We start from the raw sequence: 55,611 nt of genomic DNA on the forward strand, positions 1-55,611 counted from the left end.
CGGATTATCGAGTCACGACTGTATCTATTATCTTGTTATAGGTAAGTTAATTATTCAGACGTTAACCAGGGAAGCTGGGCATGCTCGTGTGATATTGAGGTGTTTCAACTTCAGCAACATCTGCTACCTCACCTTCAAAATCTCCACTCAGAGTTTCTCTGCTCCCTAAACGCAGCACAGCAGCTTTCAGCGTTAACTGGCTGCGTACTGGACATTGCTGGAGACCACAAAGTGCTGCCGACAGACAGAGAGGCGGCTGCATCAAAGCCAAAGTTTCATATATTTTACCAGGAGTCAGCTGATTACAATAATCAGAAAAGATCGGGAAGATGAGTATCAGTTCCAATAATCGGCCTAGTCCATGCTTTTCTATAATCACATCAGGTAGTGGCACACTTCAACGAATGCAGCAACTAATTTAATCAATGATTTTTGTCCACAGTGCTGAGAATTCGTTGCAGTCCTTATACGTCCTTGGTGTTTATCCTTCACCCTGCTCACTCGTTCAATGTGACACTTCTAGGATACACAACCACATGAATGAGTCACAAAGTGAGACGGACAAATTAATACGATGAGAGACACGCTGCTCCAAGTTAACATTAAGTGAGTTTAAAAGACATGAGTCCAGCTTATTATGAGCTCTATTTCAGTTCTCGGTAAAGTGAAGGAAACTCTTTGCAGATTAAGCCTTTGCACACCAGTCGGTTAAGAAGGGTAAAGGAGGCACTCAGGATGCATGACATCACCTTCCACCTCCTGTCCAGCGCTGCCAAACAGGAAGCTGACTATTGTAAAAAAGGTCAAGAGCAGCTCTCTCGCCGCTTTCTACAAGCAGCCCAGCGTCATATTCGCATCTATCATGTTCAGTATGAGGACTCGTCCACATCATCTGCACTTGACTGCTCTTCTTTCTTTTTCCTGCCCTTTATTCTCCCACATGTTCTCAGCACGAGCTCCTCTGCAACTCCTGTAATCCCATTTAGAGTGGGCATCCATGGCACGGGGATGATCCACATACATGCGCACAAACACCGACGTGCTCGTACACAAAAAAACGCTCGTTTCCACACACCTACGGGCGCCAGAGGGGAAGGGGCGGATTGCTGATTAAAGGGGGATAAAGAAAGGAGAGGAAGGAGAGAGGAAAGTATGAGAGAAGAAATGAGGCAGGGGAGGAGGACAGCCTTGAGTACTGAGATGAACTCGGCTCCCGGAGGCGTGTGTGCTTCCACAGCGTATGTGTGTGTACACTCAGCTCGCCTTGCCTGATGCAACATAGAGATCTCTAATCCAATTATAGTTCAGACCAGCCTAGCGGCCTAGCCTCAGCCACCAAGGACAAACCTAGCTAGCTTACACCAACACCAGCAGCCCACCGGCTCTGCACGGATTTAGCAGCTCGCCAATCCGCTGAAACGTCGCCTGAGGGTGCGGGCCACATTTTGGTGAAAAATAAATAAGATCACCCAGAATTAAAGGCTTCTTCCCCCAAGACAAATTACATCTAACTGGTTGAAATGCTCCAATCTTGGTTTTAAGGTTATGGGAATCAAACCAATGAGAGAAGGCAGCGATGTGATGCAGTTTTATCTCTCAGGCCCTCTGTTGGATCTCTCTCCACTTCTGACCTGCACACAGCTCCAAACTGCATTTCTCTCTCTGTCACCGGCGACCTGGGCCCCTGCTGTTAAATCTCCCTCTCTGTCCTCTATTGCAGACCTCTGCTGTTTCTAATCTAGCTCCCTGACCCACGTCGCCGCTTCCCATTTATCTCAATATCTCACCTATCGCCTCTGCACCGCTATCGTTTCCCTCCTTCCCTCGCTCTTTATTTGCACTTTCTATATTCTCATGCTGCTCCCCTCCTTATCAGCTGCCCTCTCTTCCTCTGTCCCCCCCCTTTTCCTTTTTTTTCTCCTTTTCAATTTGCGCTGCTCTCGTACTCCAGCTCCCCCGTTTTTTTTTTTTTCATACATTTCACATCCTGAATCTTCGTCTTATTCGCCAAGTCTAAAAACTTATGTTACTGGTCCTTTTGGTTTCCTAACTAGTCAGGAATTCACTACGAATCAGATTTACAATCAGCACATTATTACAGAGCACCGAATCCCGGTTTTTCAAATAGAAAAAGTCGAGGCTTGGGGATATAATATGAAAAAATGGCTTGCAAACCAGACAATGCAATGTCTGGAGCTAATTAAGTTACTTGTATGATTGAGCTGATATTAATTAAACAGCCGAACACGGATCATTAGCTCAAAGCTACGAGGCTGATCAATAGGTTAGACGCCCCGCTGTGCCTCTGCAGGGTAATCAGCTTGTTTACCGACAGAAAATATGTGTGCCAATGAAACTGTGCCACTTTATCGTCCCCAGTTTTACATCAAAACATTCAGATGTAAGGCAGAAATTCAGACTTGTCTGATTACTTAGAAAAAGCATCTGTCTGCTAAAGATGTCAACGAGAAACCAAAGATGTAAACAGAAAGCGAAACGACGCTCGAGAGGAAAGGTATCATTAAATGTACTCTGTAGCCAGGAATGAATCAGGAAGACTTCGATCGCTCCTGAAAATAAAATGCAGCTAAACCGCTATGCAGGGCGTCCCGTGTGGGTGGATGGCAACAACAAGCCTAAATCCTGCTGCGGGGGGTTCAACTTATTTTAGCTGATCTTAAGACAGCTCTAGCCGGCAGCAGTCCGTGACTATGATACTCTCTGACAGAACAGTAGCTGCTCCGAGGCCCCGTGGCAGCCAGTCCCGCTGCTGGAAGAGCCAGCGAAGTCCGGGATGTGTGTGGTAACGCTGGCCCGGAATGAAATAACATGTTTTGGGAGAAAATGTTCTGTTTTGACCAACAACAAGAGATAGCAGGGGGAGGGAGCGGGAGAGCAGCTGATTAGTCACGACTGTTCCTGCCCTCTGTCAGTCTTCTCTGTTCCCTGGTCCCTCTCTCCATTCGGTGCCAGTTGTGTGCGCTGGGCAGGGCTGCCCAGAGCGTTACGAAAGAGTAAACACAGTCACAGCGTGGTGCCACTCTCCTGCCAAGTGAAATAGAGGCAACGCACACACAGACAGACACCCCAGGCCACGCCAGGAGCTGAACACAACAGCATCACCCGACCGAGCGGAACATCTTTAAAGTGAAAGCAGGAACAAAACGAATCTATACGATCTGTCTGGTATCGTATCAAAAGCAGCTCCAGCGTATGCCCGAGTGGCTCCCGCGCCATACGCATCAGAGGCTGACGGCTAAATGTCAGCAATCAGTGCAGTTGACGGTGTGAAACGCAGCCCGTTCAAGCTTTTGAACAGGTCAGGACCCATTTGAGTGGGTGGAGAATCTTCACAAGCGCAGCCAGGTATCGAGTTGGGTTTCATTTACAGCCTCCTGATCCATCATAGTATTCAGTTGCACTGTACTCACACACAGCACGTACTGTCCTGAGGCTTTTGAAACCTCATCTTCGCTCAAACATATTGGCAAAAAGGGCAAAAACGCCCCACCTAGCAAGAGTTTCCATCTCAAGTGCTCGCAAAAGTGCTTAATAGAGCCGCGCTTGCATTTGGATTCTTCACTTATCCACTTATGCATATTCAGTGAAAGGCAAACTGCCGAGTCATTCTGGTATCACGTTCATTTCTGGGCCTCTCCCTGTCCCTGCCTCACACACTGGGGAGGGAAGACGGGGAAGCGGAGTGGCGTATCAGAGACAAACCAGAGAATGCAGCAGTATTTCTTCAGGAGTGTGTCTCTATGTGAGTGTTCTTGTACTCGGGCTATTTGCCTCCTCAAAAGGCGTTCAATAGAGCCTTTATATCTCCCTCAATGATGCACACTGAGGTCCTAAAACCACTCTATGATACAGTATTGTGTCTTCCAGGCTGGGAAAAGCTCGCTTTAGACTCACTCAGGCCCTTTTCTTTCAACACCAGACTGCACTGCAACACGATGACACAATATTTTAACCAACTAACCTCAGATTGTTTTTTTCTTATGCTATCAATGAGCAGTCGGACAGACAATACGTCTCTTTGTGCTCACTTGTGCAGCGACTGCTAGTTGTGGTTGCTACTAGATGGACCGCTCTCTCCATAGGTGTCACCTTCCTGTGAAACCTGAAGACGCTGACACCTCTGAATTATGACAGCTGGGCTTTTATGGCGTGGCTCGCTTTTCGCTCTGTTGTGCTACCGACGAGGATCCGCCACCGTCGACCCAGAATGAGGACGCAGCCTTGATGAGTAGTGAACCAAAAGTCAGAGCAGGGGGCTAATGTCAGGGAGGGAAAATGAGGACTTGTTTGTTTAGGCTCTACTGTCCAGCTCTGCTTTGCTTTCCCTTCCTCTGACACATGAAGCAAACACACAACAACAACAACACAAAAAGCATGATAGAGCTTGTATAATATTACTCAGCATATAGGCTTTCCTCCTACGTGCTGGGATGTGAATGCGGCTAACACCCTGCTAGCTTTTGTTGTTAAACGTCGCTGGGAGCGAGCTGAGGCTGCCGTGGGCCTGTTCAGCGCTGCCTCGCTCTCTGCGGCTCAGCAGTCCAGCTCAGGCAGCAGCCAAGCACGCAAACGTCTCTACACATCAGTGTCCCGAGAGAGAGGCAGAGAGGGAGGGAGGGAGAATTAAAAGGAGAGACAAACCGAGCCAGGGAGTGAAAGACAGAGTGTGTCGAAGGGTTGGAAGTGACTGAAATGTCCTTTCTGGGGCGTAAACAAACCTCAGCCTGATGAGGCCGCGGCCCAGCTCCGATAAAACGGGCTAAAGTTGATCTGAACTGGACGCTGGGGCAGAGCAATTACAAAAATATGAATAATTGCACAATTTATTGCATTAGATGGAGATTCAGGAGCTGAACCCTCCCGTCTGATGCCCCAGTTTGAGATGATGTTGCACTTGTGTAAATTACTCTGTATTGAGGGATGCTCCAAACTGTTTTTTCTTCCTTTGCAGGTAAATGTAGGTGGAAATTATGATTACACTCTCATTTTAATAGAAAGTAATTCAACAGAATCTAAATGCAGATAACACCGATCTACCAATTTAAATACTTACTGAGACATTTTGTGAATAGAAGCCACATGCATCCACAGTGGGAAAATTATTATCTTTATTTACTCTTGTTAGGTCTGTAAAATGAGCAAATAATATATACTGAAATAAAAACTGTGGACAACAGCATTAACAGTATTCTAAAATTAAAGGTAAAATCACCAGATGGCTCATTTTTACTCCAACCAGCAAAAGATTTTCAATTTATCATCACATAAAACAAAGAAAAGCAACAAATCTTTAGCATTTTCTGCATTAAAATAGTCATTATCACAACTGCTATCACTTAGTCTTCTGCTGATTGTTTAATGGAATGGATGGAAAGCTCAGGTCTTCACAACAACCTCAATTCCAGGGCCGATAAGTCCTTTACTGGGTGAATGACTGGAAACGCTTCATGAATAAGTCATGCACCTAAACGCTGTCAGTCAACTCTGCAGAACGACTGATGTGAACCCTGCTATCATTCTGCTCAGTGTTCGATGCTGTGGAGAGCCAAAGTGTGTCAAGATACGGGGCTACAAAACAACACCGTTATTAAAGATTTGGCTACGCTGCTCGGTCTTAAAAGCCTTGGCCTGGGCCACGTAGTTGTAAAGCAACTTAAGAGCCAGACACAATCAATTGATTCTTAATAGAGCCGGAGGAGAAGAAGGCCAGCAGAAGCTCTCGTCGCTTGAAGAGCAACCAGACGGCGAGCGGCTCTTTCCCAGGCTGCGACCTTCTGGTAAGCCGACAGCCCTCGGGTCAGACCCAACAACCAAACAGAGCACCGGAGAAACACTGCGGGTGGGTGTGAAAGCTGGAAATAGAAGTCTGACGCCAGACGAGTCCAGACCGAGCAACGCAGCAGCGGCGTTGGTTAGTTTCTATTCTCGAGCAGGTGACTGCTTTAAGATGATGTCTGCTCATCTGTCACGGCCTATTATCAGCGCGGCATCTGCGGCGCGAGCAGCGGAAACAGCCACCTGGGCTGAGCCTGCCTGCAAGAGAGAGTGAGTGTGTGTGTGTGTGTGTGTGTGTGTGTGTGCACATGTTTTCATACGTGTGTGTGCCCACATGGGTGGTGGAGATGGAAATAAGGTAGTAGGGTTGCATGAGGACAGGGTTGCATCTACATATGCACACAAACCAAATAAAAAAAACCTACAAGGGACACTATTCATACAGTTCAAACACACAGACGGCCGCAGAGTTTCAGGTCAGGACTGGATGTGAAAATCAGTTAATATGCAAACAATGTAAAAGACACGTTTGCTTTTCTTTGTTTATTTTTAAATGTACACTTTCTTTAAAGTGCTTATCTTTGCATTTAGGAAACATCATTCTGCATCATCATGACTACAAATCGACCTCACATGAATCTAAAATTTTTATGTCGCTTAATTATAATTAATCACGGAGCAACTTCCATTAAGTTCATCTCTAACTTCACTCCACCATCAGAGCTCAGTCAGTAGCATCTCGTAGCTGACTTGTCTACAATAACTCTGTGTAAAGCTATAAGCTTTGTCCATGCTTTTGATGTTCCTATTCTTCCAACTGGTAAATGAGCAGATTTTTGAAACAGGAAAGTTTTGCGCCTGAATATACAACATGCTAGCAGTGGCTAATCAAAAACATGGAAACAATTAGCGGTCCCGTTATCACAGGAACCCGAGCTCCAGGATGTACACCCGCCCACCGCGCTACTTTATTAAAATGATCAAACAGTACAATAGAAGTCTATCTCAAACTACTTTCAGTGTTGGGTTTAAAACTGAGAAACGGTCGTATTAATCCGAGTCATCTTGACCTACATGACATCTGTCTACCTGCTGGGGTCATGAGAAGTGAAGGTGTACAGGTGATTAAATGGCTGAGAAAATGCACTCTTACAGACACCAGCAGCAAACAGCTACTGCGGGACACCAGAAGATGCTTATTTTTTGGATGCGAGCCACAGTGGTGAGACAAGTCATTACAAACAGACGTCGTCTCCCACAGCAGAGGAAGTTCAGCCTATAAATGGATCATGTGAATTCCCCCTCGCTATCTGCCATCACCTGACAGCGTCTTCGCTCTCATTTTTATTTATTTTAACTTTTCTAGCAGCCGTGTTTGTGGACCGGTGAGACAGGTGGCAACTAAACCGCAGCAAAGGACAGTTCAAGGACATATTCTGAAGTCGTTCTTGATGTAGTTTGACATTTTATAAGTTGATGCCTTCTTCTGTCCAAACACATCATCAATGTTTATTGCAATAAACTCTTAAATGCACACATGAAATGCATATGAAGCTGATGTTTTCAGAAAATTAAGAGGTGTTGTTCAACTTTATGATCATTTTAGTGGCTGTGGTCGGTGGTGCTGTTGCATTTTATTACATTATGCGGTTTTATTAGGGTCCGAGCCCACCAGTGTAAAGACCCTAATGCAACCCTTGGCTTTATTATTATTGTTTGATGCAATTTAGAAACTCAATTTAGAGGGTTTAAACACTCACGAAATTCACCAAAATCGCCACACACACCAGGATTGACGAAAAATTTGATATTTCAAGGGACTTGGACATGTCACTGTTAAAATGGCTCCACAGCGCCACCTTGGAAATATCAACGGAGTCCAATCGGAAGCATGTTTGGTCTAGAGCTGCGACATTTGGTAGCCATATAGAGCAGCTCAGGGGGGAAAGAATGGACTAGCGCCAAGCTCTAAAATGCAGCATGGCTCAACTGCGCCCCCTACAATATTTCCATCAATAGTCCCATCGGGGCTACGTTTGGCTTAGAGCTGCAAAAACCGGTACACATATGTAGCAGGTCAGGACGCACAAAAAAGTCCATCAGCACGTTTCTGTAAACTCAACAGGACATCCGCCATGTTGGAAAAACAGCGAGCACTACAGCCCATTTTCGCTCATTTTTGGCCATTTTCAAAATCTATCTCCTCCTACACACCTGAAATTTGGCAAACTACAGGACGTGGCGATTAAAAGTTATTAAAATGCTCCGCAAAAGTAAGACGGCGTGGAAATGGCGGCCCGTGCAAAGTTCAATCAATGGCCATGTTGCACATTTTCGCGGTGTTTCCGGCGGTCCTGTCGGAAGGCCGTTCCACCTACAGCTACACAACTCGCTGGGCATGTGCAGCAGGTCAGGACGCACAAAAAAGCCAATCACCGCCAAGCCCTAAACCCAACAAGAAGTCCGCCATTTTGACAAAGCATGGTGAGAATTTTGGTTTTTGATTTTTGCTCATTTTTGGCCATTTTGGGGGGAACGACTAGTCGGCTATTCGGGTCCAGTCCTATATATTGCAGAAGCAATGTCTTCAAACTAAAAATTGTCTCATCAGATATGAGAGAATGACATAAACTATAAAATCATGCGTCAAATTTGATATCCACAAAGTCAGAGGAAACAGAAAGCAGGCCCTGTATGACTTTCATGCTATTACTTGCAGAATGACGACATGCTGCCTGTATACCATTAAGACTCAGGTGATGCAGTGCGAGCTAAGTGTACATTAAATCTGACTCTCGGTCGGGTCAGGCAGCCTAAAGCGGAGCTCCGCTGAGCTGCTGTTGTTTCCATTCTCTCGCTCTTCGTTCAGCATTACCAAGCCATCACTCAAAAGCAAGGGGATTAAACATCTGTCAAAGCCGAGCCCATTTCACCCAGCAGGAAAAGACACATTTAGGCGTCGCGCATCTCCCCGGTGATTTAACGTCCTGTCTGACTCTGAATCCGGACGGATGAGGTCATGCAGCTCTGAAATAATGCTCTCTGTCCAAAATAACACAGCACGCCGACAGACTGGATCTTCTAGTTCACGAGCACGATGGGGCTCACGTTTTCAGCAAACACACAGGTGATGTGCAGGCAGGTATCTGCACACACCAAAGTGATATTTGCAGCCTCTTGCTGAAACAACAGGGAAAAAAATGATCTTTTCCCGTAAATGTGTCGCCGATCAGAAGACGCTGCAGGCTCTAGATCTGTGTCCACCGTTAGTAGGCTACCACGGGCTTGTCATCTGTTACAGAGCTCCGTTTGATTCCCTGTGGAGCTTCATGCTTCCTATAAACTGCACCACCCCTTCCCTCCACCTGCTAATTTCCTCCATTTTTCCCTCTAATCAACCATTCCATCACAAGCTTTCATATCCTCTTCCTACACCCTTCCCTTCCCGTCCTTCAACCCAAAACAAAACAGAAAGGAAAGCTTGCCGTCTCCCACTCCTCCATCCTTTCAGGTCACCGAGCCTCTCCCTCATTTGTCTCTTTGCCCTCATCATCTGCACATTTCCCTCCAAATCAGCCGCCACATCTCTCCTCCTTCCATCATCACGGAGCTCACTCTCTCCTCACTTCCTCTCTCCGCTGGTCTCGGCTGTGGCGTTGGACACCGTGGGTCGGTATTCAGAGTGATTACACGCTTGGTTAACTCATTCATGGACTCCAACTCTGTCGGTGACGCACGCCGGACGCATTCCTGCCGGCTTCCAATGCATTCAGCTCACATACACACCTCAGCCGCACGCATGCGACGTATACAAAGCGCCGCTTCGACACGCAGGTAAACACCAGCTCTCAACAGGCGAGAGAGACGGTTTAACAGAGAGAGCTGACAGCAGTGATCGGCTGCACACATCCTGTTTCACTTGTCATAAATAAGCATGGCTCATTTTCTCTGACAGCTTTTAGGAGATGACACACACTTATCTAAAGCGTGTCACTCCACAAAAAAAAGGACGTGACAGCTTTCTAAAGATGGAGAATTTAATAACATTTGCCCGACAAACAAGCAGGAGGAGGCCTCCTCTCTCGCTTGCAGAAAGTTCTTTCCTCCTCTCCTCCAGCACCAAGCCACAACTGGGTGTTGCTCTCGAATTCCTAACAGATCACTGAGCAAACCAGTTCAGGTCTGACAGCACCAACTGTTGGGACAAAAATTATTATTTTTCTGTCGGGTAAAATGGAAGAGGAGGTTAAAAGGCTATAAATCACGTTTACAGTGGAGAGAAGTGATGTAACTCCAGACAAGTCACTGCAAGAACCAGTTAGTGAAACCAGGAAAAAACAGAAAACAGTGTCAACAGGAGCAACAAGAAAAATCAGAGCGTGAACGTTTACAATCCTCTTAGTTTGTGCCACGCAGTTTGAAAGAACACATTTTAATTCTCCTCAGCTTCATCCAGTTGTGTTATTTACCGAGGCGGACAGAAAGGTGCTTTGTGAACCTGACGGAAAATACGCGTGGGTGCAAATACCCAAGATTGAGACAGATACGTGTTGAAGCAGACCTACAAAGCATCCAGTGTATCAGATATGAGTGGGAGCAGTTTAACTAAGTGACAATAAGGTGGTGCTCTCTGAATAAAACCTTCCTGGCCCGCGGCTTAACGATCTATCAAATTTCATTGAAGCCGGCAAATTAGCTTCTCAGATATCCTGCAAAACTAATTGACGGACGGCCAGGGCGGTTGGACAAAAAACACAAAAGCTCCTTGGCAGAGGCGACGGCCGGACAGCACCGGTTATTCATGTTTGGAATATCGGCGGACACACAGAATTGTTATCTCCCTGCCAGACTGTGGAGATGTGAAGGAACACCCTTGACAACAGGCCTCCACCCTTTTCTCAGCACTGATCTGCCTTTAAAGAGCTGCAGCGAGCCAACCTGATAACCAGTCAGCAAAAAAAAAGAGGAAAAGAATAAGCCCACAGCGATGCACTTTAGTGTCTGAGACCAGTCCAAACCATTTGTGACTTCTTTGATCCCACTCGGGTTTCATATTCGAGTAGATGGAAGTTCCTCTTTTGTTTATAGGCAAACATGACTGAGGAGTTTGACCCGGCAGCCTCCTGCCTTTTGCATGTCAAATAAATAAGTAAATGACACAACAGTGGCCTTGTCTGCTGTCCTGGATTCATCCTAGACGCAGTGATCGTGGCTGTGAACTTTGGCTGTGGAGCAGGTGTAACCCTGACACAGATGTACCCAGCACTGATCACGAGCTCCCAGTCAAACTCATGACTCGGACAGCTCCAGGCTAAAAATAAAGACACACAACTGCATCACCGAGTTCAGTCAGGTGGCACAAAACACACAAAGCTCCTTAAAAAACACCTTAAACTCACACCGTGCTGCTGCTCCTCGCTGCCAGCTATGTTTGTTTACCCTGCAGCAAGGTGCCTGTTCACCAGTGTGGGACTTGATGTATTTTTATTTTATTTACAGCCCCTACCAGTGACACCAGAACCTGTGTTGTACCCGAAAGGCTGAACGCTTGGTGAGTTAGCATGACCGCTAACTCCCGTCAAAGCGGCCAGCGCACCTTGCACGAGAAATAAACCAGAACCGGTCATAGCCGCGTTAGCCACACTGACAGACAGCTAACGTTAGCCCCATTACCGTGTTAATCATTACTATAAAATGACTCGCAAACACGCCGAGTTATTATCACCACCTCGTCTGAGCGCTGCCATCGCTGGCTGGTTATCTGCAGGCCGAAAAACAGCGCCCGGCCCTGGTTATCGTGAGGCTGGTTAACCGTTGCAGGATGAGACGCTTTGCCAGCTTCGCTAACCAAGCTAGCAGCCTCGAAGCTAAGCTAGGCAACATGCTACCCGCTCCCAGCCACATTTACGCGCTGGGGTGGAAATGTGACAGCATTCAACGCGACAGTGCACCTGTCTAATGCTGACTCCAGCGGTGTCAGCCACCGAGAAGTAAAATTTGCAGCCGGCATCGGAAAGACTGCGCAGTTGACCTGTCATGGGAGCTAGCTAGGCAAGTTAGCTGTCTGTACTCACCCCATGAACCAATCCATGGTGCTGTTTGTAGCTAGCTTAGCTAACGTTAGCTGGCAGGGGATAAATCCACCAGGAGCTGGAGGCAACCCCCGAGTTTATCCAGCCACCACCCTCGCTACCCTGGCTGCTGCTTGGCACCCGAGTCCTGTCGCTCTCCCCGGGGCCCGTCTCTCTCCCAGCTGCTGGATCCCGGCCGGTCAAACGCGGGCGCCGCTTAAACTTTGAGCGATTGTCCTTGTTTTGATCCCCAGCTAGCTCGGATCATGAAGTGGCAGTCAGATCAGTCTGGTTAGCTGGTAGCTGGAGTGCAGCATTGAGTGACTTTGAGCACGAAGGCGAGCGGAGGGGAGCGGGGCAGCGGTGTGCAGGGGGTCCGCCTGGAGTCGCGGTGTCCAGTGTGCAGGGGCGCCGAGCGGGGCTGGACTGCTGAGATGTGCGCTGGTCAACCCGGTAACCTCTGTCATGAAGCCTTGTATGGCTGCCGCGCTAGCTGCCAGCCTGAACCTCCACTGGAGCTGCTGCTGCTGCTTTCTGAGCGAAGTCTAAATCGGAGTCCGGAAGTAAACACAGACCCGACCCACTCTGTCTCTCCTGTGCGTAAAATGCGTGTGAGCACAGATGCAATGGGATATGTAGTCGGCGAGTTAGTGAAAAAAAGGGTAAAAATCAGCTCATTTTAAGTGGCTGTCCTATAAATAGACACCCACATTAATGAGCAGATCACTACATCTGCTGCTAACAGCTTATTAATGTCGACAGATTGGAGACACTTGTCATATTCTAGGTTATTGGTTCTCACCTTGGGGATCATTTAAGGGATAAAGAACAACAGTTTTCTCTCTTTTTTCACATTTTCTTGTGAAATTCTAGAAACTCTGATTGAAACAACTCTTCAAATGTAAATTTACAACCTGTGATGTGGAAAAAAAGGTTCCCACCTGATAATTTTGCTTCACCTTGTGTCTGAAAATTAAGATTGTAGTCCAGATTCATCCTTAAACTAGAGGGAAATTCAAAGGGATTTGGTTTATATTAGTGGGTTTTTACTTGTTTGGCTATTTGTACCACTAAATTGCAATATTAACGACAGGCCCTGCATCGTTAGCTCCAGTAATGTTGTGGCTCTTTCTAACAGACTAGAAGGCCTGTGCAATAAAATCTAGTTCCAAGAGCTTTATTATTTCAGTTTTTATTGTGTAAAGGTGCAAACATTCCTAAATTAAGTTGGAATCAGTGCACTTGTCCACAAATTAGCAGAAGCTTTATTGCCACTAGAGCACTGGTGAAGCGGTTCAGGTTCTGCAGTTATCCTCCCGCTTTCACCACTATAACATATAGAATAGAAAGAACTCTTAACAGGGAGGAATGTGACTCGAGGCCGTAAGTCTCAGCAGTACTCGTGCACGTCGACCCTTCGCCGTGAACCAGAGCAGCCAGTAATGAACAGTGCATCACTGGCTAAATTATTATATACTATCAGCTTTACTGCCTCCACTGGCTCCCAGTAACAGACTGTTCCTGCACAGAGGAAACTGAGTTTTATGTCCAGCGATACCTCTGCTGTGCATTTCAGCCACTTTAACGTCTTAAGTTACTCTGATCAGTCACAACATTAAAACCGCAGGCAGGTGAATAAAATCGATCATGTTGGTGGGAAACCTTTGAGCCCTGGCGTTAAAGGAGATGTTACTCCCCTTTGTCATCAATTTAAATGTACTTGCAGACCTACACGATGATTAGGAAGGTCGTTAAATGTTACAGCAGATCGTCTCCATGTCATTCAACACTTCAATGAAAATGCAAAATGAAACTTGTTGTGTCTCACTTCTTAACGCCTTCTTCATCAGCCACTATGTAAATAAAGAAAGAGTGTTCATCAACTCTTCATAGGACAATATATTCATCCATCCATCCATTATCTATACACTGCTTAATCCTCACGAGGGTCGCAGGGGGCTGGAGCCTCGGACTTAGGGTGAAGGCAGGTTCACCTGGACAGGTAACCAGTCTATCACAGGGCTACACTTAGAGACAGACAACCAAGCACACTCACATTCACACCTACAGACAATTTAGAATCACCAGTTAACCTCAACATGTTTTTGGACTGTGGGAGGAAGCCGGAGAACCCGGAGAGAACCCACGCTGCACGGGGAGAACATGGAGACTCCACGCAGAAAGATTCCACTGGGACGCAAACCGGTAACCTTGCTGCGAGGCAACAGTGCTAACCAACTGCACCACCCTGCAGCCCTACAATATATTCAATTAAATTTTATTTATATAGCACAGTTCACAACACAAATTTTGAACAGAGACCCAACCAGGCTCAGAGAAGGCGGCCATCTGCCTCAACTGGTTGGGGATGGAGGGATGTGTGCAACTGATAGTCATTTATGAAGCAAAATTGCAAACCAGTGCCGGTTAATGTTTGCTGTTGTGCTCAGTTTTATATCACGGAAAACTGATTTACTGTTTTTGAGCTGGGAAATTGTGACAAGCATTTTCTGCTATTTTTTGTCATTCTCTAACTTTACCATGTATGAATTTTTAATTTTATTTTTGAAGGCGTGAGCTGAAAGCATAATTTAATTAAAGCAGTTGTTGATTGGAGCATCGAGTTTTAACGAGACACCTGCATCGACCAACATGCAGCACTTAGTGGCTGTTAACCTCTACAGACCAGAGCTCTTGTTTGATATGGGTTTTTTTATTTCTCTCTAGAATAAAAAAAAGAAAGAAAATTAATATTTTTAAAATAATAATAAAAAATATGAAAAATGAAAATAAAAATAAATATTACTAATAAAATAATAATAAAAACGAAAACATTAGCTACTGTGGTAATATAACGCGTGTGGACATCAGGTCTTAAGAGGTTAAATTTAATGTAATCACAAATCTTATATTTAATCATAAAATTCGTCACACCTTGACCTGAACCACAACCCTTTAACTTGCACTTTATGCAGCTTTTAATGGATTTCCCTCTTTTCCATTCCCTCCTCTCCTTCACCTCCGTTTTCCTCTTTAGGAGACGCATCAATCAAACACATGCAGTCTGAAAAGATCACAGGATCAATATGTACTCTGGCCTGAGAAAATGACTGGTCTGCTCTCCTCTACTGCTGTCTGAGAGATCATTAGATCAAGACGTATGGCCTCATCATCATCATCATCATCATCATCAGCCTCCTCCTCTGTCTGTCTCCCCCTCCCTCCCTCTGCCATGCTGCTCTATGCATCCTCCCGCATCTATAAATAACAGCATCACACAGGCGACAGAGGGGGCATTCAGAACAGGAGCCCTGTTAACAGGAGGCAGAGCCACGTGATTGGCTCGTTGGCGCTCCAGCGCCCTGCTGGCCACCAATCAGATCAGCGAGGGGGCGGAGTCACCGCGATGATTGACAGGAAGCTGGCAGGCCTGTTTAAATGGCGGTGTAATGCCAGTAATGTCCACGCGGGGGCGGTGTGGGATATTTGTTGACACCTGACTTGTGTCTGCAGCTTTTTCTAATGCAGTTGTGTAATTATTGGAGGAATCAGCTGGTCCAGGATCTGTGGCAACAAAAAAAAAAACAACTCTCAAGGACAAAATGATTTGTTAACAAACGAAGCCTCTGTTAAAGAATTCTGTTGATGTGAAACAAGCATTTGTTTTTCATTTTTAATCCATCCGCTCTAGTGCTTAACAACACTCCTGTATGAGTAAAAGATAACATAAGACATGTTCATACAGCAGCATCCATCTGTACCTGCTGTGTCCTGCAGAGGGTGACGGGGCCTGGATCCAATTGCAGTCCATCACAAGGTCATTTAGAGAGACAGACAATCGATGCTCGCTGACACCTACAGCCAATTTAGAATCAGCAATTAACCAACCGAGCATTTCTTTGGGAGTGTGGGAGAAAACATTCACAAGGAGACCATTCAAACTAAACACAGAAAATCCCCAACAGATCACCCACAGCCTCCTGTCTGTGACATTCTTTATGATGACAACAGTGACGGGTTGATTGAGCTAAATTAGAAAACACTGGACTCCTAAATGTAAAAGGAACGCTTTAAATGGTCAAACTTAAAGCAGAAATCTTGGAAAAGGCTAATTAACAAATGTAGAATTAGAAAATACAGCCCTCCTCTTGCGCCTCCTCCCCTAGAAAACTCCCCCCAGACAAGCTCCATAATTGCAAAAACAGTCAAGCTAAAAGTCAACACATTGCATCACCACCTCCTCTGCCGCCCATTGGACTTTCTTGCTCACCTGATCCGGGTGAAAAGCTGGTGTTTCCCAATACAGGTTAGATTTTCTAAAGCCTGAAGAAGGTCCTGGTTTACCCTCAGACCGTTTGTATTACAATATGTTGAAAAAAAAGTCTGCTTGTCTCAGCTTTATTAAAATATATTTGCATTTTTTGTGTGTTTTTAGCTTCATAACTTTGATTTGCTTTGCTTAAGAAACACTTACACTGCGTGTTTAGCCACTATTGGTTGGTTGTTCCCAGATTTCTGCCTCCACCCCCAAAACAATGGAAGTAAACGGGGTTTTGTTTGTGATGCTCACAGGATTTGAAAGTTAATTAAAAGAAATACCAGCAGCTAAATCTCTAAACAGAAACAATACTCCCGTTACTCTAGATAATTCACATGATGGAAGCTGTTCACACATTTTCTGAGTAGTTTCCTTTCAAACCACTTTCTGGTCCTCCTGAACATCTTCTCCAAGTGCATTCTGGGGGATTGTCCAGCGTAGTGGGGGCATTGTTTCTGGAATGCAAGGTGCAAAATCCAATTCAGCTTCAGTTAATTGTGACGGAGGGACTGGGATTTGAAATGCTCTTGAACAAATTAAAAAAACAAAAAATCCACATGTAGCAACACTTTTATAAAGGCAAAGTGACTCGAAGTATTCATCATATCTGACTGACTTCCAATCTGTTTGATAAATTAAGTATTAATGCCCATACTGAGTCATGTGTATAACATATATACACAGTCATGACTTGATAATCCAATCCTTAACAATCCTAAACCTTGCTATCCGACAGGCTTTTAGAAAAAAACAAACGGAACCCATGAGAAACAGCTTTAACATAGCGACAGCCTTGGTTCCGACTCCAACATGACGTTTTATGTCACCAATCAGGATGACGGCGTATTATCTGACTGAACAATCCCACAGATTGGCTACGTTCACACTGCAGGACTTGATGCTCACTTCGGATTTTTTTGTGAAATCTGATTTTTTTGCGAGTTCGTTCACATTTCCAGTTCAATGCGACTTGTATGTGATCTGCTGAGTGAACTTCATACGACCCAAAAGTGTCCCGCATGCACAGAAGAGGACACGACGACGTCACACGCAGCGAGCGTGCTCAGTGTGTGTGGAAATAACGATGGAGTGTCGATGGTGGAAACAGAAGTGTGAGCGCTAACTAAACTGGCATCAGCAGCCAAGTACTGCCTGTGTGTTCCGGACACTTCCACCTCATCGGAGCGCTGCCCCGGGGTGGAAGTGTCCGGAACGTGCACAAGTGCACTGGTCAATTAGACGTGAAATCCAGCGATGCGTAGTGTTCTAACAATACATTAGTTATTATAACAACTATGAACAATAAATATTAACAACAAATGAGCCTTCCAGCATCAAGCCCTCCTTGTATCTGGACCTCCGTCTTGACAATCCGACATAAAAGAAGGTTTAACATTTAGTGTCGGATTATCGAGTCATGACTGTGTATATCATGTTGGTGCGCTGCTGCTCTCTGCCTTACTCATGAGCAGCTAAGACCTATAATCCACTCTCAAATCCTCTCCATGAATTCTTTTCGACACCCACAGCTGACACACTGCCATTACCAAATTCATGACAGCATTTCAGGACGACCGCAGCGACTAAAGATCAGTCTGCAGTGACCTCAGCTCAGCCCAGTGAGCGGTGTTTACCTCTCGCAAGCACTCAGCCCGCAGTGTGATTTCAGAGAGGCGGCTGGTGCCAGAGATGTGCTCTGTGGGAAAATGAGCCGGGCTCTGGTCAGGTGCTCGTCTGAGTTAGCCAAGGTCACTTCCTGAAATCCATCCGCTTGTCGATACCGAGCCATCCAGGGGGTCGATATGTTCCCATTCCACATCATCCCAGCCGGCGCAGTGCACGAAAGAGAGAGAGAGATGTGCGTCAGTTCCCCCGGCCTAAACTGGGAGATACGGTCACCGGGTGCAACGAAAACAACAACAACAACTCTACAGTGTAATGCAACCCAGCAGTTTAATACTATTATTGTCTAGTTTGTAGACTGATACAGACTGTTGATTAACTTTGTTTGTGGTTCATTCTAAACTTATGAAGAGGAAGCAGAGAAAAATATTACTCTTTTAAAAACAGTTGTGCTGTTATTCAAAGAGCCACAATGCTAGCGCCGCTGAAGTGGAATTAAAGCTGTTATTACTCATGCCTGTGTGTGACAAAGGACGTCTTCTGTTCCTTTGTGTAAAGTCAGACAGTGAGACAGTCTCAGAAAAAATTAGGCATCATAACCCTCACAAAGGGACATACTGTTGGTGTGAGCCGTCGGAAGTTCTAAACAATGCAGTTCCTCAAACGGCCACTTGAGGGTGACTACAAAAGCGAGCCAAGCCCCATAGAGCCCCATGTTAAACTGTCTAACTTCACAGCAGAAACACACCTGCTTACAACCTGGTACACAAACGTTTTTGGTCACTCTTGCTGTTTTCCTCCCTAATGACAGCTGCACTGGGGAGAAACCTTTAAATAGCTCTTCTGTTTTGGGTGCATTAAGCCATGAAGTTATGCATAATTAAGGGCTCAGAGACGTTTGCCTCCATCAGCTCCACTCACAATCCACCTCTTTGCTCATGTTTGTACTGACAAGGAGCTACGAGGAGTCGCGTACTGCCAAGGTGGAAATGACCAGAGCGACCACACCGGACGTCGCTCATCAGGAAGCCGACGGGCGACGTCCGGATCACAGCAAAAAAACTTTATTTCATTTGTTTTCTTGTCATGACAACACAGTCTTATGTTATATTAGCAGCTTCACTGTCGGACTTTTTGCGGCAGCAGCAGAACATAAATTACATATTTGTTTAAAAAAAAAAGAAAAAAGAAAAGAAAAAGAGAACCTCAGGCCTTTTCTTCCTCTAAACCCTTTAAAGCTTTTATTTATTTTTCGGATCAAACAAAGATAAGACGTACTGTACAAACCCAAAGACACACCACATACCTATAGATGAGTTCAGCGCCGCCGCCGGCTGAGCGAGGCCTCGGCTGCACCGTGACTGATATGATTTATTCATAGCTGGCAGCGGTAACTCAAAAAGCCATTAGGAGGCATTAAAGTGGAGACACCTCACATTACTCCTGCATAAATAATAAATGTTTAATAGAAGCAATGAGGAGCGTGCGCATATGTGTGTTTACATAAATTACACAGTAACTACACGAGACGCTTGTTTTGCAGCTTTAACGGAGCGATTTTATTTTGTCTACGTGCAACTAAAAGTGTGTTTTGTGGTTGATTCCAGAACTTTATTTATATTACTTTGAGGCATTTGATGAGTGAATGTAAAAGAAACACACATGCAAGATTAAAAGCACGAGATTAAAAGAAAAGAGAATAAAACTTTGAAGTAATTTGTCTTTGAACTACTAATAATCCAACCGTTGTCATATTTATGCTTAAAAATAAGATGAAGGTGCATAAACGGCCCTTCAGGCTCATATGTGTGTGTGTGTGTGTGTGTGTGTGTGTGTGTGTGTGTCAAATACATGTTTACTGTCAGCAGTCTGAGCTCATCGCTGATGGATTAATTTCCAGTTTCTCAACAATGATCATATAATATGAAGTGATGATAAAAAGGTTACTTTGCATGACTGGGTTTCAGATCATCGGCACCGCCAAGTCTGTCTGCCCGCGTGTCGATTCACTATATAATGTGTGTGTGTGTGTGTGTGTTTGCTCTTACGCTTGTGTCATTGCTGGCTCCACGCTGACGGCTGATGTCTTGCTGTATGAGTCAGTCTTAGCCACATTACTCATGTCTGCAGACCTACCTGGCTCCAGCGCTCCCATCTTACAGAGAAGAGCAGCGGTGGGGGGAGAAGGCAGAGGATTTGAATATCCAGGTGGAGAGTAAACTGTGATTTTTTTATAAAAGTGGGGAAGTGAAACCAGAAGGATCGGTTTACCAAAAAGACACCGAGAAACCACGAAGGGGTTTTTCAAGAAAAAAAAAGGGGGAAATCACTTCAGAGGTGCTGCACTTGCTGGTGCATCAAAGCCAAACTAACTCGTCTCCAGAATAAATGCCGTTTTGATGCGGTACATTTTCCATGAACACACTGATGCTTCCCCCCCCTCCTCCTCTCAGCGCTTTTCTGTTTCAAGCAAATCAGACATGAAGTCATTTTCAGCCAGAAGCAACTCAACAGAAATAGCTTGCATGTGGCTCTGAGGTCATGGGCACAGAGAGGAGGAATGATAACAGAGCAGCAGCCACAGACGCTGAGTGTCAGCAGTGAGCAGGCGGCTGTGAGAGAGATTCAGCCTTTTGTCTCGGCGACATACAAGTCATCATGTGTCTGTGATTGTAGAAACACAACAATGGGCCTAATTATGGAGAAGCGTTTACAGTAGAAACGGATTTCTGTTTATTCGCGCCGCATAACCGACAGAAAATAGTCTTTGAATGCAGAATGCGCGTAAACATGATCGTGCTGTCTGTATGAAAATAAAACCATTTTCACAAAACAACATAATTGTACCGCACCGTCTCAATAAAAGCACAATAGTCATGGCGTAAATATTGTTTACCAAACGCCTTTAAGGATTGTTTTGTGTGTGCTGTGTGGCCATCGGATCGGCGTCTAAACCACATGAGGTGCTTTTCCATTGGGGCAGATGTGAAGAGGTGCAAACTGGTACAGGAGGGACTTGGTTCTTTCAGGCTCATGTCATCAACTCTGAGTGCACTAAAACAATCCATCCATCCATCATCTATACACCGCTTAATCCTCACTAGGGTCACAGGGAGTCTATCCCAGCTGATTCAAGGCGAAGGCAGGTTCACCTGGACAGGTAACCAGTCTATCACAGGGCTACACTTAGAGACAGACAACCAAGCACACTCACATTCACACCTACGGACAATTTAGAATCACCAATTAACCTCAACATGTTTCTGGACTGTGGGAGGAAGCCGGAGAACCCGGAGAGAACCTGCAAACTCCACACAGAAAGATCGAAGACACGAACCAGCGACCTTCTAGCTGCGAGACAACGATGCTAACCACCGCTCCACCTTGCAGTCCCAGTAAGACAATGACAAATAGTATTTCCAAATAGTAATTTAGCATTTCTTTGGCCATAACTGGAGCTTGTAAGAAATAGAACAACGGAGGTTCACCTATACGACAGTTTGATCGTTGCAGATGTTGAGCTTCAGGCTGCGCTTGAACTTGTGGAGCAGGAACTTGCAGCCACATGAGGGTGAATCAAACCTTTGAGTGTGTTCCAACTGTAAGAAACACCGCCGTAGAGGGAGGATGAAAAAAAAATACCATCACTGATTGGTTAAACTCAGAGAAGACAAACGCTGTTTAATTAAAATCAAAGCAAATTTTTACCTCTTCTCCAGCAGCCATGTTGGCTAATACAACAAACCTCCCTCGTTTTATGTCCAACATGCTAACAGAACAGAGTTACATCCAGTAACTAGTGGTAACGTCGGGGTCAAAGCTGTCAAAGATTTTAACAGATACAGACGATTACAGGTTTGTTCCTCATGTCTGCCCCGAGTTGTTGCAGTGGAAAACCAGCCATTGTTATTTAGGCTCATCCTTCATTGTATAGCTTTTAGAGGAAAGTCGGTAGAAAAACATAATTTTGAATAAGAAAAGAAGCTCCTGTGACACCACAAAGCAGTTATTGGGCATTAACACAAATTATGAGTCATTTTTTTTTTAAATCCACGCCCACAGAAAATAACCCAGATCCCTTTAATCTTAGGTGCCGTAGCCTTAAAGTGGAAAACCTTTATCATGAATGATGGCAGGGTTTTATCTCTGAAGGTCTAAAACTACATTTAAAAAAATCACAAGACAAAATAAAGTCAAAAGGTTTTAAGTTCACGACTGATTGGATGACATTCAGTTTAAAGGAAGTAACACAACACCTGGATGTCAGTGGCGGCTAAAACTGGCTCGTCCTTTAAACAGTTGTTTTAAAATACTCCTCATCCCGTCTTCCAGAGAGACGAGGCAGTGTGTGAACTCAGCGCTACCACCTGAAACACCGTCCTCCTCAGCGGTGGTCCAGGATGTGGGCTGTGGAGCTGCAGATGCTGGGATATGGGATATGTGCTGCCGTGTGCTGCTGACTACAGTAGCAGAAACAGAGTCAGTGTGTGTGTGTGTGTGTGTGTGTGTGTGTGTGTGTGTGTGTGTGTGTGTGTGTTGACACGCTGATGGGGTTTGGACCTGGCCAGAGAGTGCTGATGGGGCTGATGCGGTGAAAGAGAGAGAGAGAGTTGCAGTTTGTTCCACCATTAGAAAAGACAGAGACAGATGTCAGCACCGGCAGCTGCTTTAGTCAGCACTTTGAACGTACATGCACGCAGTCATTCACAGTGACGAGGGGCTGCCTTGTTGCACATGCAGCGGCCGGTGGGGGAGATGAAGATACTCTCTCCTCTCTCTCTGTCTCATTGAGAGGCGCTCCTGAAAGCAGAAGCTAAGCGAAACCCGAGGACCGACGGGCTGATGTACATTCAATCTGCTGCTGGCTTCACCCGTGGAACAAAAGTATCGATCGTTTCTCACCTTCCTGTCAGGGGACAAAGCCGAGCTGCTGAGTTTGACCGGGAGCCAGCAGTAGGTGGCAGCAGTCAGTTACACAACACCTGCTTGAGTAATCAGAAAGAGCGTCCGTCTGCTTTCTGCTCTGTGCACAAATCGAAACCCCTGATCGCTCAAACACACTCCGGCTCCCATATAGATGGAAATTACATGGAGCCTGTCCTCGCTAGACTCAACCAGGTGGACGCCTGCTTGTTCATACGACCCGTTCCTCTGAGCACTTTGCTTGATGTTTATATAAAAGGCTCCAGACAGCTCAGCGTGTCCCTCACAGCCTTTCTTTGTTTTCCACTGATTTGCCAGTCTAGACACCCCCTCTTGTCTTGCTGTAAGGCTGCGGTGTGTAATACACAGGTGGCCATGACAACACTAACTGCATTAAGCTGGATTACCTGAGGCCTGCTGAGCCTCAGAGCCAATCAGGGATTCCTCCTCACCACAGGCCTCACAGACACACTCGTCTGTCGCTGCAGAAAACGCTCTAACCATCTCCCTGCGTTCATTTGTTTGGCTCATTTCACCGCGGCGAGTTGTAATTCGTGTAAGAAATGAAGACGGACTCATGAATGTGCTCATGAGTGCACGGGGGCAGCAGCAGGAAGAGAATATTGGACACATATGTTTGCACCAAAGGCCTGGCATGGAGAGAGGGGAACTACCACAGTCTGCCCAACGCACAGAACTTCACTTCTTTTTTCTTTTTGCCCGCTTGCGTGAGAGATGGATTGGGATGAGAGAAAGGTTAGAGAGAGGGAGTCAGACACAGAGCGAAATAGTAGGACGAGCAGGCTGCCAGACTCCAGGGTTATATAAGGACAAGAGTTTTCCATGGGAAAAAAAGGGCAAGAAATGCTGTTTGGAGTCAGTCATCCTTAGTGACGCGTGGAAAAGTGTGGAATGCTGCGCTGACGCAACTTTCGAGCAACAAACACATGTAATGAGTGCGCGTTTGCGATTAAAGTGTGCGAAAAAAAGAAGCTGCTGCGCGGAGAAGAAAGGGAGGAAGAGAAAGTGGGCATGTTCTGTGAAAATATGTGTGTGTGTGTGCGTGTGTGAGTCCACTCTTTGGATGTGTGCGAGTGGAAAAGTGGGGAAAGAGTGCCGTAGCTTGCTGACGTAACGGTTCCTAACTGTTTCCATATAGAAGGCCTGGGACGAGGCGCCAGGCAGCCCCTCGGCTTACGTCTGGTACCCATCAGCCACTGTGAGAGGGAGGAAACACACTGCAACACACACACACACACACACACACACACACACACATGCACGCTGACACGTAATATTATGCAACATACGTTCATGCACTTATAGAGATGCTGAGCTCAGCTTTCATTAGCTTGTTACAAAAAAACAGCACTGTCAACACAAAACACGACCATTTATTCATTCATATATCCGTTAGTGCTCATATACATGCACATCATTGGTTGTAGATAAACACTCATAACACACACATCCATGCAAACACACACACACGCTGTAGACATTCATACAAACTTGCAGAAACAAATAGAGAGGCCTCCGCAAACGGTTTGGTGAGTGCAAAAATAGCATGAACCTACATTATTGAATTCAAATCTGTCAGATCTCAGCCAAACTTAATTTGGAGTCAAACGGTGCATCTCTGCCAGATACGTCACAGGATCTGGAGGAGTGGTGTCCACCCCTCCAGCAGAGCTGCACAGATTTGGAGAGTCTATTTCGAAGAGAGGACGGCTGCACTCTAAAGAGGATTTGACACCATTCATGATTAATGATTGGGTTTCTTGAATATTCCGCTTCCTGTAATGTGCTGCACTCGTAAACTCCACATCCTGGTTTCAGAGCGCTGGAGATGCTAGCCAGAACACTTCAACAGAAATCACAATGCGGTGCAGAAGCCTTATCCACATTTCTGATCATTCTCCGCGAGCCTGATGTTCGTCACACAGAGAATAAACTCCATCGGATTCTGATGGGTTTTCAGTTTATCTGTGTTTCTACTGTCTGGTGCATCTGCATAATATCAGAGTTTTACTGAAAGCTGTGAAGTTACCGCAGCACAGGAGGGCACACAGAGTCTCAGGACGTCAGGGCTAACTGTATCCATCCATCCATCCATTATCTATACATCGCTTAATCCTCACTAGGGTCATGGGGGGCTGGAGTCTATCCCAGCTGACTCAGGGTGAAGGCAGGTTCACCTGGACAGGTAACCAGTCTATCACAGGGCTACACTTAGAGACAGACAACCAAGCACACTCACATTCACACCTACGGACAATTTAGAATCACCAATTAACCTCAGCATGTTTCTGGACTGTGGGAGGAAGCCGGAGAACCCGGAGAGAACCCACGCTGCACGGGGAGAACATGGAGACTCCACGCAGAAAGATCCCGGGTGTCCTCACCGGGACGCAAACCACCGAGCCACTTTGCAGCCCACTTATTCATTATGTGCAATCAAATCAGTGCTGCACCTAACACAGGTCTTTATAATACTTCAGTATTTATGCCAAAACACTTTACTGGTTGGTCATAGTCCGTCTACCACACCATTATGTCCATACAAATCCACATACACTCATCTCACTTGCATAAAAATCTGGTCACACAGATATGCATCCCACTTCTAGACACACTTTGCATCTACATGCACATATATGCATTCTTCCACTCGCCTTCACCCTCCCATATATGTGTTTTAACAAGCAAACAACATGTGAAGTAAAGAACTACTGAATGAAGTTAAGAAATAAATGAAAGCTACAAAAAAAAAAAAAGAATCTGTAAGCTATTTCAGGGCCCTGAACATTGGCAACAGGAAACCTGCACAGAAGTGCAGACTGCAGCACAACCAAGGAAAGACTGTAGACACGGCAGGTTACCCGAGATGCAGATCCATATAATACGAGCTGAGGGCACCTTGAAAAACACACACACACACTGAGGAAGCATATTGCAAAAGGATTATCTGTTATGATCCAGGTGATAAATACACGCAGCGACATGGCGGGCAGGATGCTCACGGTGGGGAGAATGAGTGTATTTCATAACCGCGGTGGTCTTGTCAGGGGGAATTCCCATGACGGCCATAAAATAAAGACAGACGCACCAGAAAAGCCGAGCGACTCAGCTGGAGACGCTGGTAATGCCATTACCTCCGCCTGTCTCCTATTGGTCTCGGTTGAAACGCTCATTAAGACAGCATTGTCCTCGGAGAAAAAGGGCTACGGGCCATCTGGTTTTGCATGTTGTTTGTGTTTTTTTTGTGTGTGTTGAAAGGATTTGCTTCATCTTCCTCGCTCTTCCTCACCTCACTCGTCAAGCCCCAGAACAACACGCCGGTTGTTCGGCCCAGATTTAACCTGAACGGCGGAGCTTCGGGGAGTGATGTGACGCTTTGTTTGCCGAGAGATGTTGTTTGATTGCGCGAGGTGAAATTCCACCATGACATCATGAAACCAAAACTGCCTTTGTAGTCAAGCCCCCATTGAGGGGATGCAATGAACTGGCCCCCCGCTGGATTTGGACGCTGTTTTTTTGCAACATCGGTGTACGCTGTATCCTCTGGGGGCAAATACCTTTCTTTGTCTTTCTCTTTCTCACACAAACACACCACTACCTCATCTCATTCTCTCATCCCCTGGAGGTAAGCACTGTTCAAACACATCACATCATTGGCAAACACCGCGCCCTCGCCAGTTGGCCCACAGACGCAGTCGGATAAGGAAGAGGTGGAGCGGGCGGGCAGGCAGGCGGGTGAAGACCTGAAAACTTGTCGTATGTGTGCTGGCAGTGAGAAGAGGAAGCAAAAGGATAATACCAGACAATGAGTCAATCTGGGAGAAAATAGGGAACGACGGGGTGACGTTATTCGGAGGCGTGGCGAAGAGGTTCCTTGTTTTTTAGACGTTCGTGTATCTGCACATGCTGTGCAACACCTGGGCAATCTAATGCAATTCAACACAACAACGCTGCCGTAAATACTGTTTCTATGAAGTATGTGCATACTAATGTAGGCAAAATTAGGAACATTTTTCAATATATTGCAGTCACCACATTTCTGACAACCAAAAATGGAAGAGACCTCGATACACGTGTGATTCATGGCACCAGCTGTTGTACTGGGGTGCATCACGATGTGCAGGTGTTTCTAATAAAAGCTCTATGAGTGTATGGTTTTCCATATTCCTCTGTCTTGTGCCTCAGGCCTCTTCAACCCTGTGGGAAAGTATCATCGATGGAGGCACATTCAAGTTTGTGCCGTTTCCACGTTTTCTTTAGTTGTGAATGAACACTGTCGGGATCCAGCTAAGTGGGGGGTTTAAGATGTTCCTTTTCCCAGGATGTCTGTGAAGATTCTCAGTCATCCAGGTCATGGATATTCTCGTAGATTAATCGTAACAACTGGACTTGCTTAAGTTTCTTGAAGACGTTTCACCTCTCATCCGAGAGGCTTCATCAGTTCTGACTGACTGGTATGTTTTTCCAGTTCCTCCTGGAGGATCCCAAGGTGTTCCAGGCCAGCTGAGATATGAAGTCTCTCCAGCAAATTCTGGGCCTACTTCAGGGTCTCCTCGCTGGTGGACATTCCTGGAAAACCTCCAAATAATAGCACCCAGGAACACGAAGGAGTAGGGAGTCCACTACCTCCGAATGTCCGAACTCCTTACCTGATCTTTAAGGCTGAGCCGGACCACCCTATGGCGTAAACTCACTTTTGCCGCTTGTATCCGTGAACAAATTATTTCAGATACTACTCAGATTCCATAACCATAGGGGAGGTTTGGATCATAGATTGACTAGCAGCAATTTTAAGAGCTTAACCTTCCGCCTCAGCTCCCTCTTCACCACGAAACTTTGGTACCGGATACCGGACGGTGTTTTCTCATCACTGGTGTAGAAAATCCAGAGATACTTAAACTCCACTGCTTTTCTACAGAGAGCCATGAGTCTGAGGTTCCCAAACCAGACACACCCCTAACACAGGCACCACCTTGAGATCCTATTCAGGAATTTCATGAAGAAGATCAGGATCAGAGACAAGGGGCAACCCTGGCAGAGATCAACACCTACTGGAAACGTGTTTGATTTCATGCCAAGAATACGAACACTTTGGTTGTACAAGGACCGGAAGGCTTGTTATAACGGTCCAGGTACCCTGATGCCCTGTGGCTTTTATTGAGTCCACGCACAAATGTGAACTGGATGGTCCAACTCCCATGACCCCCTCAACAACCCCACCTATGGACAGAGCTGGTCCACTGTCCCAATAATCCTTTATATTTATGATTTTTCAATATTTATTTTCATTTTCTGTATGTTGAAAATTTTCAGAGAAGCTGTAACTATAAGTCTAAATGCAATCAAGCAAGTAACTAAGTATAATGTTGAGGTACTTGAGTATTACTGTACTCCATCCTTCAGAGTGAACGGTCACTTTTGGTAAGTATTTGCTTTTTTGATGTGCAATAGTTAGCGTAGTTTAGCAACAAGGAGACAGCTAGCTTGGATCTTTTTTTTTTTGTCCTCCCAAAATATCAACTTTTCTTTTGTTGCACTTTGATATGTATGTGAGCAGATTAAACAAAATATTTGATAGTCTGTTAGTTTTAGCAGTGCTGTAGGTGGATTTTGTTACCTGGCTGTTTGTTTCCTTTTGCTAAGCTAAGCTAACCCACTCCTGGCTGTGGCTTTATACTTAAGTATATTTAGCTGATGATACTTTAGAAATCATGATTTTGATTGCTACCCGTACTTTCCTCCATCCTTCCATCACTTTCAATCCTGAACAAGAAGCAACAATCCAGTCTAAAGTTGATGTGGGATGGACGTGTTTTTCTCGAAAGCAATTCCGAATGCATCGTCTCTATTAAATAATTCACCAGCATATGGAACCGTGTGGCACTGGCAATGCCGGAGAGGAAAAGAAAATCAATGAAGCTGTGTTGTGTGGTCGGAGTGGAGTTTGTTAAACACAAAATCAATAGCGAGTCTCCAGGACTGTGGATGTCGTAATGTGTTGTTGGTCCGATGGCGGAATTCCCTTCCCAGCACTGTTTACAAACCCCCATGCGAACACACAAGAAGAAGAAGAAGAAGAGGAGGAGGAGGAGGAAGGAGGAGAAGAAGAAGAAGCAGAGAGGAGTTTGTATTTTGTCATGTCTGTATTTTTGTCTCATTTTCACAAAACATGTACAGGGGAAGGAAAAGCCTTTCAATAGAACCTGAGGTATTTTTGCATCAAGCAGCCTAAGGTATCAGGATTTTCTTTTTAAAAACTCATCTAAATTCATCAGTGTTCTTAGATGCGTTGCTATTTACACAACATAATAATAATAATAATAATAATAATAATAATAATAATAATTCAATAACAACAATTTTAGCAAATGGGACAGCCTGCATCATCCTTGTTACATGTCATAAATAATTCTAACAACATTTCTTAAAAATATAGGGAGGAGGGTGCGTAGGAGAGGAGGAGAGGTTGCTTGAGCCTCGGGGGGGAAACATAGGAATCTATGTCTGAACTTACTGTAGCTGCAGCAGCATAAGGTCAAAAGTCAGAGATCGCCAGAGAGTAAAGCTAATCAAGGGTCCAAGGAAAAAAAAAAAAAACACATTTTACATCATAAATAAATAACCGTCTCGCACCAGGAGAGCAAAGTTTTTCAATTCTTTCACCTCAGGATGTGAAGATCCTCACTTTTTTTTTTGTTTAATTTCCATTTTGTTATGCTGTTTTTATCAAAGCTTTGGAAAATAAGAAATAAGAGCAAAAAAAATAAAAATTAAAAATGACAGAGAGAGAAAGCAAGGGAGCTTTATGGACATGCATTGTGCTGATGTACCAGCAGCTGTGTACCCTGTGTTGGGCTTGGCTCACTGAAAGATCCCCTGAGAATGAACAAAAGGGTGTGTGTAGGGCCTTTGCTTTACATGTGTCGAGATAAGTGTAAGTGCATACAGTATGGGGTGTGTGTGTGTGTGTTGGTTTCGGCTTTGGTGGGACGCTCTGATGAATGATGAACTGGCGCTGGCTCGGAGAGGACACTTGGTTTGAGTCTTTAAATCTCCAACTAGTGAAAGAATGTGTGCCTGTTTGCATATAGTTGTTTTTATGCAAGCCCTCATGAAACTGGCAGAAAACGTTCCACTGTGTACGAGTGATGAGAAAGTGTCTTCCTCTATACGCAGTCAAACAAAACAGTCTTTTTAGTCGACGCTTGAGCCCTCAAATTTTGATAAATCCATGAACTCACACTGCAGCTGAGCCAAAACAGAGATTCTGCTCTTAAAAATCTCATTAGTGGGACGTCTGTGTCGCCCTCCGAATGGCTTTCGGAGTATCGTGTTTGCCAAGGTGTGAATGGCAATTGGACTGTTACCAGAAAGCAGAAAAGTGCATTTCAAAGCCATACATCACTCTCCCCAAAGAAGGAACTGCACATATTGCTTGCTTGAATTTGTTGAATGCGTGTATTTGTATGAGTGTGTGTTCATAAATACCATACAGCAAATAATAATAATAATAATAATTCAACAAAAGAAAAAAAAAAAAAAGAAAGAAATCCACAAAACATTATATTATTTCTCATTACCAGAATGAACCAATACAATAAATTAAAACCATAACTGAACAGAAGTCCATTAAAATTGCTATATATATTCATATTGTATATATAGTATTTGTCTGTCTGTAGTCAGCCTCTCAGGTGCATGCTCAGTGGTGACCATAGGTGGTGACTGGGAGCAGTGGGCGGGGGGCTTGGAGGGGTCTATGAAGGAGCTGAGGGGTCATTAAGTGAACCCCCGTCAGCATCCTTAAACCTCAGTCCCGTCACGCTGTTAACACTGGAAACAAGGGAGCCAAAGTCAGGAGAGACACTCTGTGCTTTAGGGGGGAAACGCTGCCCGTCGTCACAGTCTTTTCATCAACAGATTGCCGAGGATCCTTCATCGTTTGGATGCAGTACCGCCTTTGTGTCAAGTCCTTAGGATCGCTCTGCCTTGTGCTGTGGTAATGTGAGTAGACGGTGCTGTTAAGGAGTCCACCACTGTTGTTGATGTTGTTATGCAGAGTCTGTAGCAGGCAGAGCCAGCGGGAAGGGTGCAGACATAGCCGTGCGAGGTTCTGAGGCTCTCTGACACTGGGGTGAAGCTTTGGGAGGAAAAATGGGGCTTGGTTCAAATCACAAGCTATACACCCACTGAAGCACACTACATTTGACCACAGGCAAGCAGTTTGTGTCTGAGCTCTGTCAAAATAGGGGAATTCTATATATTAAGGATGCAACATGACATTTGCCCTGGGTTCTTTCTTTTTATCTGTGACAGAGCTCATAAACATAAAGAGTTTCAGTACCTACAGTCTCCCCCTTTGCCTCCCCCTCCCTCAGACTTTTCTGCACATTTTCACAAGAGTTCAGGATGGGTATGGTCTGCTAAGCACCACATCTGAGGCTCTGTCTGTCCAGGTGCGAAAGCTAGTTCGCTTGCTAACCTTTTCACATTTACTCTCAGCTTGTATGTGTCCTTCTCTTTGTTGGAGTCTTTAACACTGTCTGAGAGGGGAGCACAAAAAAAATCTCTTCTGCTCCACCTCATAAGTCCTCTTCTCCCTCTAAGCAGGTCCATTTTTGCCCCCAAGGGACAGCTCTGATCATGTCCATTATCTGTCAGGATACCTCGATGATCTCCATGCTCCCAGAGAAGCTTGACTGCTTTCCGATCTTGCCCAGTTCTTCTCGGGACCTCGTCTCGGAGATGCCCTCCTCAAACTCCATCTGACAGCTGCGCCGTTTGAACTGTTTCTCTGACGCGGGTCCGCTGTTGTTTGAGCTGCTTGACATGGTCACCGACGACGACGACGTCGAGTCCCGGTGGTCTCTCTGTGTCTGTGGTGCCGACGGCTTCTCCCTCTGCGATTTCTCTCGTAACCGCACGCCTTCGCTGCACCCAAACGCCACATATGCCGAGCTGCTACCGAACCTTACCGAGGACTCCTCTCCCCCTCCACTTCCTCCTCCCAGCTCCATCTCCCCCTCACCCCCTTCCTCTGCCCCAAAGTGCCAGGGAGCATCTGTGGTTGGGGTGACTGGAGTGACGGGAGTGGTGGCCTGGACAGTGTCTCTATGTTTGGTCCACATGGCCCCAGACCCCACTGTGGGCACAGAGGGGAGTGAGAGCAGCAGGGAGCCCTTCAGGTTTTCATCCAGGCTGGGGCTCTTGCGGTCCAACAATAAGTTGAGGGACTGTGGAGGTTGGTGCGGTTGGGAGTGGACCGGGGAACTGCCGCAGCTGTGCTTGGTTTTTCTTCTGGGTCTGGATGAGGATGAAACAGATCGATGGACTCCTTCACCTCCACCAAGCCCCAAACCTCCTATGCTGCCCCCGCTGCCTGGTGAGGGGAAAGGTGAATCAGAGGAGCTGGGGCTGTCTAGGACGGGAGAGCAGACACCGTTGGAGGTGCCTGTTCCTGGGCTGTCAAGCTTGCACAGCTTGGGGACGTCTTCAGAGTGTGTGGGCACCAGGCTGGGGCAGTGGGGGCTGCTCGGGGAGTAGACAGACTTAATGTCCAGGGAGAAGGAGCGCTTGAGCCGGTTAGTGTCCATGATCCTCTCCGCAGAGAGGTGCAGGCCGTTGAAGCCTTGCTGGAGGGATGTGGGTGACGGCAGCTTGGGTTCTGGTGGGATGTGTGGCTCAGCAACAGATGAGTCGTAGTTGCTGTGGTGGCCATTCATCTCGAAGCCTGTGGTGACTCCATTGACCTCTGAGCTCTGCTTGGTGTTGTTGTCAGACTTCTTGTCGTCAGAGGTTAAAGCTTGGAGTAATCGCAGGCCCTTCTCAAACTCCAGCAGCTGACCCAGGAAGTTGAAGTTAGGCGATATGGACGGTCTTCTGTCCTTCACAAACCTGTCAGAAGAAAAACAGAAAAAATAAGTCAGAGGAAAAGATTTTACAGTAAATAACTTTTGAAGGTCAGAATTACCCTAAATGACCTACGCAGAGGATGTGAAGAGTTTTACTGCTGCACAGCACAGAATAATATGCCAGCGTTGTCCTGACAGGGCAAAGCTAAACCTTTTATTTACAAACTCTGCTCCCTGGCAGCCAGCTAACAATTTCAATTCACACAATTGGGGGGAAGGGGTCATCTAGCATTTCTTTTGACCGTGAGTTGTCTTTTTACTGCGGCTGACACCTTAGCTCAGCTGGCGGTGGGTGGGAGGAGCGAGCGTACCTGTAGGCATCATCCGATGACAAGCCCATTGTCTTCATGATGTATGCGATGGCGATGGTTGCTGAACGTGAGATTCCAGCCAGGCAGTGCACAATGACTCTGCAGTTTGACACCTTAGCTTTGTCTGTCGGGAAGGGAAACGAACACGAATGAATACACACAATTATACATGAATACACACAGCGCTACAGATCCCTGACAGGTCTCCTCCTTAGCAGAAAGTCTCTGGAGACAATCAGCGAACTGACATTACCAGGAAGAGTACAGGCGCGTTACACCCGACACTATTGTTACCTGGGCTGCACGTGAATGCTCATCAGCCTGGACAATGTGCGGATGTGTTGTATTGAATATCGCGGCATTCTTTAGCGCATAACTTGAGATGAATTCACTTCCTTATGAACAAACTTCTCTCTTCACCTTTAATCCAAACACATCATATCTTGTTTTACTGTATTTTCCCATCTCTTACCTATGAATTCGTTAGTTTTATCCAGCCAGGGAAGCAACTTCTCACAGTAGTTGTCGTTTACTGGGATGCGCATGAAATGGCTCTCGCTGATGAAGTCTGGTTTGGGGCAGGTGTTGCTGGCGTTCAGCACATAGGTGATCCCATTCTGAGCCATCAGATCCTACAGAGGTAGAGACACAAAGGGTATATGGTCATGATCTGCTGCCAGGTAACAAGTCAGCCATCTTTAATTGAAGACAATTAACGAGGGAATAAATTCTACCTTGTTGAGGACGTCTTTCTGTGATCCCAGGTAGAGGTGTGGCAGGATGCGAGTGGGCCCTACGTTAGCCACCGGCAGACAGGGCTGGGACAAGCTCATAGGCAGAGCAGTGGCAGGCTTCCCTTCGCACAGGCCGGGGAAGCAGGAGGAGAAAGCTGCAAAGCCTCCTGCAGGGAGAGAAGAGAGGGAGAGAGCCGGTTAGCTACACTAATGGTTTTCCACAGAACGGCCGCACAGCATACTGGGAACTGTGACTCCCAGGAACATTGCACAACGCGGCGTTTGCAGGGCAGACGGACGCTCAATAGACTTTTCAGAGGTGAATCTGGGCTACGGCGTCTGGGTCCCGCTTAGTGCAACAGAAGCAAAAAATGAGGCTCTCTGTGCTCCTGTGTGTGAGTTAGGTTAACTGCGGGGCGGCCAGGAATGCGCGTCTGGCCCTTTAAGAGGCAGGCGGCTCCACTTTTGGCATATGTGTATGCGAGTGTGTGTGTGTGTGTGTGTGTGGCTCTGTTTCCTGCATGAGCTCATGTCCTGTAGCAGTGCATTGCGTCAGGCTGGGGGAATGAGAGAGGCCACAGGTGCAGGGCCAGGACAGAGGCCCAGTAACATCCCCCTGACAACCGCACAGCACACACACACACACACACGCATGCACGAGAACACACACATGCACACACACACACTTATATTAACAAGATGAAGAAGACACATAATCCTGCAGTCGACATATGCTTAATATTCACTCTCACTGTCTTTAATTCCCTCTCCACCCAAAGCGCACACACACACACACACACACACACACACACACACACACACAAATGCACACACTCATCATTACTCTGCAGTACAGTGGTTGTATAACTACAGGGTGGGGGACAACGAGGGAAGGTGGGGGTGAGGTGTGTGTGTGTGTGTGTGTGTGTGTGTGTGTTGAGGAGTGGGTAATGACCTCGCTGAGGAAGAAGGGAGGGCGAGTGCTTCAAGGAAACCCTGAGCCACAGAAAGGAGATTAGAACCTAATCTAGGTTCAGCCCTGCCTGACCCAATCTGGGCTGCACACCGAAACACACACACACACACACACACACACACACACACACACACGACGCACACTCGCAAAACGCACGGAGTGAGAGTGAGTGAGACATGACATCACTGTTCTAAAGTAGCGCACACAGGACGCTGCCTTCCGCTGTAACACACACCCAGCCGCTGTGCTCATGTAGCACGCAGTGTCGGCGGCATGAACGAGATCTTGGGTGAGTTGATAGAAAGAAAAAAAAAAGCTGCAAAAACTTTGGTCTTTGGAGCTATTTCACAACAGCTTCAGAGGAGAGCGAGGACGCCGGGTGCATCCTCATGACCCAGTGCTATTCTGGGTGCACTGCCCCTTTAAGAGCAAAGTGAAGAAGGCCTGTCTGTTTCCAGCTATTAATGGCAACCGGCGGAGCGATGACATCAGCGCTCCACATGGGGGGTGGAGTGGAGAGAAGGGTTAGATGAATGCAGGAAGAGAGATCAGATAAGTTACACGAAACAGGAGGGAAAGTTTAATGCAAAGAAGGAGAGGCCGAGGAAGTGCTGCCGTGCCAGCGCCAGCTATATGATCTAACCGTTTTGGCCCTCATTGTGTAGACTAAACACACATCTCACACTTGGCTTTGGGCTAAACTGTACGACTTCCACCAGATCTTCTCTCGAGTGATCCTGTGGGCAGTGCTACAGCATCACTAATTGATTGAACAGAGAGAGGAAGGGTTCTTTGAAGGATCTCTTCCTGGTTTCTCTGTTCCCAGGCTGCTGGCGTTGGGAGGACACACACACACACACACACATGGAAAAGCAAAAATAAATAAACAGTGCTACATATAGTATATACTGTATCTGTGCGAGGAAGCCGTATGTTCCTGGAGCCAGTTAAATCAACAGGAAAAGCCTCACGTCACACAGCAACCATTTCCCTTTCTGTGTGAGGACATTGTTAGAGAGTTGTTAGAAGGACAGACGGCAGGACGTTCCAGTCGGTGTGGGTAACAGTCAGGAGAAAGTCTGTTTGTGAACACATGAATGAAAGCGCCCCTCTAAAAATGTTCCCCGTTTGATCTTGCGTGAGTCTGGATTAATAATTACACCCGTGATTACTGTAGCTGACCTCATCTCGCGTTAAATAAACATAAAAGCGCAGGAAGGCCGGCCAGTGTGCGAGCGGGGAAGTGAGTAAGGGGTTACTGGCATGGAGAGGGGCTGAAGTCAGAGATAAGAAAACAGGACTGTGTGTGCCGGCCTGCTTTTTTTAAAGGAGCGATTACATTGCAGCGACATTACGTCAACACAATTACAAACACCTTCCTTGTAGTCAAAGCTCTACATGGTCGGGCTGCTAATGGACGTTAGTCACACAGGAGATAGCGTGTTATTGTCACCTCGTCACCTGACCCCGGTCTACTTAGGGTTGCCGTGACAACGAGGCAGGGGCAGTGATGTTGACGGCGGTTGGCTCGGCGTGTCACACAAGGGCACACCAAACAGATAGACACACCAAACAGCCCAAAGAGACGCGGCCTCGCATTCTGCACGAGAAAACGATGACACATCCGTCCATTCCAATCGGAGCGCACACATGAACGCGGCGTACACTCACACTGAGGTCACCGAAAATACCCCGTGACACACACCAGGCCAGCTGTCAGTGAAGATGACATCAGAAAGTCAAACGGGAGAGATGAGTTCACCTTCAGTGCAGCGCGATAATCAGCAGAAACCACGTTCAAGTCGAGAGATAAGCTGCAAAAAAAAATGAACCCTCGACATTTAACGAGAAGCACAAACCTACAGCGTCTGTGGAACGAAGGCCTCCGCGAAAACGAAACGTCATTTTCAGTCACTCACTGGAAGTCGGGATGTGACTAACACAAGGTCTGAACATACATTCTAAAAAAAAAAAAGAAAGAAAGAAGGAAAGAAGAAAAAGTTCAGGGAGAAGGAAAACACGCAAGCGGGAAAGAGGGCACTGTGTCGCCATCGGCAGCGCTAGCCAGCGGTGACTTCCTTTTTCCGTTTTTCTCTGCCCACTTCATCATTTATGCAACTGCTTATTTTCCTCTCTTGCCCTGTCAGAGCCAAGCACTCAGGCCTTCTTTGTTCGCTGGTAGCGAGCGGAGGTCCCCCCCGTTTCTCATCAGTCATTTCCCGCATTTAACATAAAATCTGTATTTCAGTCTGAAAGTGCAGGTTATTATCCGTTAAAAAGAGTGTGTTTAATGGAGGACATTTGGATCAAAGTCGGGCTTTTTTTTGGGAGCTTTACTGCAGCAGAAAGCTTAAAAATGAATGAAGGAGGAATTGTGGAGGTATTGACCAGATGGAGAGAGACACATGAAACACCTGCCTGGCGGTTATGGTTAATGGGAGCTCTGCTGTTACATCACTGCCGTTGGTACAATTGACTGCCTTGTCAATACAAGCTCTCCCCCTTCCTCTCGCCTCTGTGTGTGTCTGTGTGTGTGCGTCTGTGTTGCTTTCAGTTGCCCTCTTTAACTCGTCTGTTAATGGAGAGGACACACACACACACACACACAAAACTCTCCACAGCCCGGGGGCATTGATCTGCCTGAATAACTACCCCCGCACCCCTCCATTGCTCTCCTCTGTGGTTCATATCAGGGGAGACATGACGCCATCCTCTGCGCCCCTCCAGCTGTCCCCTCCACTATGAGGGGACATTAGCATCTGAATGTGAACCCCCCCTCCTCCTCCCAGCCCTCCCAACATGACATCATTGCACACATGTCCCACTCAGCTCCACAAAGGCTGTGCTGGAGCCCGAAGAAGCGATGAGGAGAGTGTTTTAGCGGGCAAAGCGCGCCGCGTCTGTCAGAAATGTGGAGATTGACAGAACGCGAATGAGCAAGTAGGATGAGGTCATTGCTTTCGGCGCACGGCGTCAGCTTTATGACGGGCCGGGAACGACTGTATGATTAACATGTTGTCTCGGCTGATGGTTAAACTGTTTATTGTTCCTTTATCTTGCTGGGCCGATAGCGGGAATATGTCACTTTGAGCAATGGCTGTTTCAACAGGGCTGTGTTACTGCAATATAGGACTATAAACCCTCCTGTAATTTAGGCTGCATTCACAAGTCTATTTCCACAGCGATGTGTTAAAGTGCCTCAGTACCTGTGACACACGCAGATCTATTTTCACCCGCTGATGCCAAACGTGTGATTTTCTTGCAGGCTTTATCTGAGCTAATGAACTTGGCACCTCCAGCAGCAAAACCTGTCTGTGTAGACATAAGCTGTGCTTGTCCACGTGCACGAACAGTGTGAAGAAAGGCAGGTGTAGCGAGGTGGTGTGCTAACTGCTGTGACCCAGCGCTTCGACATGTCCTGATATTCATGTAGAGTCTGCGTTTACATACAAACTTTACTTAAATAATCCAATAATAACACTGAATAATTGTAATGGATAATAGATATTTTGTGCAATATGCATGCTGCTGTGTTGTTGCATAAAAGGATTTTTCCACAGTGCCATTGCTCTGCATTGCCTCATCGCTCTGTGTGAAAAGGTGTTATGTTAAACACCTGCAGTGCACACTGCACACATATTGATAACATAATCTCCACAAGACACCATTCTGCAGAGAGAAAGAGTGAGCAGGAGCGAGAGAGAAAGCCAAGAGCAGAGGAGAAGAAAGAGAAAGAGCCTTTGTGATAGTTTTACATCTCAATGACCACAGGCTGAGAGAGCATGAGCACTATGTCATACCGCGGGTCACGGCTCTCATTCTTCCCCCCCAGAGCCCTTTTTCCCTCCTCGCTTTCCTCTTCATCGCCTCTCGTCTTCATGATGTCATCCTCTTAATCTCTCTTCTTCCTATTCTGCCTCTCTAAACAAATTAACTGCACAAACAAAAGGTGGGAAAACAATTAACAGGTTTGGCTTGTTCCCCGTGACGTATTCTTTCAGCCTGTTGTAGCAGTAAATCTCACTATTGATCCAGTACACGTCCTTAGAATTCACTTCACATCTATCTTTCATTTGCGGCAAGCCTGCACTGGAACACATCGATACCTGAGGGTCCACTGCACCTTTGTACTCGTCTGCAGCGCATAACCCATTATCGGGGGCTTTCCCCTCGCACACAACTTTCATACTTGCATCCAACAATAGTGTATTTTACAGCTATGCTCCCAGGAGCTCCGTAATCCACATCATAAATCACATTCCATGTTCCATGCATCTTCTGCATGTACGCCACACACACACACACACACACACAGGCCTCCATCCTCAACATGTTGCTCGCCTAAGAGGGATTTTCTAGGATTATTAACCTGCAAACACACATTCACACACGCATCCCTTCTCCTCCAGGTGAATACACACCTCGAAGCTCTCTCCCCTCCTTCATCCGGCGGACCCTGATCTTCAGCCTCATGTCTGTGTCCTGCAGGTCCGGCCAAAAACAGTCCTCCGCTGGGGCAATCACCACATCCAGAGGCATCCCCCAGAACACACTCTGTCTCACGCAGACACACACACACACACAACAAATGTTCTGCTGCTCCTTCCTTCAGGGATGGAGCGACCCCTTCGCCACACAAAAAAATGTCAGAACAAACAAACAGAACTGTTCTCCTTCGAGGGCTGATCGAGGTGATCCCTCAGTCCGAGTGTACAAAAAAAAACCCCAAGTCCACAAAAGTCCACTCTGGTCGAGTCGGCTGTTCCAGTGTCCAAGTAGTGACCCTCAGAGAAATGGACACAGTACAAGAAAAACTAGTCCAAAATGTCTGTAGCCACGTTCCTCAAGTCAACATATGGCCAAAATGCCATGCAATGACCACAAAAATTCCTACAATGCTCCTGCGTCAATATTTGGTAATTCTGCGGTTTCGCGAAGAATGGTCGCCACAGAGACAGCGAGGGGAAAAACAAAAGTGAGTAGCCTGTAATGCCTGTATGTAAACGCCAGCTGTAATCTGCCTGCAGCTGGTTTACAGAGCGTCTGTGTGTTCCTCTGAGCGCTCTCTCTGTCTCTGTGAGTCCACAGCCAGAAGAGCAGCCCACTATTGTTGTGCCGCTCCGCTCTGCCCGACTCTCATTCGCTCAGTCACTGGCTTCACTCCTCCCTCTGCCTCCCTCCTCCTCTCTGTCTCTCTGCAAAGAGGATGACGGAGCTGCACTCTCTCCTCGAGCTCTGGGGGTGAATGAGCTCACTTGCCGTGAGCTCAGACTCTACCCAGCCTCCCTCCCTTCCTCCCTCCCTCCCTCCCTCCTCTGCTACCTCCCTCTCTTGTGGAGCCAGCACTCCGTCATAGCTAATGTCTAAGGCATGTAACCACATTCCTTACTCACCCAGCAAATATGCGGCCACCTCAGGGGCCTAGCTAAGAAGCAGGCCTCTATCAGGGCAGGATGGAGGCTGAGACACAGTTTTTCGAGCCGTTAGCGAACGCGTACATGTCGCTACAACACTGACTGGCGTCTGTGATGTTAGTTGCAGAGAAGAGAATTTATAGTGCATGGAGATGTGATTCCTAACATGTAAGGTGGTGTTTGATTGTTTCTGGCAAATTGTTTAAAAGGAATACAGCAGCTGAGATGCAGAATTGTGCTTTTTTAAATGAAATAATTTGATTTCTGACTCAATCTGTATTAGATTTATAAGAGGAATATTTCAAAGTAAATACCTACATTAAGTTGACTGCCTTAAATGTACTGTAGCTTCTAAGCACATTACATTTACCACAGAGGGGGGGATTAAGACTGTGCAGTGTGTTGACAGCTGATTTGTCTGTGAAGGTGAGGGAATGTGTGTGACTTCACCACGTTTCCTGCGCTGGTTCATGTCTAACGCGCCTGTGTTTGGACACCCTGTTCTTGTCTTCGTGGATGTAAAGTCAGGGAGGTGAGGAGAGAGGAGGAGTGAGAGAAAGAAAGTAGAGCTGAGCAGAAGTACGGAGGGAAAAAATGAAATGAAAGCAGACAAAAGAACCAGAGGTGATGAGAAGACCAAACAAGCTCGTGGTCGGCAGCCATCATCCATCTGACAGGCCACAGGCTCCTGGTACTTTACTATGGAATGACAAACATGTAGGCCACAAGTCCAGCTATGGAAACAAAGCAGTACAGGACTAAACTACTGGAGGAGACAGAAATTGAAGAAATTATGATGCGAGCATGGCTGTTCTAAAATGCAGAATTGTTCATATAAACACAGGAAAACTTGCTTCTGGTTTTGTATTCTGCTGTGAACATTTAATCAATCATGTACGCAACAAACATATTTTTAAAAAAGAGTCGAGTCTGAGCATGATGGTTCTGCTGAGCTGCCTTTTATGTCAATCAACTGCCTGCTAGATATAAATACAACAGAATTTTAAAAACAGCACCTGCTGTGAGCAGGCCGGTCAGAAGTCCCCCCGACTGCCTGTTCAGTCTCAGGTTGAGACATCACGGTACGCTGATTACATCCAAACCAGGTCAGATGGGCTTCAAGTACATTAACTCATTGCTCAGCCCTAAAAAAAGGCACATAAGCTTATACAAGATGTCCAGTTAGGGGGCCAGCTGCGCGTTGACTGACCTCATCCCATCACCGCAGACCCCTGAATGATCGCACACGGGTGAGAACAGCCTTACGTCACCCTCTGTTCAACCGGGGGAGAGGGAGCGAGAGGAAATAGGTCACTTTGCTTATGATGAGCTTTGTGAAACATGCAGACATTGGTTTTGGGAGGGTTTCAAGCCGGGAACAAACACACACCACTGTGATACACACTCACGCACACTGTTGCCCATCTGCAGCCGGTCGGAGCAGGTGTGGCACTCCACAGTGGTCAACCGGGGTCACTACACTTCAAACGCGCCGCTCATCACCCCGGTTTGAATCCACACCTCGTTGTTCTGCCGGTGTGGCTCGAAGCCATAAACCAGCTTTTTGAAACACACCACTTCCTAACACCTGCAAACCCACAGCGGTGGAAGCCAACAGCAACAAAACAAAGTAGCTGCTGGCTGATGTTTTAATGGTCGGGACTCTTTCTAGTTCCTAAAGCAAACATCGTGCCCTCACTCGCTTTATGCCCCTCTCCTCCTCCTCTTAGTCCTCAGCAGGGTAACAAGGCTCAGAATAGTAGGTGTGTTAATTAGAGGATTACAGCCAAGATGCTATAAATGACAGCCAGGCCTTTTTTATTGACTGCACATGTGCGCCCTGCTGCGACAGAAATAGGTGGGACGGTCACTCCGGGCACCCCCTCCTCTGAAATTCTCTCTTAGATTTAGAGCGTGCTTTTATGGCGCAGGGCTTGTTACTGGGACAACGCTCAGTTTACACACACATACACACACAGAGATCCGCCAAAACAGACAGCGAGAGAGGTGGGGATGAGTCTGAGATAGTGGGATAGGACGGAGGGCGAGAAGGTGAGTAAAGGCCAAAGGGGCCTCAGAACTAGCTGGGACCGCTTTCCAAACCTGAAGGCACGAGAAACGTGGACGCTGTTTTGATTAAAAGGCATATTTTAATTTGTCACTACTGCAGAAAGCAGGAAAGGACATGTTTGAATTCACACTACTGCTAAGATTTTGGAGTATCTAGTTATTTATCTGTAAAGTTGTACCACTGCTAACATCTTTAAATAAAAGTTTTATGTATATTTAATGTATCATTAAGCTAATAATTGGATTTTGTTTCTCCATATTGCATGTTTGTCCATGTTTGTGAGGTTTACCCTGTTTTATTTCACATTAAATACATCTTTTATTGATACTTGTACTTTTGTTTTATTTTATTTAGTGAACTCTTTGCCCTTTTCTGATTTCAGGTGTTCCAAAAAGAGGCTTTAAGAGACATTTCTGAAACTAATTTGTGATTTTCGAATGGTTCTATAAATAAAATTGACAGGTGTGACCTGATAAACCCTTTCTAAAGCCTCCACAATAGCAGAGCAAGTGCAGTTTCTTTTTTTTTTAACATAAATCTGTGACAACACTATATGTTTTAAATTTGATATGTTTATATATTTTGGCCAATGATAGTCAAACCAAAAGATTTCCTCACATAAGACAAAGAAAGGCAGCACGTCCTCACCACTGAGAACTCGGTATTATTTAAGTTTTTTGTTAGATAAATTGCTCAAATGATTAAAAGACTGATTAATGTTAAGTTAAATAACCAATCTATTAATAGACAAATTATGCCAGCTCTAATATGTATGTGTACAAATAGATATACTTGTTTACTTTACTTATTATACAGTTCTGAAGACAGCAGTGAGACTGTTTTACTCATTTATCTCAGTCACAATGAGCAATGCAAGCAATTATTCTGGAAAACCCAGCACACTTCTTAAGAAAATGCTCATCCAGGTGAGCTTGCACCGACATGCTAATGTAAATCTTGTTTTTTTTTTTTGTCTTCCATTTAATATATTTCATCAGAGCATGCGGCCCCCTCCCTCCCCACTGAGACAGGCAGCAACAGGAGTGTCATCCTACACCACGGATCATCTGTCAAGATATCACAGGAAGGGGAGACGTCATTCTCTGGATAGGGCAGGTTAGGGTGATGAAGACTGTGACTTAATGTGTGTGTGTTTAATGTGTGTGTGTGTTATAGTGTGTGTGTGTGTGTGTGTGTGTTATACTGTGTGTGTGTGTGTGTTATAGTGTGTGTGTGTGCACCCACGTGTGAGGAGGATGAACGGTGCAAAGGTGAGAGGAAGACCGAGAGGACGTCGCCACAAGGGATAGGGACAGGATGGACAGTTATTTGCTCCAATGCACGCAAATACAAGCATATGTGTCGGTGCACAAGTGTGTGTGTGTATGTGCATGTGTATTGGTGTATGTGTGTGTGTGTGTGTGTGTGTGTGTGTGTGTGTGTGTGTTGATAGCGCTGGTTGTCAGGGGATCAGTAACAAGGCTGCTCTTGCAGTGATGTAATGCCTACAGGAGAACACAGCTGCCATGCCTGGGGGGTGAGGTAGTCACCAGGGGAGAAAGAGGGGAGGATGGATGGAGATATGGAGCAATTGAGGCTGGGGGAGGTGTTGGAGGAGAGAGGAGGAGGACGGGGAGATTAGGTGGATGGGGGTGCTGGGGAGGGGAGGGGGCATTTGAATCAATAGCGAGATGGATGAAATGATGTCGTCATATCGGGAAGGGAACCTGCTGTTGGTAACGTGTGTTTTTTAGGGTCGCGGTATCAAACGATGATGTTTGTGAATCTGCACGTTAAGTTTGACTAAAAAAATATCAGCTATAGAAAACTGACTTCTAATGCAGATTATTGGGATTTTATATTTATAAATATTAATAGTGAGATGTGTCTGGCTTTAAAACAGGAAACCTTTCAAACCTTAACCTTTGTGTTTGCATGCATGTCAAAAATCGCTGCTAATCTGTGTCTTCCCACCATTTATTAACCCCAAACCCACCGGTGAGTTTGGAAAAACAAGGAAAAAAAAAAAAAAAAAAAAAAAAAAAAAAAAACCCCAAAAAACCTCCTTAACAACCCCCCGGGAAGGGATAACCCGGTTGAAAACCCGGCAAAAACTAAACCTAAAAACGGGAAAATTTAACAAAAAAAACCTAACGCAAGGCCCAATTAAAAAAGGGGCAAAGTTGAATTAAAAAAAAGATTAAATTTGTGCAATGCTGCCATGAAACTACCAGTGACTCTTGACTTTTGGGGTGTATTCAGCTGAACTCCAGGATGTGTTTACACAGAGCAAATATGAGACAAGTGTGGAAACAAATAAAAAGTGTTAAAAGTAGAACAATATCTACAGTATGTGGAGCCACAATTAGTTTTCCGGCATTGCGAATATTTGGGGGAACTTAAGACAAAAGTTGTAATAACAGTAATTCAGAACATAACGAATCCTGTAGGAAATTCTTGAAGTTTTTTTTTTTTTTTTTTGTAAAATAAATATATTTTGAATGATTTATGGCATCAGCTGTGTCACACTGCACAGACGACATCACTGAGTTCTCTCTACTTCTGGCCACTGTCGGGCCGTTTCCATCCAGATGCAGAGATTTATCTTGCAGTTAAAATGAGCTCACAGGAAGTAAAAATGTGACGGGAGCAAAAAAAAAAAAAAAACGCCCAGAACCTGCTTGGTGTTTAGAGGGTTAACTGAAGCCCCCTCATCCTACTGTACCGTTTTGTCTGACATGCAAAAAGAGCTTTGATTAGAGATGAAGGCATCAAAAAGAACGGCTGAGGAGGTGAAGGGAACGGAGGGAAATGCTTCTTAGATGCACAGTTCAAGCAGACGGAGGGTGCATGAGATTAGGGGAGCACTGATGCTCTACTTGATTCTGTGTGTGTGTGTGTGTGTGTGTGTGTGTGTGTGTGTGTGTGTGTGTGTGTGTGTGTGTGTGTGTGTGTGTGGATGCATAAGGTAGTTTCATCTCTATCTGTGCAGCCTGGAGCGAGGCTTGCTCGCATCAGTCATGCAGCAGACCCCCTGCCCTCCAAACAACTTAACCCCCTGGAGGAGCTGAACACCCCGGGCTACTGCACCAGTAAATCTGTCTCAGTGGCAAGAAATTAGTTTACACTCACATATATATACACACTTACTCAAGCACATATACAAAAGACACACACACACACAGATATACACACAAAGAGAAGAGGGTAAGCTATCAAACACACCAAGGGGGGCTTTCAGGACCAGACGGGCCTTCATAAACCAGATGAACTACTTAAAAATCCCAGTTGGAGGTGTTCAGTGGTGTGTGTACGTGTGTGGAGACAAAGGGCTAAGCCTCAATATGAAGCGTTGATGGCCACCGCAGGCATGTGCTTACAGTATGTTTGCTTGCACATAAAGCCCATGCATTCACTTTGTGTGCGCATATAAAACGAATGTTAATTTTAGCTGAGAGTGAGACGGCGAACAGCTGTTTTCTGAGGCTGTATGTGGATGAGTAATGCATATGTGTGTGTGTGCAGCAAAGGCTAAGTATGCACACAAACCATTTACACCAGTGTGCAGTAATGAAAAGATGAGGAATGTGAATGCGTGTGTGAAAAGAATCCACACTTCTCTCTACGCTGATTTCCCCAGAGGTGAGTTTGTCTACAAAGGTTCACTTGAGCAGAACGGATGGTTATTTCATTCTAAATGCTAATGGCCTGAGCCGGCGTGCACGGAGCTTCCTCGGGGCACTCGGTGGAAACACACCTCACCTGCTTCGCATGCGGAGCCGTCTGACACTCTGCAACTGCGCTGCTCCGACAGAGACGAGCTGACAGCAGATCAGTTTGTTTTTAATGAGCTTGTGCTGCAGCTACATGCAGACCGACAGGCAGGTCTCAGATCAGCTCAGTGTTAATTAGCTCTATCAGCACAGCAGGCAGGCTGACAGACACACTGTCCTCGCAACAGTGCTGGAAGCCATGCCATCTGGCTCTCTGTTTGCTCAGTTGTCTTGCAGCGTCTTGTCTACCTGTCTTACAATTAGCTCAGACAGCCTCGGACTGTACCAGGGTGTCAGTCTGTGCCTGTCACTGAGCGGTACCTTCAATTTAACCAATATCTTTTAAACACAGCACCTCCAAGCGGCAACCTCTGGAGCTGACAAAAGAAACCAATGTGGAAGTGCCAAATACTGAAGTTTCTGCAGCTCCAAAAGCAGGTCAATCCCAACAGACTGCAACGATAAAATGTCCAACTTTACAGTAGAAACCATGGACTATTCATAGTGGAAGTGCCTTTAACATGCATTCGTTGGAGATGGCGACTCATCTGGGTGCAAAAAGAACCCTGATTGTATACAAGTCCATGAGAGAAAACAAGCCTACGTCTTGCCTGATTTGTTGACCTCAGAAAACATTTTCCTCATGAGGTTTTGGTCTCCACTGCTACTTTCACATCTCTTTCAATACAGCATTATAGTAGTTTGGTAAATTATAGAGTGAAACAGACAATAAAGCGTGATGTGTTTTAAGGCAGGGCTACCTTGTGCAAATATGGGCATGTGTGTGGTCAGTAAAGGGGCCCCAGGGCTAATAAATAACAGAGGATGAATAACTCTGACCTCATTGGCTCTGATATTTCTACTGGAGAAATTCAGAAAATACTTGTTCGTTATCATGACACAAGTGTTTTGCGCATTTTCCTTCAATAACTCTGTTTCCGAGTCATTTAAGATGCATTTTTTTTGTCATTCGGCTCCACTCGTGCTCCACCTCTTCACTCATCTTTGGATGAGTTCGGAGGAATGAGGCGCTGCCAAGATGGTGAAAGAAGCAGCCATTACACTGACTTTCAAAACCGTTTGGGAAACCTATGCGGGTGACGTAACAGAGAATTAATCCACCATTACATACTTACACAATGAGCAATTCCTATTATCTCATCAGCATGAATGTGTGAGTCACACTTTTTCTCTGACCTCAAATGTATATCAGCGCTTTAGGGAATCACTCCTTCCCAAAATTAAATGGAAACACAATATGAATGGCCGCTTTGATTGCAGTGAGATAATAGTTTCCCAAACAAGTGATTAAAAGCAATAAATTATCTTAGAGATAATCGTCTATCAATAATAATAATAATAGAAAAAAAAAAAAGAAACTCTGGCCATCAGTTCTAATACACACAGACATGCGGAAGAGGTGAGGCGTTACACCCGGGGCGTAGAGGACATGGTGACAGCAGCGATCGCAACGCCCGCGGTCAAGGTCGGCCTTCCTGCCATTACATGCCATGGAGACTATGTGTGTGTGTGCATGTGTGTGTGTGTGTGTGTGTGCGCGTCCACAACATCCACAACGCGGCAGTGACATCACTCCGTCGGCCACAGCAGAAGAACAATAGAGAAAGAATGACGCGATGCCATGAGAGGAACTGGGCAAGCTGTTTCTGTGTGCACCCTGCCAACGCCTACATCATGCTGCTAAATGGCTTTTAAAGCTGATGGTGAGACTTCTGAGCTTCCCCTTTTTTTTTTTTTTGTCTAAAACTCAAGATACACATTTGTTTACATTCACGCTGAGTTCCCTAGGCGTCTCCCCTCTTCCACCCTGGGGAGGCCTGATGTCACTTTATCAGAAACGGGAAATAGTTACACAACGGCGGGGGAAGTGGCCTCTCCGTGTGTTTGTGTATGAGCGACTGCGACTTGTGTTTATGTGCGTGCAGAGGAGTTGGGGGGGGAGATATCAAGAGGTCCGGGAATGATCACAAACGGCTGCATTCCTCAATCTGAAGGCTTGGGCTGGCCTAGAAGTCCAAAATTAGCCTGTTGCTGCGGCGATGGAAAATCTCCCGCCTTTATCAGGAAACAGCAGCAGCAGAAGCCCCAGAGGTTCGACTCACGAGTTTCTGTGTGGTCAGCACGCATTTACTGTAATAAGACCACTGTTACAAGTTTGTATACATACCGGGGAGAGTGCTAAACCGCCGAGGATTTAAACTATCGGCTCTGCTACAGTCGACTAATCTACTCCTCTGTCAATGAGCCCGAGACAGAAAATCCCTCTGCCCTTTTTTTGGAAAATAATTAGCAAACTGCTTGTGAAAATAGACCTCGTCATACTCTGACACGCTCCAAGAGGCCGCCAAGAAAAGCAGCCTCACCAACACGGCAAAAGGTGCAGTCTGAATCTGATTAAAAAGCTGGAGAACCAAACAGGTAAATGAGGAAGTCGTGCCGCGGCATGCCAGAGATAAAGTGAATCAAAGACGACGCGGCGATAAACAGGAATCCACCATTGTTCCAGGGAATGACACTATGACAGGAGCGGCAGTGGGCAGTCCGAGCATGAGTGGAATTTGGTGGATGCAGGCCAGGACGGGGTAGGATAAACCAGCATAATTGTTAGCTACTCCTTTCGCTTTTCTTCTGCCTTTGGAAATTTCCACTCCACATGTGTGTCAGAGTCATCAGCAAAAATGCTGCAGCGGTAAGCTGATGGCGCAGCAACCAAACTACAGAGCACTTGGCCCCGATTCATGAGGAGGTTTCGAGTTATGAGGTGCTGATGGGGGTGAACCAGGCCCGGGTTAGCATGCTGTTCAACTTCAGCTGCTGTTGACCTGATGTGTTGACACTGCCTAGGTAACAGTTTCAACAAACTATTTTTATCCAATGCTGGATGAATGCATGACAGGAGTGGGTTGGGATGTTCAAAAGGCCTCTAGATAGATTTCAAATGCAGCAGGAGCCAGAAGGTATGCACTATGAATGGACTGTATACACAAACCATCTTAAACAACTCTGGTTAAAGTATTTAGGGCACTGTGGTACGAGCGCTGTCACAGGATTTCACCACCGACTTCACCAATTATAAAACATGAATCTGACTGCGTCTTGTAAGAAAGCAGCAAAGACCGTTGTGGGTGTCAAAGTTAAATCAGAATGTCTGCTCTTTTCATTTGAGTGATTTTTACAATCGTGTTTTTGAAGCTGTTCTCCACACAGAAGTCACCTTTTCTGGCTCATGGCAATCATCGTCAAAGTAGTAAATTAGCAGTCACTTTGCTTTTAAGTACTCCTAAGCTTTAAAACCATGTATGGGTCTCGTTCATGTGTCTTGAGCTGTAATCTTTATCCGCACTGCCTGGAATTTATGCACATCCTTCTTATGTGTAGACCTGGGAGAAAATGTCATTCCTCTCCTTTTGCATGCTAAAGTATATACGTATCGCTGTGTTTTACTTGTGTGCATGTGTGTGTGTGTGTGTGTGTGTGTGTGTGTGCAGCTCCTCTGAGCCAGCGAGGGACTCTGAGTGATGGAGGAGAAAGGGAAGAAGAGCAGGAGGCAAGCAGAGCAGTGAGATCACGTCATGGTGGAAACATTTGGCAACAGCTCACATAAACACACACACACACATCACAGTGTGCACACACATAAACACACCACACACACACACACACACACACACGCTGGCCTGTTTTTGTTCTCCGGTTTTTGAGGGAAAGAAGGGGAAAATGACATCAAGCTCATCATGTGAGGCCAATGAGACAGACGAGGGAGGGGGTGAGAACGCTGGCAGAAACAGAACATTGTTACATAAAACTCGGTACAGACCTCCTCTGGGCCCTGTTACCATATTATGTGTATATGTGTGTGTGTCAGGGTCTGTCCATATGTGCATGCATCTGCAGGCTTGCTAAAAATGTGCACAATACCTCATCAAGGTGTTGGGCTAAAAAAGGAGCTCATAACATACCTGCAGCGCGACGGTTTGCAGAAAACAAGAGCGTTATGTCACCGTGCAGCTCTCGGGCTTCTCAAAGTCTGTAACACTTCTCAGCGTGGGGAGGTGATGTCATAGATATTTCTTAGCCCATATTCTCTGACCTTTGTGCTCCCTCGGTGCTGGATGGGGTGGGGCCGGTGTGTGCGTTTGTGTATCTACGGGCCAGGGTGAGAGCACCGAGGCCACTGGCGCCAGATGTGACGACCGCAGGAGTCTGGGCCTAAAAATAGAGCTCTGTTCTCAGCACCATGAAACAGAAGAGAGGAAAGAGGAAGAGGAGGAGGGGATGGGTAAAGAGAGAGGAAGAAGTAAGGGGCTGAAGGAGAGGTGGAAGGAGGGATGGCGAAGGAGGCGAGGTCATTGAGAATAATGTGCCAGATCTCCCCGGGGACGGTGAGCTCACCTCCTAATGGCACCACTGGCTCCTTCTCAATGAAATCATTGATCTGCTTGGGCTCCCCACAGCGTAATGGAGAGGGGTCAGATGGAGGAGGCCGAGGGGGAGAAAGGGGGCAAGGAGGTGCGGAAAGGGCAGGTTAGGAGGTTAAGAGACACGGGAGAGAGGGGCTGACGGAAAGGTTGGAAAGAGGAGAGTTGGAGGAAGTGAGAAAACGGACCTCAGGCACACAACCGTAATTAGTTTGGAGCCTTGACCTGCACTGTGGCCTGTGACAACACACCTGGAGGCACGGAGCGGTAAACACTGTTTACACAGCGTGATTGATCGTGTCAGTCTGATGTCTATCACACAGGTACTTGAGGCCGTCGAAGTTCCCGTGTAGGACTTGAAATGACATCAGACGCAGGCAGCACTTTTTGGGCTCCGGCTTTAAAAACAGCAACAAAACTATTAGCAGTTTCTAATCAACATAAAGTTTGCGATCCGTGTCCGTAGCAGCATCTTGAACACACTTGAACTTTCCAGCCCTGCAGGTGTGCATGCGTGCATGTGTGTGGCAGAGATTCTGGTGGGGTTTCTCCCCTCAGGCTGCCTCAGAAGATGAGAAGACTTCCTGCTGCGCCCCAGAAGGACAAGAAACCTTTAAGAGAGACTTTCAGCTCAGTGGAGGCCGACAAACGCTGAGAGAGCTCTCCGACCACACACACACACACACACACACACACACACACGCACACACGCACACGCACACACACACTGACATAAACATAGCCAACTGCACACATGCACACATTCAGAAAGAAATGAGGAGTATTACCTCATCTCCTCAATTGCTCTCGTCCCACTGTTTTGTCTTCTTCTTTTTTCTCACACACGCACCCTCAAAACGCCGCCTCGCGCGCGTGCACGCACTGCTTCATATGCACATATTCATGCAGGCGAGCACGCCGACACACACCAACATGCATACACGCGAACGCACACACCGGCACGAACAGGCCTCCTTATGTAGCTCATTGGAATGTCTCTGTGAACGGTCGCATTGTGAGATTCGGCCTCCCATGATTACCTCACCTCTTCAGCTTCTCTCTGATGCACACACACAGATGCGCGCACACACACACACATGCACATGCACACACACACATGCACACACGCACACGGGGGCCGCCGCCCCGTTGTATAACACAGCGTGGCCGAATGACACATAACTGAATTGACCTCTGTACCTCCGTCTGTGCAGTCACACCCTAACCTGATCTCATCAAAGCCCCCGAAGCTACACAGCGGCTCCTGTGTGTGTGTTTTTAGTGTGTGTGAGAGAAAACAGCGCGAGCGAAAGAAAACGAGCGAGCGAGAGAGAGGCACCTTTCATCTGCTAATACCTCTCATCAGTATGTCACCACCACGTCTCATCTTGTGTTCTTTTGCACTGAGCTGCCTGACTGACAGCGTGGGAGTCTAACCTGTAAGAGCTACAACTGGGTCACAGTTACGTATGACAGCGCACTATGTAATTTATATTAATCATTATCGCGTACAGGTGTAAAAGAAATCTAACTACAACTTAAGATGGAGACACTTTTAATTCATTAACTTATAATTAGGTGAGCATCAGAGACAACATCGTGCATCAACTGGACACATCTGAGTGAATTTAGGATGCACAACGCCATAACTGAGCGTAATTAATCTTGTCACGCTTTCGTGCAAAAGAATAAGATCTGGAAAGCCTGGTAAGACCTGGTTGGTATGTAGCAAGGAATGTGAAAGCTCACCGAGCCTGTTTGTCATGCAACAGGTAAAGGTCACAGGTCAGAGGTACAGTTCTACCTTTCTGGATTCAACCTTGTGCACAAACTTGACTGGTGAGAGGCCAGTCGTGGAAGTTGTTCTTACCGATTACTGTGCAGATGATTAATTACAGAGTTGTCAGAAAATAAAAACAAACATCTCAGAACATTTTTTAAGAGCTCATGGTGTCATCTTCATGGTGCACAAACAGTCCTAAACAAAAAAAGATGTTTGATTTAAGAAATAAAACAGACATAAGCAGAACATTCCCACATTTAAGCCAACAAATGGTTTATGCTGGATAAATGACTTTAAAAAGTTTTAAATTCTCGCCGCGTTGATCAAGTTTAAGGCTTGATCTGTGGTTATTGTGGACTGTAAGTGAGGCGACTGCTCGGATGTCAGGTGCGCGCTGCCCTCCAAGTCTCCTCGGCGTCGACAAGCTCGACACGTGCCTTCGTTCCTCATCTCTATCTCATTTCCTTCTGTGTCCCTTTCCTCCCCTTTCTCTCTCTCTCTGACCCAGTGGTGTGACGCTTTAGTAATCCCACGAAAAACACTGGCAGATGGCACTCGGAAAGATTAGGAGCAGTCTTGCACATCTGCAAACAGCACACATACACACATATGCGTTAAATGGATGAAATACACATCTGCATGTGCCTACACGTCCGTTTCCTCTGTCATGACCTGACTTTTTAGAACGTCATTTTTTTTTTTTTTTGCTTAACTTGCTCTAGTTGTCAGCTTTTTCAGTGCTTCAACAAAGTAAGTGTGCTATGAATAAAATGCGTTGTTATTTTTATCTCCACCTCTCTTCCTCTTGAAATCATTTTCTCTTGTCATCTGCGGAGCATGAGTGCATATTTCACACTTCGCTTTTTTTTCTCTCTCTCTCTCTTTTTTCCTTTGTGATAATTCTCTTTCTGATCTGTCGCTGCAACTTCTTCTGTTAAGACTTGAAGCACGAGGGTCCAGATGCCAACAGCGAAGCGTTTCACCCTGGCAGGCCTACATCAGAGCCGCTGTGACGCATGACAAAGCTACGCAGCTGGCATCGGCTAACACACCACCTAGCTTACACACTAGCAGGCAGTGTTCAGCGTTGTCTTCAGTTTGGCTGTGTGCTCGCAGATTGGTGGGAAACACGCAAACTTTAGACCCACTGGGGAGGCAGCTGGCTCTAACCAAGTGATGTTCTCCTCCTCTACACAACACACACACACACACACACACACACACACACACACACACACACACACACGCAGACACATACACAAATCAGAACTCTGAAAAAGGCAAGACTGCATCAGCCCGAGCTCCAACCGGGTGAGATCACCGCTGTGGTAAAAATACGGCTGTCCTGAGAGAGACATGTTTCTCACAAACACTTTCACGCAATCAATGAAGTACGCGAGCGTGCCCTTAACCCTCGCGCACACATGAACTCAGAGGCATGTGCGCACACAAACATTTTCCAACTGCCGCAACCGCCACATCCTGTGCGAATACAAATCTCAAACTAAGTACAGGGTGAAACTCAGGCGCTACCCGGATTACTTGTCTCATTCACAAACACAATTGTCCTATTGGGACACGGCTCGCTCCATGACATAATCCACATGTAGGAAGTGGTGCGCCTTCTAAACCTGAGTTATTGATTAATTGCTGAATGGAGAGAAACCTAAGAAGAGTCACCGATTGTATTCGGATCAATAGGTCGCCAGTACATGCATCTGGGTCGTGTAACTTGCCATTCAAACAGCTTATCCGCCGTCTTCCTGCAATTAATTCCCCCTAGTTTATGGGAAGTTCAAGTCAATAAAAATTAGTTTTAAACATGAACACAGAAACGTGTGTCCCTGCAGGACTTTGGCCTAATCTCCCTCTGGCACGCTTCTGCACAAGCAACAGCTAAGGCAGAAAATCCTCTTCCCCTCAGACAGAAAGCGTAGTAATTATTCTTTTATTCACCCTGTCCATCCCATTTATGGATTCTTTTCTTTTCTTCTCTCTTTATCTGATCCTCCCTTCGTTTCCCCTCCCACCCACATCACCCCTCGCTTGATTTGCAGCAGTGTTACAGTGTACACAGTGCGTGTATGTGTGGTCTGCATATGCGAGGCTGAAAATAAGTCGTCAGTCAGATATGAAGTCATCGCGGGAATTATTAGTATCATAAATCAGAGGCTCAGCAGAGGGGGAGGTGGAAAAGAAGGAGGTGGAGAGAGAAGCCGGGGGGGGAGAGGATGAATGGAGGAGAAAAGAGAGAGAGAGAAAAACAGTGGACTATTTCAAGCAGTTTTTAACATGAAGTTTTAAGAATGTATGAGGCGAGTAACGCCAGTTAAAGCCACGAATGACGGAGAAAAGGGAAGAAGGAAAAAATGAAGGGCCTCAACCTGCTCTCATTTTTGTTGTTGATTCATTGATCCATTATTTTTTTCCAGAGCTCAAGATGATGTTTTCAAATTACTAATTCTGTCTCGTCAATGTTGTAAAGACGTTCAAATCCTCCCATCTGAGACCCTGGAACCAGTAAATTGTTTGACATGTATGTTTGATAGATGACTTCTTTAAGAAGTCACTTTTTTGAACAGAATTTTTTATACATGTCACTAATTGTCTTATAAGTAAAACAGACTATTTTCAGTTTATTTGAAAAGCATCGTCCTGACTTACTCAAGGTGGCTGCTGTTAGAAGAGTCTAAGATCCACAATCGCACAATGTGGCCCCCGACCTCTGAACTTTCTCTGTTCTCTGTTCACAAATCACACTTTGTACCTCTGTGTGCTGTAAGGCTGAGTTCACATGTCTTTGTACCAAACAGACTCCTTGCTGCTGCTGTTGACTGCAAAGACTGAAAACAAAAGCCCATCATCATCTAAATAATCTTCCCCACAACCGTTTTCTTAGCATCATATCGCATTAATCACATTTTCTGAAGCCTCACCACCATTTCCAACTCCTATCTCTCATGACGTCTCTCTAGTGAAAGCTCTGCAGCTTCCTTTAACACACGAGCACATCAGCAGCATTAATTCACGTGATGCTATAATGCACGAGTGCATGCATGCAGATGTGTACATGCAATGCCCTCCTACATGTATGCATACACACATTAACATCAAATATGCACAGACAGTGGCTGCTAACTCCACTGACCCTAATAATACAACCACCCAAACAACAGCCAACGTCATTGGCTGAGTCCTTCTGGGGAATATTCTCTGCCACTGTTGTCGTGGAAACAGCAGAAAAGCAGGGACAGAAATGGAAGAGGTGTGATTTCTCTTTTTTTCTCCTGAAGAAACTCAGCGAGCGCGAGCTGTGGCGACTGATAAAGAGGTAGAGGAGGGAAGTGCTGACAGGGGGTCTTTCATTAATAACAAAATGATGTCTGATCAGAAAAGCTGAGGAGGAGAAGCCTGGATTTACAGAGACAATCAGAGAGTGTGTGTGTG

General features: G+C 46.1%; 2 protein-coding genes across 2 annotated transcripts in view; both read right to left on the minus strand.

Annotated features, from left to right (window-relative positions):
- The window catches only part of LOC103373346 (MOB kinase activator 2), a 60,738-nt gene extending 48,343 nt beyond the window's left edge, over nt 1–12,395 (minus strand). Inside the window, exon 1 of the mRNA XM_008303213.1 lies at nt 11,871–12,395. Within this exon, the coding sequence (XP_008301435.1) occupies nt 11,871–11,887 (17 nt within the window). The 5' untranslated portion in view covers nt 11,888–12,395. The remainder of the gene's footprint in view (nt 1–11,870) is intronic.
- Nucleotides 12,396–28,876: 16,481 nt separating this feature from the next.
- On the minus strand, nt 28,877–39,924 carry dusp8a (dual specificity phosphatase 8a). Its single transcript, XM_008303214.1, has 5 exons — nt 39,106–39,924; nt 33,709–33,875; nt 33,447–33,606; nt 32,975–33,098; nt 28,877–32,646 (listed from the first exon to the last, which is right to left on the minus strand). The coding sequence occupies exons 1-5, from the start codon at nt 39,221–39,223 to the stop codon at nt 31,410–31,412; spliced, it is 1,806 nt and encodes a 601-aa protein (XP_008301436.1). The 5' UTR covers nt 39,224–39,924; the 3' UTR covers nt 28,877–31,409.
- Nucleotides 39,925–55,611: the final 15,687 nt, after the last annotated feature.

The sequence above is a fragment of the Stegastes partitus genome, unplaced genomic scaffold, assembly GCF_000690725.1.
Source record: "Stegastes partitus isolate 25-593 unplaced genomic scaffold, Stegastes_partitus-1.0.2 Scaffold1959, whole genome shotgun sequence".
Taxonomy (NCBI): domain Eukaryota; kingdom Metazoa; phylum Chordata; class Actinopteri; family Pomacentridae; genus Stegastes; species Stegastes partitus.

Coding starts and splice junctions, on each gene's coding strand:
- dusp8a (XM_008303214.1), bottom strand. CDS start 39,223: ATGCCTCTGGATGTGGTGATTGCCCCAGCGGAGGACTGTTTTTGGCCG. Junction 33,876..39,105: donor GGAGGGGAGAGAGCTTCGAG/GTGTGTATTCAC, acceptor CTCTCCCTGCAG/GAGGCTTTGCAGCTTTCTCC. Junction 33,099..33,446: donor TAAAACTAACGAATTCATAG/GTAAGAGATGGG, acceptor CCTTCCCGACAG/ACAAAGCTAAGGTGTCAAAC.